Raw genomic sequence first — 61954 nt, 5'->3', positions numbered from 1 at the left:
AATGGGACCATGACCAGCTTACAGAATATAGTATTATAATATGTCCATTTAAAACCCTTTTTTCGAGCAAATAATCTTAGTTTATCTATAGACTAAGTGCTATGGATCCCAGGCCATTGAAACCACTATTATCAGTGTCCAATTAATGCTAATCTGCTGTCTGGTTTTGTAGTCACAGAATGTACTCCATCAGACACGTCATTTCCATTTCCTCTGACACCACAAACACAACAACACTGACACTGTGAAGATTATAAGGTAAATCAATAAACACAAGCGGCTTCTTGAATGAGCACGGTTTCTCTCTGAGCCAAATCCGATTTCAGCACCATCGTACTGTACTATAGTTTCTACCCCCAGTAATGGTCAATCTAGAAGGGAAACATTAACTACAAATAGATGATACCACCCAGTGAAACCACTGTTCCAATTCTGATGTTATCTAACACAAAAGAGCCTTTGTTATCCTGTGCATCCCTTATCTTTCGCTTTAATGTGGTCATATCCATCCTTCCACAGAGTCTTAAATTAGATGTCCTTCACCTCCCAGCAACTTTGCAACTTCCTATTTCCACTTTCAGTAAAGCAAAGAAGATCTGTGACTTTCAGCAAATGGCATGGGACAAGAAGAGGCAAGGCTGCCGAGCAGACAGACGAGCGTTCCACTCTCCAACTCTTAACAAGCATAGTAATACATCAGTCAAAAGCAATAATTTTACCATTAATGAAATTCCAATTTGCCTTCAGTGCATTTCACGTTGACATTTTCCACATTGCAACACTGCTTTGATAAAGTTTTTAAAATGCAAAAACACATCTAAGAGGCTAAAGACCAGCCCGGGTGTCAGCGTGCCTGGCAGAGGACTATGGTACTTAATTTTTATCATCATGTGCCTGGGGCATTGGAAGCCTGAATGTTAACATTGGCTCCATTTTCATTATCATCATATGATTATGGATTTTACTGCATTTAGCTGATAATACAACTAGGAGCTCACCTTAAAAGTAGTTGCTCGGAGGTTTCATTTCCACCCAAATGAAATTTTCATTTGACAAACAAGTATAATTAGGCTGCACTTCTTGTTCAGTGTCAGTCTGTTTTCTGATTGAACTTAGACCAATTTGCTGCCACTAAATGAGTTTGAATAATTTCCATTCGAATGTCTTGGGGACATTAGCTTTAGGAGTGCTAAGTGCCAGCATGCTTTTTGAAGTTGCTGATTATTCGATGCCACCCCTGTCTACCTATACAGTTTTGAGCTTACTTCAAAGTTAACAAAGAAAAAAAAGCTCCACATAGCCTACCTTGGAATACAATGAGAATTTGAAAGTGTTTCTGGCCAGGTCTGGGAGGCAAGGTGAAAATTACTTTAATAAGTGTGTAATACACTTCGTTAGCTTCAATGCTCTTTGCTTCTTCACTTTATTTCTTTCATGTGGCTTATTTTATTGTACTGAATGAGAGGATTTGTTTCTGTTGAAACTGTACACCTAATAACTAATACTGCAGTATCAGTTTCATTTAACTAGCTAATTATAAATTAATACATTTTAAATTATGAGCAACTTTTACAGCTTGCTCTCATACAGCCTTTCTCTTCTTGATAATGCTATTTAATATTCATCTAGTAACCTGCTAGAGTGTAACAGGTGTACTATAGCCACATGAAGCATTAATATTGGATTACACAATAGCCTTAAATATGGTATGAGACAAATCAGTTGCACATTATCTTCTATTAATAGCAATATAACCTCTACACCCAAAAGACTGGGAGAAGCTGACCACTACAGATGGCAGAAAAAAGTTGGGTCATTTATATATTTTCCTCGAATTGATTTGGTAGATTATCTAAAATCTTAGAAACAGCTATTTCAGTAGAGGAAATCCAGTCATCCTCAAATATAAACACCAATACAGAGATAAATTGAATAGAAGATATACAGTGAACAAAATCTGCAATGGAAAAGGCAATGGAGGATCACAAATAAAGCTCAATGTAGGATTGATGAAAGGAAATGGGGATTTTGACAATGTGATTAAAATATGGAAGCAGTGGTAAAAAGGGAATAATTTACTTGGGTATAAGAGCACTGCATACCAATAAAGGGCAGCATTACATTTCATTATCATAAATAAGAAACTGATTTGGTTATGAAGGAATTTAAGAGACTGAGACAGTGATCCTTCAAAGCATCAACATACTCACTCCAACAGGATAATTTCGATCCAGACCTTTTGTTGACACCGGGAAGGTTTTGTTATTCATCAGAAATGTGCACGTAGGTGGCGCTTTATTGCTTCACAATTGAAACTATTTCAACATACAAAACCATGGTGGGTGTCCCATAACATTAAATATATTGTGTATGTCCATGTGTTGGAATACAGTACCCACAAGAAATAAACAGAAAGCAGCTTCTCCTTCCCTGAGATGCCACCTCGGGGAATGACACCTACACACCATGGTTTGCAGTGCAGAGGACTATTCAGCTATTCTTACAAAGGGTACAGAGACCACTACAAAGTGCTGATAGTTAAAAGGGGTTGCCTCAAAAGACAGTATTTCAGTGGATCCAAAAGGATTCTTACACATCTGTGATTCATTTATTCATTTACATTGTACTTATCTTTCTAGGGAGTGATCCTTCAACAGCGCTGAACCTATGGATTTTTCATTTTTCAATTCACCAAAGAATACATTAAAGGTGAAAAAAAGTCTTGCGTTTAATGAATTAATGTATAAAAATAACAATAAACAACTGACAACCGAACTGTACTGCATTTTTTTCTTTCTACAGTTAGGAACAGTTTCATTTTTACAATTCACCTCTATTTGCTTTCTCATTTTATTCTCTCAAATAAATCGTATGTAGTTGCATGTTTTCACAACAGTTAATGTTTGCAGTTCATTTTGTTATGACCTGCCATTTGTAAAGTGCATAAAAGCTAATAGTTTAATCCATTTCATTTGTCAACCAGCAGAACAAAGGCCACAACACAAAATAATTTTTCTTTCAATGAAAAATACTCTTATTTTCAGGCAACAGAACAGAATTTTAACTGACAAGGTGAAATTCTTCACCACACATTGTTCTGTTTCCAGTATAATTCTGTTCCAGAGAGTTGACTTTTGCTTGTTAAGGTCTGCCATAATGATTACAAGGGGTTGCGGTTGTGATTGTGGTTGCTATTGCGCACGCCCCAGTAGAGAGCTTGGGCATGCTCAATCTTCTACCTTCTGGAAGGTGTTTCTCCGAAATATATTTTAAAGTGTATTTGCTGTAGTTTGTAGGTCGGAACTGCAAGCACCGGTGGAAAAAATATAGTAACAAGTCCCGATTGAATGCAAAAATTATGGTAAAGAAAAAAAAAATCACCTATGTTGAAATATATCTGGAGTCTCTGATCAAAGTACAAGTGACCTTTAAAAAGCAATAAACAATAAATACAATAAAGAATGAAATCAGCAACCACCAAAGAAAATTACTTAAGGGCAAAAGAACGGATGGGAGATTGGAGTTGAGTTCTTGAGTATTTTGTCCAGATTTCATCCATCACAGTGGCTAATTTGAAAGAGAGCAACATTAGCTCTGTTAGCTTTAAATGGCTATGTTGCTGACCAGACTTGTTGACGAGGTTCATATTGAGTCATGAGATTGGTTTGATATTTTGGATCTTTTAGATGAGTATCAGAATTCTGACTCTTTGCTATAACTTTGTGAACTTTCGGTATTCTTTTTTCACGATCTTATTTATTCACTTACTTACTTACTTACTTACTTACTAACTTATTTATTTTGTTCTCACAGCAGTTTCCGTTCTGGTCAGGTCTTCAGATAAAAGAAAGTGGTTGCAAATTCCACTTTGAATCAAGCCAGTAATGATATTTCTGACAAGGTAGAGGATCTTGTTATTGACTTGCTGAAATTATGGTCCTACTCAGAGAATAACATGGAATGCTACACATAGCTTATGATTAGAGTGTCCAAAGAAACAGACAAGTCCATCTACTGGCTGCCGTCACCAATGTCAATATTGAGGTTGAAGTCATGTGGATCATGGATAAAGGCAGCTGTCTTAGGTGTGGAGATGATCATTGTTTGAAAAAAAAAAAAATCATATGACTGAATAACATGTTACAACAACATTGAAGATTTTCTCTGTTCTTGACTGATTCCCCGATGACAGTGGAAATACCTGAATAAAGTGAGCTATTGGCAATAGGAAAATAATCTGTTGCTAATGAAGCCAGGTGAGAATACTGGATAGAAAAAATGAAGAATATTCAGTGACCTATTTGAATGCTTATTGTAACCATTAGAAAATATGTTCAATCCTTTAAATCAGATTATAGCAAATGTGCTCATGGCTAGTGTGACCTTGTCAACAGTTAAGTGCCTGATGAATATTAGTTTACTCACATTATATCATGACACCTAATTATCCAGTCTAATAACTTTCATGTAATGACAATAATTAATATAGTAGTATTACAATATTAACAACACTGCTTAAACTATTATAAATGTAGCTTTCATAATTACATAATCAATTAGTAGAATAAACTGATGAATGCATTGCCTGTAATCTCACCTTTGCTATAGAGCAAACAAAAAAGTTTCAAAACTATTGAGACAAGTTAGAAATGATTTATCATTTCCCTTGGTAAGGGTTTCAAAGATTAAATCTCTCTTAGCCCACTCAACAAACAGTGATGAATCCAAAAATCTGATTTTGGTATCTATGGCCCACACTTTGCATCCCCATCAATTGGAAAGCTGCTCAGCCTTGGCAGCAAGTGCATATGTGAATTACACCAATGGCAGCAGAGAACACGATACCTCTGAACCAAGTGGTTACTAGCACGCTGAATAAATTGGAAGAAACAATGCAAATGATTTGAAGCCATAATTATTGACACCCCTGAGATCCAACGGTTTAAGTATCCCTTTCATTATTAATAGCAGTTGCTGTTGGGAGTTTACTCAGCTTCAATAGCCATTAAAATTCTCCCCCTATTCAGATATGTGGCTAAATCCCAGGTGAGTGACAGGTGCCAGCTACAGGGTTGTTAGGAGAGACCGTTTGTTGATATAACTGTGTTTTCCTCTCTTTGAGCGACTGATCTGCAAAGGTACACATAAAGGCCCTCCTTCAGCAATGTACACAGAGCACTTCGAAGGGAGTGCATAAAAATACCTCCCCCTTCCTACAACATTAAACAGTATGAGCTTGTGTGTGTGTGTGTGTGTGTGTGTGTGTGTGTGTGTGTGTGTGTGTGTGTGCGTGCGTGTGCGTGTGCATGTGCATGTGCATGTGCAGGGGGCTGGGGTGCAATGGGAGGCAGAGAGAGTGGCTGGGAGACTCAAACAAACAGTGGAGAGTGGCAAGTTTGCATTTGCCCATACTAACAAGCTCCTATCTCATTAACAAACCGCTGAAATAAAAGAGTGCTTTTTTGGCTCACAGCTATAAAAAAATTATCATAGTGATGATGTTCCTCAGCCGTCAACAGAGCTGTGATAACGTTGTTTGATGATGACTTTCCCATGAATGTTAAGCAGCCGCCGCGGCAGAGGAAAGGAGCTTATCAGCGCCTAATGCCCATCTCTAATTCCTGCCCTTCTTGAACTAGCCATTTTCTAACAGCGTTAACTGTCAAATTTACATCCCGTCTTAATGCCACTAAAGAGTACGGGGGATGAAGAGTAAATGACAGCAGTGTAATGAGGAAGGCAAGGCATTCCTTCTCTCACTTTCTCCCCCACCCTCTCCCTACGGATAAAGAGATTTTCACAATATGGGAGCTTTTTTTCCCCTTCTCCTGTGCGATGATGCCATGATGAAGAGCTTACCTGTGAACTTACAGTACTGTAGGTGCACATGAGCTTAATAAGCAATGGGTTCTTTTGTGAAGGAAGTAAAACTGACCCCCTCACCCAAAATATGCTGCAAGTAAATAGTGTGACAAGAGCACATAAAGTAAAGCTTAGTACCGTTAAAAATAATCACTTACTTGAAAATGACTTGAAACACTGCTTTCAAAACTGTAATTTAGCTTTCATGACTGGAGGTGAAGAAAGGGCATTTAGAAAACAGCAAAAACTTAACATCACCATATTTGGAATTGTGTATTCAATACTGACATGAGTAATGACGTGTCATGAACAAAAGAAGCACAGTTCTATTTCATCTTTGTCATGCATGAGAATCAGTTGAAAATCATAATTTTAAATGTCTTTGAAAGGTTTATGGATGCAGAAAACTAATATTTTTAATGTAAAATTTAACAGCTGTGATTATCCTGACAATTTCCTTGTAATTTCCTTACAAAGTTTTTGCAGATTTTCTGGAAATATAGAGAATAGAGATATTTTCTAAGCAAATTCAATATATTTTAAGAATATTTCTAGCAAATCTGTTAGCGGCAGTTTCTTGATTTTAAAGCAGCTAAATTCAAATTCCCAGATTGCCCTTTTAACAGACAAGCAAAATATAATGAGGAAAAATGTCAAGCAAATGAGAAAATACACTGCATTTGCAAATAATCATCAAAATTCAAAAACATGACTATGTCCAGCACATGAGGCATATCCATAAAAAACGATATTATTAAATAATTAAAAGCAAGGTTAGAGTGTTTAATTCCGAGTTGTATTTTGCTTAGCCTAGTCAATGAATGACTGCAAATTATCGCCAAATTAAGCAATCAATGCTTGCCTGATTTAACCTATACTGTAGTCCATGTTTACTTATTGACATCATCCCTTTTAGAACTCTGAAATCCATATGGAGCTTATTTTCTATCATTATCATCTTTGTCATTATTCAGTTATTCATCCACATTTCTATCAACATCCTCAGTGCATCATCAAACAATAGATACCTAACCACAATCTCTTCTACCAAACCACCCATCACACATTATGATGTTGGTCCTTGGTGTGGTTTGTTTGAGCACAAGAGAGCTTTGTTATCTAGGACTGACAACTCTAATTCCCTGTTTCTAAATTGGCATTTTGTGCAGTAGTCAATTAAAAATCCAGGAGACAATCAATTCTGACATTATAAAATGAAATGAGAACAAATTTAGCTTTAGATTGATTTAACTGTTTCTATAGATGTACATTCATATTTTCCATTTAATTATTTGTTGTATATTAAGATATTTCTATTTTCCAGTGCTGTCATTTCAATTCATGTTGACTAAATCTAGTAAAGCATTTTACCTATTTGGTTCTCATTACTATAATTCCTACAATGAACTGAACAGGTCTCCCAGTGAGAACATCTCCATGTAACCTAAGGGAGCCACTATATTTATGCACACTTCTCCTCCTTTTATGCAAATTAGACAAGTTGAACATTTTCTTATGTCTGCATGTAATTTAAGATGGCATTTAAGCTTCCAACCCTAGATGCTATCAACATAATTAATTCATCAGGTAATATTTTCCATTATTCCAAGGAATTATTTCATGTCAGGCTCGGTAATGAATAGCTATAAGGGCAACTGTGCTATTTAGCTAGAAAATAAAAATCTGACCTCCTTTTGTTAGACAGTAGACAAGTAGAAACTACAGAAGGGAAATATTTAAAAATGACTCCATCAGTTTGTAATGAAATAAAGTATGACCTCACAGGTTACAAATATACATACATATACAAATATATATATATATATATATATACACACACACCTATACATACACACACACACACATATATATATATTATATATATTTATATATATACACACACACACATATATATATATACATAAATGCAATGAGGTCATACCTTTAAAAAGCCCGACCGTCATTGTGTCATTACTTTTTGACTCAATCACTGAGGCAGGACTCACACAGGAAACTAGAATACAGATAAATAGAAGAAAGGCTGTACCTTCCATCTATGCTTTAAAAATCAACCATGCAAGTGATCCTATGAATATGTAGTCCATTTCATCTGAGGGGTCGGACTCTGGTAGGGCAGGCCGGTTGAGATAACATCTCAGCTCATCTGATTGGACCATATAAAGATACAAACTGGGCTAATTTCATGCCAATCTGGTCGCCTCCAGTGAAACGATCCAGAAGGCAAGGGGGCTGTAATGATTTGGAAAGGAAGAGACAACAGATAAATGCTGAAATGAAGAGGAAGGGACTTCTTACCTTTGAGAAGAAATATTTCAATTTAAATGTATCACTGTATCAGGATAAGGTCCTCCAGCTTTGCGGCTTAGAGATTACACCAATTAAACATCAAATGTGGTAGACTAACTGCAAATGAACAGATGCCTTACGCATTCCTGTCTAAGGGTTTGCTTTCTAGCCATTGTTCTGAGACAATCTGTTAAAACTATAATCAGCTCGTGGTTGTGCTCAAATTTAAAACAGCTTTACACAGTGCATGACCATAAATGATTGGTCAAGGAAGAAAGAAGCTGAAAATTGAAATAAAGTTAAATTTAACCAACCAATTTTACTAAAGGCACAAAAACACCCCTGTCAGTCTGGAATGTTATGATACATAATGATATGATACATTTTGTTCGGCAGTGTTTCTACAAAGAAGCTACATGCAAGAAATTATCTAGAAACCTGCAAAAGAAATCTTTGAAGAAATTGGAAAAAATGTGCAAGAAACAGTCTAAAAATTCATAATTCTGTAAATTGACAGGTGGGATCATTAATTCTGTACTTGGCTTTTGTGCATAAACAAATGTGAACCAACAATCCCACTGTCTTCATCAAATTAGCTTTGTTTTTTTCACAACAAAGAAAAAACAAAAAAAAGAAACAAACCCCCCCAAATAAGCAAAAAAAAAAAAATAACAATGAGCGGATGTAATTATACAATTTAATCCTTTTGACCAACCATGGGTTGATCTGTAAAAAAGGCACAAGGAGACTTGTGGGCTCATAGCATTGACACCCTTAAAAGCAATTGATAAATCAATATGGTGCCTTCAGCCATTTTGGGGGGCAAATTAAATTTAACAGGAAGAAAAAATACAAAACAAATTCATATAGTATTCAGAAAATATTCTAAGCCCAACTTCCCAATTCACACAATGTACGACAGACCTCTCATGATCGAAAGAGGTAATAAGTAATAATCTATAAAATGTAGCCATGTATCCTTAACAAATGAACTCCAGAGGCTAAACATTCATTAGACTGCTACACTAACATATTAGCCAGCCCTCATCACATTATGAGTGCTGAACATTATCTTTGACTCAATGACCACTACTAATCAAATGGAATACAAAATCTACTGGCAAGTTAAAATCCAGAGCATTCATAAATGTCATTATCTAACCCAAGCAGTGGGAACAATGTTCTGTAAAATGAAAAACATACATTTTTAACAGTGCATATATGCCTGAATTTATATATTGATGGAAAATGTGTATTATATCTCATTACATATTAAAGAAATTCAAAGCAAATAGATCATGTTCGCCTCTTTGATTAAACTGAAGAATAAAAAAATCAGGGACGTCGTATAAGTTTTGAGATGATAACAAGATATATCTCTATATTCCAAAGGTTGTCCTATATATGTGTAGATTTATATCATGACATTTATCTTCAGATTGTATTATTACAAGATCTTATGTTTCACTTTCACCAGAGTCCATTTCCAAATGAAATAAGAAGAACATAGAATCATAAGCCATTATTTGGACTATTAGAGGTATTTACACTCAAACTCAAACTTGGCAATTTTTTTTATTTTAAAGTTGACATGAACTACAATCAAATTGTAAAATAGAGGGATGATGTTTCAGCTTAAGATCACCTGAGTCTGTGTTAACAGACAGCATTCAGAAGAAGCAGCGCATTGTCTTCAAAGCAAGGGCCAATCCTTGCCTTGCTTTGCAGTTTGCTGCTGCTGAGCTCTGCCTGTGGGCGCAATAGATTTGACACAAGAGTGCTGATGAATCTCATCAGTTTAATGTGTTTATGTGTGCTAAGCTCTGAAAGCTTATTGCTGTTCAATGAAGTGCTTCACAGTTACCTAATTTCCCCCCCGGTCATCTCGTAGCACACAGCCTCCCTTGCATCTGCTAGCAGCCCAGACTTCCAATAACATGGTGTTCTCTGCAACCTGTGGAAGACAGAAAGCATGGTGCTCCCCATGATTTGTGTTATCAAACATAGAATGGGCCTTGACACAAATAGTCACCATAGATATTCCTGTTCTATTCCACCTTAAATTCAGCTCATGTCTCTCTCCCTTAAACTTGATCCCTTTTTACAGGCTTTTAACAGTAAGTACTTTAGTGTTATCATGAATGCCCCCACCTTGCCTGTCTCATGTTTCAACCAATGAAGCCAGTTGCCTGTACGACAGCTAACAACCAGCATTAATTAAAATGTCATGCCTCCAAATCAATATTGTAAAACAGTTCAAACAAAACTCATCACCACTGCTGTGATAAGTGGTTTTGGGTGACAGGTAAGTCCCAAGAAAGAGATGCAGGAGAATGGTATGACGGAATTATCCAGAGGGAACATGTAACATTAAAATGTATGACCCCCTATGTGTCACTTCATCGCTCACAATTGCAAATTATCTTCACTGTCATGAAGTGTGCTGCGTTAAACTGACAGATCCATAAAGTCAGCAGCAACAGGCCAGGAGGAGGCTCAACACGAGAACCATTTGGCTTCAGGAGTCTGGCTGTAAAGGGTTAAAAGTGGCTAATACACACTCATTTGGGAGGGAGGCAGTTGGGGAGAGGATTTATCAGTGCTGCTGTAAAAGCTGCAATTCATCTGATTGCGTTCACTCAGTTCTGTTGGGACAAAACCACCAAAGGGGTTGCTGTTGTAAGAAACGGTTCAAGCCACTGCAGTGAAAAGTTTCCATAAATTGAGTCCATAAAAAAGAGAATGAGCGAGTTTTTTACAATATTCCACCTATTATGTGGGACAAATAGGGTTGGTTTGAAACTTTGTTAGCGGTGTGCGTGCTCACACATACTCATTGTTCAAAAGCAATGCAAGGATATGGATAAAATATGACAAATTCTGTCAGAGTAAATATGGTTTAATAAATGAATTAGCTTCATAAATAATAGCTGTAATGACATTTTAGGGGACAATAAGCCTAAGCGTTGTCAGGAAATAGTTGATGTATGAGTTTCATGCCTCAGCAGTTCCTCAAAATGAATAGGCTTGGGAAGATAGCATGGGCCTGCAACCAGCCTATTTCCTCGAATTATCTACTTGTTGTCAATTTGCACAGTGGAATTACACATGCAAATTGAACTGCCTGCACAAACACCACTTGGAGATGATAAAAACAAATTAACAAAGGCTATAGAAGGAGGATTTATTTCACTGGCTAACCCAGGTCAAGCAATACATGTATTTTATGATTGTGTGTACCAAATTTTGGTGTAATTATATCAGCAAATTATGCTTTGTAATCGTTTTATTTTACCCCACCCTTCTCCCAACACACATAATTAACTTCCTGCGTATCCTGACCCAAAAGAATCTGCTTTCCTCTGCATCAGAGTTTTATCTGATTTGTGGTACATTCTCTTCACTACTCTATAGCTGAAATCCAGAGGAGTGTGGAAGGTCAACAGTTTAGTGTAACTTCTGGCTTAGGGGGCAAATCTACACAACACAAGTCACAGTGTTGAGATAATTTCTTAACATCTTTCCTTCATTTTGGCAAGGACCTCCACGTTTGCTATTAGATATCTCATTTACTTTGTACACACAGAGCTAATCTGCACTAATGAATTCTGCCACACCAAACCAGATCGAGATGACTTAAAATTATTACCACTTCCACAGATATGGCTTTGCTCATTTGTGGCTTAATTTGGCTGACTCGCAAAAACAGTCTGTCACAGTAAGATACTAATAATTAGGGTTTTAAGATGATTAGTTTATCTCTGTGCTCTTACTGTCCTGCCTCTTATCCACCATGGCTGAAACTTAATAAAAGGCTCTAAGTTTTAAATGGCCAACTCTAAATTACCAAGAAATGATGGAAATAATGAACAGGAGCACATGCCAAGGAGAGAGACGAAGAGCGAGACAGAGTGGTGGATGATGGGAAAGCCTAGTGACATTAATTCATGTGTGAAATAGAACACAATGTCTGGTAATCAATAAGAAAATGATTCAGACCTGTGACGCCAAAATTGTTTATAATTAACCGGGCTTTGTAACTCTCATTTACCTTCAGACGCTGCTGCACTCATCAGCTTGTCACACATGTAATTAAAGTCATGATAATGCTGAGTGAGTGATACCAGCTAATGGTTGCATATTTCAGAGGACGAGATCGAGATTTTACATGTTCCAGATGACATTCAATATAGCATAAGCCTTATCTTTTCAGTTTAATATGAGCTGCATTTTGCAAAGCTGAACGAAATAAATCTGTCATCAGAGGGGTATGGGTTGGTCAAGGACAGAGCAAGGTTAACAGCTTCTTAGATAAGTTGAGCATCTGGCTCTCAAAACTTTTTTGGTTAAATACAAATTAGTCATCTGTTAACTGAGCAGATCAGATCGTTTTCATTTTTATTAACACAATACACTAATGTGAATATTGTTTGTAAATTGAGTCATTTAATTTAATTGGATTCAAAGTTAGCTTTGTATGACTGAGTCAAAACAGAAAAAAAATCAAAAGGAGATAGAACACAATGCCGAAGGCACATATGACTAAAGTCTTGATTTTACAACTCACTTCAATTAGATTACGTTTTCTCTTTTTCCTACGGTGATTATTTATTTTTTTTACCAAATACAGTGATGTGTGTGCAGCGATCAAAAATCAAGAAGGCTAGTTACACTGTCATTGATCAAAGAGTAAATATTTTCTCATCTGATTTCAGGAGGCAGGTTGAGGAGCAGCATTTGTGATATCATGAGTTTTCTAATGATGATTCTGTTTAATATTCAAGTCTTCAATTTATATAGAATAATGTTAGTATACTGCTCATTAAAATCACAAGACTCACAAAAAACAAAACTTAATTCCCAGTTTACCTTAAATACTTAGAAATAATATAAACAGTGTAGGATGTTCTACTGTTATTCCGTCGGTTTAATCTGCTGTACAAATTAAAGCCGCAATTGGTGGAAGTTTTTAGCTTTGCAATAAGATGCAACCAAAAGAAAACCTACTTGGAAACAGTGGACCAATTTAAGGGTGGTCGTGTCTGTGCCAGTGCCAGAGGCAATTCAAGATTTGCATGCTAATCATCCTAATAATAATGTAATGCCCAAAGCTCACTGAGCAAATTGCGAACCATGGGTCATAGAAGGAAGCTTATCTGTCGGAGAACATAACACACATATAGGTTAACGTTTGGATGATTTCTAGAAATTCACGGACCCGTCAAAAGCACGTTTCAGCTCAATTAGAATAACTTCAACCTCGCTCCCTCTCTCCACGTTCACTTTCACAACTTTTCAGAATTCTTTTCCAAATGCTACTCAACAAAACTACTCGACGTATTGATAAATAGATAAATAAATGAATAATTAACGATTTTGTTTACAAAACGAGCAAATGAGATTTCATTTGTTTTTCATGGCCGGGTTGCAATGCGAGAATTTGATTGGGCAGCGAGCGGGATACCAAACACTCTCAGCCAATTGGTGTGTTCATAATTGTGACGCCATACTGTTTACCCGGAAATGTGCAGTGCTGCGTCGACTAAGTCCCGCCTTCAGAGTCCAAAGCATTTTCTGTCAATTTTGTTCGTTTTTCTCGCTTAGATCCCGATTGTAATATACACATTGACTCATAATCTACTTACTAGAGAAAAAAAGACATGTACAGCGGACTCCTGCCTAATGATTTAAGAGAAGAAGACCTGAGTCCACTGGAGGAGTGTGAGGAAGAGGGTAATGTTGTGGAAGTGAAAGGCACTAAAGAGCTTGAGAGCTATGCCGAGAAGTGCAGCTTTGCCGGGGAAAACAGGGGCACAGTTTTAGAGACGAAGTCCCTTCTCCCTGTCAGTGATGGAAACAGTGAACCGCCGGGAATTTGTGTAACTGGTAAAACTAAGGAAATGTGGCAGGTACGTTTTGATGTTATATTTTAGTGATTCCTCTGAGAGAATTCGGAGCGCTATCGGTACATGTTGACTTGGGGGTAACGCGAAGAAAATTGTCTTACAGCTATTACTAATTAACCAACAAAGGTAGATAAGGAAGTATTGCATGCTTAGAATTATTACTTATAACGTTGAAAGAGCTCTTGTAAATTCTGTGTGTGCCTGTGTCTCAGAAATTTCAGGATCTTCAAAAGAAGAATAATGAGATGAAATCGACCAGGATCCCAAGACAGAGAAAGAGACGACGACAGAAGAAAGGTGCCTCCAAAACATTACACGAATTACCTCATGAACAGCAACCATGAACCAGCCAGATCCAGAAGCATGGTGCCTAAATCATTACCATAAATGAATGACTTCTTCAACAGTCTACATTTTGAAATATTACATTTTCCAGCCAAAGGTCACTGCATAACATCCTGTAAAGTGGAAATGAAACAGTGCGTCTTATATAAAGTGGGTATATGCTGTATGCCCCACTCAGCTGGAATTGTATTGTAATCATTCTTCCACATGGAGGAACAACAAAATGATGCTTTTCCTTTACCCACAATAGATAGAGAACACACCATGAACACACATATAAACAGATGCAAACGCATTCTAGAAAACTGGGCCAATTTTCTAGTGGTAGAAAATATACGCAAAAAATGCCATAAGATTAACCCAGCAAGAATTGTATCTCTTTTCCTGTTTCAGCCTTGCAAAGCAGGCCAAGTTAAATTACAGATTTATCATTTTTTTGGCATTATATTATATACATATTTTGATTTCTTTCCTCAAGAGAAAACCAGGTAATTTTTCAATGTTTTCTCCAATATTTAATAATACTTTGATGACCTGATTGAATAATTAGCAGGGCAGTTGATTACAAAATAATTGATCGCTGCAGTTCTTATTAACACTGCTCTCAACCTGCCACTCACCCTCCAACTATATTGTTGATTTAAATGTTTTAGAAGCCTTGTGAAATCCTTGAAGTCTTCTTAGCTTCAAGTTTGCAAGAAAGAATCAAACAGCTCTTTTAATTGTGTCTGTAATGTGACTTAACAGGAGCAGAAAGCAGTAAATCTACAGAGACAAGGTACAAGACCATCACTCTATCCACTGAAACAAGTTAAAGCATTTTTTGCAATTTGTTGCACATATTCTGTAGAAACTACTCCATGCAGTTGGTTGACAGCAACACTTTCTCTGTCATCAGAGATCATCAGGGGGAGCGAGAGAAGCACTGGAATGGGCTTAAGCAGTATTTTGGTGTAAATGATCAATTTCATCCCCCCGCATGTGCCAACCCCCCTCTGAAGGTAACAAAGACTCCTGCCTTCCATCTTATCTGCTAGGGGTTTAATACAATGTCTGTCATAGCCGTTGGTAACACTCTTGTGTTTCCCTGCCACTGTATCCTCTCTTTGTTTTTTGTGGTATGACATCTGGATTAGAGAAATCTGTGCGTTAACTCAACCTGCCATTGAGAGGAATATTAAGGATTATATTCAGCTACATTTTGTGATAAGATTAGGGGCACTCTCCTTTCTTGCATGGTTGAGATTAAAGTGAGATGTGGGTTCTTCTGAACAAATCCTCATAAAAACCCATATTTTGCATGGCAGGACAAGAAAGGTTTTTAGCATTGGATATAGGCTTTGCCGATATCGTTGAAAGATTTAAATCAACTGTCAGATCATAAAAAGATGGGTGATAATTGATTGTGGAATCAATGGAAACATTAAATAAAACTTCTCTGTACTTTTGTTTCTCTCTATTCAAACATCGTCGGACAGTCTAGTGCTAAAGAATGCCAACTTTCAATGAAGCTAGTCTGTAGAACCTTGATGAACATCATAGCAAACCCAGTGAATAGCAGCAGTTCTTATTTCAATAAGAAATCCTTTTAATGATTATCTTGGAGTATTTTGTACATATTTTTTTTCTCAAAGCGGCATAAAATTGAGATTTTGCTGAGCCTCATTCTGACTGTGGCTGCTATAAAAGGATAAAGAAATGATTAACAAGCTGTATGAGACCAAACGTGTTACATCAATATAATGAGGGGCCCTTCATCCCTCTGATTCTTTAAATTTCTGCCAATTCTGGCACATCATAACTCCAAGCTGTGATGGCAGAATTATTAATACTTCATTTGATCAACAGCAGAATTCATTTGATCAACAGCAGAATTGCCAGTAATGTAAAAACACAGTTGTATAGATGATAACTTTAAACACACATATTTGGAGTGGGATATCAGAGAAAAACATCACAGTAGGAGAAGTATTAAGTTATCTTTCTAGATATATGCTTAATTATGGGAAAATATTAGATACATAACACCAACAGATTTGTAATGATCTAAATGAAAGAAATATGGTTCAGTATTTTATATGATTAATAAATTATATCAATAATAAGAAATTGAAATTATTTAGAATAAAACCTAAGCATTTATACCAAAGCACTGATAATTCAGAAGATTACAACATTGATATAGTGCCCAGCTCCATTATTATGTATCAGCATGCACTTTGTTGATAATTAAGTGTTCTAACAGTGCATCAGTGAAGTGAAATGAGCTCAAAAATGTCAATAGTGAAACTCAATCAGCCAAAGTTATGAAAAAAAAATTTATGCTGCAAATTTTTTTTCAACAGACTTTTTCATTTGGTGTTTTTATCTCTCAGGTTTTAGAGTAGATTCTAAACAAAACATAAGCAAGCAGGGCAGTTCAGTAATTTGAGCATTTTTCATGTTATATTTTTTTTAAAACAATATTTGGTGCTGAAAAAATTGTAATGCTCAGATAGGCTCATCACAGCAGAACTGCTTTGCCATCACTACCCTCCCCCGTCTGCTTAGGCCCGTAATGGAAATGTGTAATTAAAGACTCACATTTATGTTTGGTAATCTCCTGTAGCATTTCTGAGATTTCCCCACTAATATCCAATCAAAAAGGTTTTCATTTGTGAAGGGAAATCTACATATTTGTAGTAATGGTAATCATATTAAAAATAAGGCCCTGAGGACGTCTGAAGTTACTCTTTGATTTTTTTTTTTCCTCTCCACCCTTATTTAAAAAGAAAAAAAAATGATTTTTTTTTTTTCCCCCCTCTTCTGCAGTCCGGCCTTGAAAAGAGCATAGAGAGGGCCATAGCTGAAGGGGACTTTGCAAAGGCGGAGGAGATGAGCGACAGACTCGCCACTCGAGAGGTACGTTGTGCTGATAAGAGATCTTTGGGGTGCTCCTTCTGTGACAAATCAGGCTAATGGATCCGTGGCCATTTCTGCTGCAAAGACATAGAGGAACATAAACACACGCAGACATCCACCATTCAGTCCTGCAGCCCTTTTCCATTGAGTTAATAGAAAGCCCTCCCCTTAGTTTTGAAGTACTGCAGTGTTAAAGGACTTTTGGCTCTGCTTTTTAATGAAGGGTACATTGCTTTCAAGCCAACTCTTAAATCATTCTCCAGGTAGGAGTTTCATACCTTTGAAGTGTACATGTTCCTAAATGCAGTGCCTGAAGTTTTGTAACTAACCGCCTTGGCAGGCATCAAGGATCAAATGGTTTGAAACTAATTTAGCATAAAATGTAGCCCACACACGTATAATTGTGTTTAAAAAGACACATAGCTGCGGTGGCGCTTCTCCACTGGGGGAATTGCCATTCAGTCAGCATCAAAGTTAAACTTCTTTGTTTCATGGTGCAGGCCGCTTTCAGCATTCCGTTTAGGTTTTTGTATATAGAGTTATAGCAAACATGTAATATAGCTCAGCTCTAGTATTAGATCAGCAGTGGAATGGGTACCTGTTTAATGAGCATTTTTCCTCTCAATTCCCATGTAAACATTTCTTTTTTGTTGTCTTACCTTCTATTTTGCAGACCTTAAAAGTGACTGAAGTCTATTTGGTAATCAAACAATGAATTAATGTCATGAACAGATGTTTGAAATATTAATATCAAGACATTGTGCCTTTTTGGTTTCAGACAGTTCTGAGAGGAAGCGTTTAATCAGAGCATTGATTTAAATAGTTCTGATGTTGCATTTGTGGACAAAGCTCAGCAGCACTGTCTTTATTCTTCCTCTTGATCTTGAAGAAGTGAACACCATGCAAAATGCACCATGTCTGCATTTTATAACTAAAAACAGCATTTAGGTCATTAGCTTTGGATACACTGGAAAGCAGCTAACCTGCAACCATATAAAGATAACCATGCCAGCCCACTGATCATCAGAATATGTTGTTTTCTTTTATTTTTGTCACATTATATTTATATTTTTTTATATTTTACTTTCTACAAAATCAAAGGAGAAAAAAAGACATTTCTGTTTTTGGGACTAGATATTAGAATATAAATAGAAAATCAAGATATTTTTTGTCATATATCCAATCTTAATACTGAGCTAATCACCACTCATGCTGCAGTGTCATGTTCTCTGCTCATAACAGTATCAGTTTAATCAATTAATTGGATTAAGGGTGTCACTGAACATACTTATTACCAGAACCTGAAATTATATGTATAAAAAAGGCATTTATTTAACAAAAGTGAGTGCACATAGTCCTAAAAGATGGTCCAAAAATGTTCTGAAACAAATTTGGGAACTTATTATTTTATCAAACTGAAAAGAAACAAATTTTATTCATCAGGTATCTATGGAGAGAGGTCAACTCTCTGTGGACATATTTAAATTAACAAGAAATTTATTTTTGGTACATAAGAATCAGTCCTTTCACCAAAATTATAAGACATATTTTTCAAAATGAAAATGATGTCGTATCAATTTTTTAAAGTTGTGTTTAAAAGCGTAAGTTGTAGAGGCTGTCCACGATGAGTTACATTTAAACAAGAATTTCTGGCTTTTTCTATTGATGAATGTGTAGGTGCATGAAATTGAATGTTGTAATATTCTCAGCAAACCCTTTTATGGAAATTCTCATTGTATTCAGTTACTTTTTAGACTATACAAAAAAGGCATGAAAAAACAGTTTTACTGTTGTGTTAATTCTTTGAATTGAGATCACATTTGTGGCGCCATCATCCCCCCCGTGTAATAGAGGGGAGTGCGCAGCATCAGAGTCCTTCATACTGCTATCTCAGAGGCAAACAGAGTGGTCAAATATGAGGAGTTAACCGAAAGCGCTTGTGAGTGGCACCTGCGCTGTACTTTCAGAAAGCCTCTTAGAGTGCTGGTGGATTGGTTTTAGCCTGAGTACAGGTTCTTGCCTCCCTGGAACCTGTCTTACATTTTGCCAGAACTGTGATGGAACGTGACAGCAGTCTGGCACCTGGCATCCATTGTTTAGCAGTGATAACTTCATTTAACAAATATAGTGAGTTGATGCATTGTAAAAAGTCCAGAAACCTGTGTGACTTCTAGCTTTACACTATTCACTCATGGATCCAGAGAAAAGAAATCCTGAAATGTATGAAATGAATAAAAAATGTGCTTAAAGCCAAAAAGTTTTGAAGGATTTTGAATCAGTTAGAAGGGATTAGGGTATATCTTAAATGACGCTGCCTGTAATACTGATAGCATTAAGACCAACATGTTTGTTTACAGCACTCCTGTTAACTCCTGACAGGAGCCCTGTGACAAACATTTACAGGACCAATAATCCCCGCTGAGGCCAGAATCAATTTCAAGGTTATAATTGAGTGGCTCATTTGGTACGGAATGGCTTAGATGTTTAATTTGTTTACGGTCATAACACTAAGACATGATTGTGGCAGGCTTTTCACAGAAACAAAACGAACAGGTTTTCTTCGCAAAAAATGCAAAAGCATTTCGACAGCTGTGAAGAACTAAAGAAGCCTGTTTGTTCCTCTAGGCATTGTTTTGTAAAGAACACGTTGGTACATTTTGGATGACAATATTTTTGCTTATATTCATCCTCAATCACAGTCTCACACTTATACTCTCAAGGCAAAGGAAGGAAGATGGAATGATTGTTGTCAGTACTCCCTATTTTATGCAACTAAATTGTTTGTGTTTAATGTTTTGAGTGCCCTTAAGTCAATTAATGGTTTTCATTTGCTCTACTTTATTCATTTTACTGTGAGCATTAGCACGGAGTGTTAAAAACCTTTTTTTGAGGGCTGCCAACAAATTCTGAAATATGTGCTCTTTCATCTGTCTTAAGTTCTGAGACACACAGAGCTGATACTGCCCATTGAGGTTTTTTTTTGTTTGTTTTTTTTTGGGCTCATTACAGTTGTTGCATTTCCCAACGGCCATGAGTCTTTGTTTTAAATTGATTCATGAAGACATGCTGTGTTTTAAGTGAAAGCATCAACAGCCTTGAAGACAGAGGACAGAAATCACATCCCCTTTTAGGTAACAAAATATTATTCATGTCTACATTTCTTAGACGAAGCTCCCTAATATATTCCTTTAACCTGTGCAGATTGGGTTTCTTTTCTCATAAAGATGTCTGTGGATCCTCCTCAGCCGTTAATGCTCCTTTTCACAAGCTGTAGGAGAGACAAAATAACGTGAATAGCTCTTTCTGTAATGTAGTCGTAGTAGTTCGGTAGATTAAAAGGTGCAAGTCCTCCAATTAAGAAGACTGGGTCTCCATCCTTTGATAAATCCACATTATTTTACACTCTTGTAAGTTGCATATGGGCTAATTAATTCTGTAATTACCATAACATTGAGTGAGTGACACATATGGTATAGAGGGCCCAAAGCTTTGTCGGGAGATGATAGAATCCAGCAGCTCATATTAGACAGATTGATTTCGCTGCAATTCCAGTTAAATGAGCCAGTGCAGAGGGTTGATAACACATCACCCCTATAAACCTCAGAGGGACTTTCCATGTCATCCAAAGAGTAGTTTGACCTACAGGGAGGTTGTTATACAACATATTCAATAAGTTTGATTTTTTTATTATTTTTTTTTCATTAAGAATGTTTCAGAATATGCATAAGGCTTGCACACAATGAGGCCAATTTGACATTTGGAAATCCAGAAACCCAAATGAGTCAGTGAGATCCAGCATACAAATGCATTCATCCGACAAATTTATAAACCATTTTTCCAGCCATCACATGTCACAGATAACATGATTAAGAAGTCTCGTAGCCTCTTGCCGTTTTTCCAATCTGAAATTCATGTTTTTTTCTTTGGTGAATTTTAGAAATCTTTTCTTCATCTACACATATTGTACAGTGACTATAACTTCATATGACAAGGTGGCATTAATATTCACTTTGTAGAACACACTCCTTATGACTGCTGGCACTTCTGAGTTTTCAGAGCTTAGGGATACAACCAGTTTTCAAACTAGACAGTCCCAAAGTTAAGATGATTGTGAGGAAGGCCATTGGGCCCTAAAATCAGATGGCTTGAGTGAAGGGCTGGTATTAGTCAGGATTTAAAATGGCTACGTTAATATTATGCCTTATGGTGTCCAGTTTTTGCATAAAATTTGAGAAATGAGGCCTTTTGCTGGCTGATTAAAACCATTCCTGAAAGTTTACTTTTGTTAGTCCATTGTTAATATAGAACAGGTTGACCTTAGTCTGCACAAGAGGTGCTAACTCTGTGGCATATGCTTCTCCAAATGCTACACATATTCCATATTCAGAGTCAAGTTGATTTATTGAGGGTTTTTCATCGTTATCCTTTCAGTGAATAATTACTTCCTTACTTTTCACTTTGTAAAACTGAAATTGTTTAAAAGAAGTGAGGAGCTGCACTTCACATACAGTAATATGGGTAAACTTTATGACAAAGGGCTGTCACACTATGTTCGAGCACCCTTTTTTCCCCTGTAGCTCTCATCCCACTCGTAAAGTAGCATTACCACTTCAGAACTCTCTTCAGACCAGCACGAAGGGTGGAGAGATTTTTCTATATCACTACAAGGAACTAAAGAATGTGAAACATACATAGTGGTATGCACACACAAAAGGAATTGTGCAGTGAAGTAATAATTCTGATCATGATTCCAATGTATTTCAGATTCTTATTGTATATGTCTTTCGGAGCAGGGGACTCAGTGATTTTAAGATATTCTTTTTCATCATTAATCAAATGAATTGCTGTGTACTAGACAAGATATTGCAATGATATTACTTTTGTATTCTGAAGTGTGTTACCCTGCACAAGTGTAGTTTGAAAGCCAATCTACTTAGCGGCCACTTTGTGTGTTCTTGATAATTAAAGGTAAAATTTCAACCAATTTTATCCACCAATCTTAGCCTTTTACTTATATATCAGTATCTCTGATGTGAAAACTACAGATTTTAGTATATTAGAATCATTTTAAAGAGGAAATATTGATCTGTTGTTGTCAAAACTTCTAAATTTGAACATCATTCAATATGACATTCTATCATTGCTTGCTGCAGGTATTTTCTTGGTTTTAAATTTATCATTGAAGTCCAACATCAGTGTTATTGTAATTTTTCATTAAAGTATTATGTTTAGAGGAAATTTTCTCAACACTAAACTACCATTTAGTGAAGCTGGTTGTTTAGCATATGTAACTTAGCCCTTTAGTGCACAATTGTGGTAGTCTTGAAGGCCTTGTATGGTCATTAATAGGAAAAGTCAGGGTGCTGGGGGCTGAATATTATCTATTGATCTTGAGTCTATAATGTTTCTGAACATATTATATGATCATATTAATGTATGTTCATCAAAAATAACCTTGTGATTCTACATAACTGTGACCAAAGTGTGTATTTTGAAGCTTTTCAGGCTACTGAAGGTTCTACAGTAACTCGTTTTGTCTCAGCTCAGATTTTAGTAGAAGCAGAAGCTGAGAAGAAAAGCTGCACTGTCCTCGAAATCTAGCTTTTGGAATGCCAGACTCAAAAGCTGTGAAACAAAGGTGGTGTAGCATTTTATTGGTGGAGACATCGTGGCTTAGTCGAAGCATAGGGACATATTAAGAGCGTTTCATCAAATTTATACTTCTTTTTTCCCCCATCCCCTTCTCTCTGCTGTGCCTGTGTTTGTAATCAAAAAATAATAATTAACGAGCAACGCTTTTGTGGAAAGTGGGCTTTATCAGATTTTGAGTTTCCCCACCCCATAACTGGCTTCGTCTCCCTTGCGAGCCCTTGGGCTGCCACGTACAGAGTTTAGGGACACACTCTCTTATTCTTTTTTTTCCTTCAGCATAAGCATTTTATCACTGAATGAACTTTTATTGTATCTCTGGATGACTCACATTAAATTTTCGCCCATTAATTTTGAAATGAGTACTAAGCTTTTATCAAATGCCTGGGAATCTCATTTGGATTATTGTATTTCATTAATTACTTGATCGACAAAGCATACTTTTCAATGTAGATTTGTGTGCTGTTTAATTAATTAGCATGTTTTCTCTTTTAATTAAAGCCATTTTTTAAATTGAAGCCCACAGCAAAACACATATATAATTTGTTTGTAATTAGGCCTTAATTGGTAGTAGTAGAAGCTTAGCACTCTTGGTTTCTTTTTTCATGATTGCCATTTTCTTAACAGTAACTCATTAATTAAACAGTTTTTTTCTAATTAGCTTATAAAACTGTTGATGGCATATTATTGTAAGTGTGGGTTCAAAGCTCGCTAATAAGCCTACCCTACTCAGACGAGGCAAGATAATGGAATGTGCACAAAGCAAACGAACTTTCATACATTTTTTTTTCATTTACTCCCTAAAGATGACATGGCATGAATATCTAGCATCATATTACCAGAAGAGAAAATGGAGATGTTGCCTTTCTCCTGTGTCCTCCCTGGAGTCCCTTTCTTTTTGATGCCATGTAATTCTGTTTGTCAGAGTGGTGGCAAGATTACAGAAAGGTCTTATGAGGCTGCCCCATAAAATAGTCAAACTTTTCCAGCAACAACGAGGGAAAATCTAAAGTAAGAAGCAGAGATAATGACGTTGAGGACCGTATTAAAATAGATCAATTCTAATAACATAAAATTAAAAATAAGAAAATAAAATCTCATCATAATAAATAGTGGGAGCTGAAGTAATAAGAGATGAATTAGAATGTGTTTGTGTGTGTGTATTTCACATGTATATAGACACACACAAATCCACACACATATTTCTGTTTTAGTTGCCGCAAAGAGTCTTCCTTCCTCCTTAATTGGGGTTTTAATGATGCATTCTACAACTAAGAGAAGACATTTTAAGCTGTATTTTTTTTAAGTTTGGTAGAATAATAGAATTTCAAACATATTTGCCACACTAATTATCAAAAGATTGTAGTTCGGTCAGTTTCAGGGCAAAAAAAAGAAGTCCAGTTGCCAGGAAGAGATATGTAAGTAATCAACCCTGACCTGGATGACTCGAAACTTTCTTAGATAAAAGTTACATCAGTCCACATAGATAAAAGTCTTAGGTACAAAACAAGGGCAGAATTTTGAAACTCTTAGGATATTGTGATAAAAATTTCAGATTCATGAAATTGAGATTCTTGATATTTATTATCTTCATGAGTACCATTAGGTAAAAATGTGTATAAATGTTTATCATACACGTAAACAGTTTTAAACCATTACATATTGGCCAGTTAAAGATAAAACTTTAGATCAACACAGTATTAGATTTTGCTGTCACTAGTGTCTATGCACGACACATGTTTATGTCACAACCTACATTGAACCAAATATCAACGTCTAGAATGTTGGTGTACGGCTCAGACACACTATCGAGATTGTTTAGACATTATATATTGAACAGTTTTTTTAATCTGTTACAGTAGAAACCATTATATCTCTAACTGTAAGATATCCGTCATTTAAATTACGATCATTTTCCGTATCAAATTTTTTAAAAAGTCTGATATTAATTCTTTTTTTTTTTTCATTTTTTTACTGTATGGTTGACAAACAATTTTATCATTTCATATTTGTGGAATCAAAAATCTATCACATATTTATAAAAAGTACATACTCTATTCTTTGGTATAGGCCTGTAAACTACGTCTTTGATTTGTTTGTTGCCTATCCTGCTTTTAGAATTCAAAACAGACTCTCTTTATGGAATTGTGGTTCCCTTCCTTTTTCGGACCGCATTGCAGCCACTGACTCATCTCTTGATCTTTTGACCCTCCCAGTGTTGCAACACAGGCTTTGTAGCAGAAACATATTCTTCTACCCAATCTGCCTTGGTTAAGAAATTGTGCTAAAATAACACACGGACAGCCTAATCTGATATTCATTCCTTTCTTATATATCCCTACTTGCCATAGTTGACTAAGGCCACATTATTTAAGCATTAAAGTAGGGTGATAAGGGAATTAGGCTGGTCATTAATCGTTTACACGTCAAATGCAGCAGAGCAGCTCGGGGAGGTGATTTAGTGAGGCAAAGCCATATAGCCCGTGTTAATCCACCTCTCACATGTTTTAATTGGAAGAGGCTTCCTGGATAGGAAATTTATGAATGGGTTTAAGGCAATTTCTTCCTTAAAACCATCATTTATTTCATATTGTTAATAGGAGCTTTAACACTTTATCCACACGGAGAGGCATTTTTCTCATCTAAAATTCAGCTATTGTCTTCCTGGGCGTATTGGCAACACTGTTTTCGTTAACTCTGCTTTGCTCCAAGATACTTCTTTCTTTTATCAAACACCTGAGATATGATTCTATTGCATAGACATTGCAAGTAGTGTGTGAAACTATTAATAGTAATGGCCTGGTTTGTCTTGTCTGATAACAGCAGCTATGCTTATTTAAAAAGTGTTGAGGCCCCATGTTTTGGTCTTCACATGAATCTCCATGACGACCCCAACATGAATGAATAGAAAACCGCGCTATTGACTTAACCCTCCTAGTGGCCTTAAGCTGCTGCAGCACCAGCATTGTGCACAATGTTTTTTTTTGCATTCAAATCTGGCAAAGGTCAGAGTATTAATCCTCAGAATAAACCTTATTTTACCAGGCTGTGCCCCGACCACACAAGAGACAGGAAAACATATGTGATGGACACATAATTGTATATTAATATGTGCAGTGGGAAGAATTGCCTTTTAGGAGCCACATAAACAAAGAATGCCGGAGATTTCTTGTCTTCTGCATTTATCCCAGCTTTGTACTTTCATTGTTATTTTCCACCAGCCTCTGATGTGAAAGGATTTGGCACTAAGATGCATGGGGAGGAGGGAGAGGGGAAAAAAAATCCTGAAAAGTGGATCAAAAAAGTAAATGAAAAATAATGTCATATTACTGAAAATATGAGAGGCTAATTTGTGCCTACTTTTTGCTAATTTTGTTCTCGCCACAGAAAGAGGAGCCGTCACCTGCTCGGCGCCACAGCGCTGACAGTGCCAGTGATCCATGAAATAAGCTGCCGCTGGCTTTGTTCAGATAAGAATGAACAAATCTGCACAATGTACTGCTCTCGGAATCTCATTTTCATACTTGCATGCAGGCTAAAGGAAATAAGCTGTTTGCAGGCTTGATTAATCAGACATTTGAGGGTTTTTTGTCTCTTTGATCTGTTCTGTCTCCTAGGTAACTTGGTTGACGTTAATGTTGAGCCTTAGTAAAGACAATCAAGAATTGCAGACTAAACTGATAAAAAAGGGGGTGGGGGAGGAATTAAAGACATTTAATGCTATAAGCATACAAAAGGCTATGATGTGAACTCAAAAAGAGGAGGAAATAAGGGTTTTGGAAGTCTGCTTTTAATTTTGCTTTTGGAATGTTGAGGAAGGTGTGCTTTCAAGACCTTGTGCTTTTCAAATGCCCCCACAGGAGACCAAGTTAATGTGGGTAATCCTTATGGAGAGCGACAAAAAAAGGAAAATCTTTCTGTGGTCCTCCAAATGAGCCCATTTGGCATTATGCTGTTTTATTTGATTTCCTCTGAATGAGGCATCTCAGTCACTGTGCTGCTCTTGGTTTTGGTTTAAATATCTGCCTTATAATCTTACTGTGAATCAATGGCACATAGAAGCCTCTCCGGCAGTCCGTCGAAGAGCAGGGAAGCCCTGCAGCAAGATCATCGGCTCCCAAATCTACAGTGAATGTAAAACCAATCGCCCATCCTAACTCTCCTCCACGGTAGAAAACATGATTTGAGAAATTTAAAACCTATAAAATGGCAAAGAACTGTCATAGAATGTATGCTGCAGGTTATACAGACATACTCGCAAATCTTTTAGTGACTACAGATGAATGCCTTTGGGGCCTAGCCATAGCCCAGCACTTGCAGCCAGCAGAAGCCCTTATCTTAAATCCAAGCAAAGTACCATTAATCTTTTTGAAAGACCTTTATGGCTTTTAATGTATCCCAAATTAGAACATTTTACACCCTTGGTTCCTGAAATTTAGTGATAAAAAGCCTTTAGAGTTTAATTTTTCCTGCCTGCTCGCTCTGACCTGCTTAATCCCAGCATGCATTAGGAGATATTTTACTTTCAGTCTTTCTAATAAAGTTTATCCCACTTAATTATAATTGAAACATTTTTTTTCTTTTTTTTCAAGTGGCACAGTGGTGGCACATTTCTTCATTACCTTAAGACTGTCTTCTCCTCTGATTGTACTGTAACTATTACAGAGAATTACCCAAAGGTTTGGTGAAATTGTTCCAAGTTGTTTATCAAAGTTTGCCTTTGCTTGAATAATAAACCTATCTCAGGAGTGACGGAGGGGGGAGGATTTCTCCCTTTGTTTCCTGTGCTTCTGTGTGACTGGGGTTATTGGGATTATTCTGCTTCACAATACACACATGTCTTCCCTGGGATTTGAATGTTTGCCTCTTGCAGTCACGGTCATTCTCTTCACTTCTGATTTCAAGGGCTGCCTGCAGTATTCCAAAACAGAAAAAAGTCTCTTTTACATTGGTGAGGAGTGGAAAAAGGCCGTTATGTTTTTTTTCATTATGGTTTGTTTTTGTGCTATTTCATTATTTATGAGATGGAAAAAAAGAAATCGAACAGAAACAATGTGTATGTAGAATGAGATAATAAAATGTAACCATTTGAAACCCCTGAAAAAAGTCAATGTATTTTGATAATGTCTCTCCTGTTTAATATAGGGAGCCGCGAACACAAATGTACAGTTCTATACACATTTACCCGTTGCAGATTTTGAGCACTTGTGTATGTAGCAGTAAATTGCGTTATTATTGTTATCAAAGCTACAAGGGGTTTTCTGCTTTGTTGACTGGTGTTGCATACGGAGGATTGAGGGGCATTTCTAAAAAAGGAAATATTGGCAAATATATCGTGATATCATTTGTTATTGATTGATTGACCTCACAGAGCACTTATAGGTTTACTATGTCAGTTATTTTCAAAGTAATCATTTCATTGGTAAAAAAATGTTAATGTGCTGACTTATCAAAATTATCTGCCAACTGTGTTGAAATCCAGCACTCTCTTTGAAACCTCAGCTCATATAAGAACATGCAGGTTTTTGTCCTGGTTTTAAGACTAATGCATATGTGCTGTAGCTAAATAATAAGCTGAAAGACTAAATGGCAAACAGGGAAGAGTCATGTTTTTTAGTGATTGCAGAAGAAAAGAGCTGTATAGTAATCTTCAGAGTGACATTTTTGGGTCCCTGACAACTATATTTACTATGAATAAAATTATGCATGTCAGGTTTTTTCTTGCTCCATTACATCTAAATGTGAGGTTTTCCTCAGCTGTTGGAATACATTCTACATTTTGTTGTAGTTCTGTGTCTTACCAGTTTATAATAGAATTACAATACCATTTATAATGCCTTGAGAAAGTTTGCCAACTGTAGGTTAATGCATGGTTAATGTGTGAACGTTAAGCCCTGCTGCTGTGTGGAGGAGGTGGCAGAGACTGTGATTAGAAGCCACACTGACACATCAGTCAGAAAGCTTTTTTTTTTTAAGCTACAGACTGATTTTCATTCTCTAATGGGCCTCTCCTCTGTCTGCCTCTAAATAGCTGGCTGTGAAAATCGCTGAAGCCATTGATTGCCGTGATTTCATGCAACACAAACAGGAAGAGGAAGCTTTGCGGGCCGCACAGAACAAGAAGAAGCAAATAGCCTGGGGGTACGACATCTCTATGTCCTTGTGTTTGCATCTGTCATGTATAACACTCTACGGTGTCAAGTGCAGTTAAGATCGAATAACCAAAGCCAGCGCTAGCTGGACTTTGACTCATTGCTCATGAAGTGATTGAAGTTGACAGTGGAATGCATTTGTCAAGGATTCAAAAATTTAATGTGTTCTTTTTTCATGCTGCAGGTTTGAGCCGAAAAAGCGTTGGGAAACCAAAAGCAACATGGGCTACATGTAACAAACATCGAGGGAAAGTGTGGATTTTTTTTTCTTTCAAGTTCATTTGTATGAGTACTTTTTTCATTGCAGAATGATTTGTTTAAACTACTAAAATATGGTGTGTGTTTTTGTGTATATGAGTGAGCCTGTGTCATACAGTTGGCTGAAAATTCATGTGGAATGTACAAGGAAGAGGAAAAAAATTACAGAGCAGTCAAATTAATTCCCATGACACCCATTGGAGTCTTCATTGTGTTATTTTCCATTACATTTCTGTGATTGGGGCGTTCTGGCCTTCAAATTAAATCTGGTGTACATTACTGGATGATGCGTTTATTTATTGCTGTAAAGTGGGTTAATCATGAAGGCGCTCCTTTCTTCTCCTGAGGAAGAGAAAGGAAAGATTAGGCCTCTAATGCAATGTACAGGATAATGTGCGATAGGATTTGCTAGTAGAAAATGAAATTTGGCTGCTGTAAACTGTTGTGAGCAGTCGTAAACTGGAAGTTGGGCAAGCGGCAGCGGGTGGGGTTTGGGGGGGCATATGAGACATGAAACGGAGGCTTTGCTTTTGGCCCTCACCCATGCTGGGAGACACAATTGTTTCTTAGTGCCAACAACAGGCACGTGTCTCCTGTAGCCCACATTTGCTCATTTGCCCCCCCACAGCATCAGTAAACTCCTCTAAAACTGTGGATTTCTCTGTCTGTTACTTTGTTTTTCTCCGATCTGCAGCCTTTGACTCGGAAACTACTTCCTTCAAGGCTCATTCAGATTCCTGTGAATGTTAATTGCAAAAAGGAAAAAGAAAAAAAAGCATACAAGCAGGGATTACTTTTATTCACAACCATGTGAGATGATTGCTTGCTTCAAGGTAATGAGAATTAAAATTAATTTTTGTGTAGCTTGTTTGCACATATTTGAGTTTTATATGTGTGTTTGTGCTTGTGTGTGTGGTTGTGTGTGCGTGTATATATATATGTGTATGTGTGTGTGTGTATATATATATGTGTGTGTGTGTGTGTGTATGTGTGTGTGTGTATATATATGCATATATATGCATATATATATATATATATATATGTGGGTGTGCTGTGTAGGCTGAATCAGGACCAGGGAAATTTAACTCAGCATCAGCAGGAAAAGTTTGTAGGCAATCATAAAAAAGATGCACAGTTTGGATTGAGCAAATAAATCCCTTTACATTGGAGTGGATCACATGAATGTGTGTGAGAAACTGTCAGTCAGGGAGTATTTGTGCTAATTAAACTATTAATTATCTCTGTAATGAGACACAAGTTAGAACTCTGTTAAGCACATCAAAGTACAGCACGGGATTTCTTCACTTTGATGACTGCTATGAAAAAATATCTTGACTGAGGAATGGGGAAACATCAGAGATGCTTCATTAATTGAGAACAAAAGCAAGCTGAATTTGAGAGCCTTCCAAAGTTTAGAAAATCTTCTGTTCAACAACTTAAAACCTGAATAGTTTCTCAGAAGTCAGTGCTTATGGGGCAGAATTCATAAACAAGACCCTCACCTGTAAAATCCAGTTCATTGCAGAATTGGCAGCTAGTTTATACTGATTTGTACTGACTGCATCACCTTCACTTTTTTACTTTTGTTAGAAAGATGACGCCGGTGACACTGTGACACAGTGGATAGTGGTTCTGCCTCTCAGCACAAAAGACCCTGCTTTGAAAGGTTCGGACCTTTCTGTGGAGTTAACATGTTCTCTTTGTGCCTGTGGGGGTTTTCTCTGGGTTCTCCAGTTTGCTCCCACTGTCCAAAAAAATGCAGCAGGCTAATTGGGAAAATTGCCCCAATATGTGAATGACAGAATGAATGGTTGTCTGTCTCTATATGTGGCCCTGCAATTGACTGGTGGCCAGTCCAGGATGTACCTACCTGACCCTAAGTACGATAAGAGGTAGCTAATGGATGGATGGATGAATGATTGCCGCTAAAGTCAAGTTGGAAAAATCAGGCTGAATTCCAGACTGGTCACAAACCAACAAGTATCAACATCAAAATGCATTTAGTTGTACATTGTTATACATATACCAATATATTCACTGTCCCTCCTATGTACATGACCAAACCATCTCAGTCCGGCTTCTCTGGCCTTCTCTCCAAAACATCTAACATGTGCTGTTCCTGTGATAGACTCCTCCCTGATCCTATCCATCCTGGTCAGTCTCAAAGAGAACCTCAACATCTTCATCTCTGCGACCTCTAGTTCTGCCTCCTGTATTTTCGTCATCGCAACAGTTTCTAGGCCATACAGCATCGCTGGTCTCACCACTGTCTTGTACACCTTTCCTTTCATTCTGGTCGGTAGTCTTCTATCACATAGTACCCCTGACACTTTTCTCCACCCATTCCAACCTGCTTGGACCTGTCTCTTCACCTCTTTTCCACACACTCTGTTGCTCTGGACTTTTGACTCCAAGTACCTGAAATCCTCCAACTTCTTGATCTCCACTCCCTGTAGCCTCACCGTTCCACCCAAGTTCCGCTCATTCACACACATATATTCTATCTTGCTGCGACGAACTTTCTTTCCTCTCCTTTCCAGAGCATACCTCCACCTCTCTAGATTTTCCTCTACCGTTTTTCGACTCTCACTCCAGATCACAATTTCATCTGGAAACATCATGGTCAATGGAGATTTCTGTCTAGCCTCATCTGTCAGCCTGTGGATCACCATTGAGAACAATAAGGGGCTCAGAGCTGATCCCTAATGAAGTCCCTCCTCCACCTTGAACTTCTCTGTTACCCCTACAGCACATCGTACCACTATCTCATAGCTAGCATACATGTCCCGCACCAGTTTAACATATGTCTCTGCCACTCCAGCCTTCCTCATACAGTACCAGAGCTCCTCTCTCCGCTCCCTCTCATATGCTTTTTCTAGGTCTACAAAAACACAATGCAGCTCTCTCTGGCCACTGTACTTCTGTATTAGCATTCTCAAAGCAAATACTACATCTGTAGTACTCTTCCTAGGCATGAAGCCATAATGCTATTCACAAATGCTGACATCTGCTCTCAGTCTAGTTTACACCACTCTTTCCCATAACTTCATTGTATGGCTCAGCAACGTTATTCCTCCATAGTTCCCACAATTCTGCACATCCCCTTTATTCTTAATAATAGGCATCATCACACTTCGTCTCCATTCTTCAGGCATCTTCTCACTCTCTTAAGATCTTGTTGAATAATTGTGTCCGAACATTTACTGCTGCCTCTCTTAGACACTTCCACACCTCCACAGGTATATCATCAGGACCAACTGCTTTTCAACTCTTCATCCTCTTCAATGGCATCCTCACTTGACTTTTACTAATTTCTGCTTCTTTGTGGTCTACAATAGTCACCTCTTCTACCCTTGCCTCTCTTTGATTTTCCACATTCATCAGCTCTTCAAACTACTCTTTCCATCTTCCCATCACTCTCCTAGCATCTGTCAATACATTTCGCTCTCTATTCTTAATCAACCGGACCTGTTGTACATCCTCTCCATCATTATCTCTCTGTTTTGCCAACCTGTATAGATCATTCTCACCCTCCTTACTATCCAGCCGAGCATACAAGTCATGGTACGCCCTTTGTTTTGCCTTTGCTACCTCTATCTTTACCTTATGCTGTGTCTCCCTGTACTCCTGTCTGTTCTCTTTAGTCCTCTCAGTGTCCCACTTCTTCTTTGCTAACCGCTGACTCTGTATATACTCCTGCACTTCCTCATTCCACCATCAAGTCTCCTTATCCACTTAGCTTCCAGATGACACACCAAATACTCTCCTACCTGTCTCCCTGATAACATTAGCTGTAGTTGTCCAATCATCTGGAAGCTCTCCCTGACCCCCTGGAGCCTTCCTCAACCCCTCCCTAAAAACCACACAACACTCCTCCCTTTTCAGCTTCCACCAGTTTGTCCTCTTGATGTTCCTTGTCCACTAGAGACATCCTACAAACCACCATCCCATGCTATCTGGCTACGGTCTCACCTACTACTACTTTAAAGTTACTGATCTCCTTCAGATTACCTCGTCTATACAAGATGTAGTCTTGACTTTTCTGGAAAAAATTGTTCACTACAGCCATTTCCATTCTTTTTGCAAGTTCCAGCATCCGTCCCTCTGCCTGCCCATCACTTCTTCATCCCCTCTCTTGCCTGCACAAACATGCCCATTGAAGTGTGCACCAATTGCCACTCTCTCATCTCTGGGGATATTTGCATCACTTCATCTAGCTCAGTCCAGAACTTCTCCTCAAACTCACATCCCACCTGCAGGGCATAGCCACTAACAACAATGAGCATCACACCTTCAATTTCCAATTTCAGACTCATAAGTCTATCTGACATTCTTTTCACCTCCAGATCATACCTAACAAACTCCTCCAGGATAACTCATACTGCATTTCTCTTCTTGTCAGTACCATGATAGTACAACTTAAAGCCTGCTCCTAAGCTCCCAGCCTTACTACCTTTCCACCTGGTCTCCTGGACACACAGTATATCCACCTTCCTTCTCTGCATCATGTCGACCAACTCTACCTTTTCCTGTCATAGTCCCAACATTCAAAGTCCCTACGTTCAGTCGCACACTCTTGCTTTTCCGCTTCTCTCTCAGCTTCTGAACACGCCTTCCTCCTCTCCTTCTTTGATAAAAGATAGTTATGATACCAATTCTTTTAATTCTGGTCACTTTGTCATTTATATTTTAAAAAATAATTAGATGAGAGGAATAGAACAGCTTTTTTTCTTCATGTTTTTTTTCTCGTTCACTGTAGAATTACTGACTCGTGAATCAAGGGGGTAAAAACCTCAAAGCTAGATCTGGACAACCTTAGAAAGAAATATTTAATTTAAACTCCCTCTGCATTGTATTTATCATCTGAATATAGGAACATGACAAAACTTGAGTCAGAAAGTGCCATTAATATAGTGTATGTTTTCCATATGTAAAAGCAATGATGATGGTTTCTAAAGAAAGCAGTTGTCAGCGAGGATGATCCGAGAGCAGCGCAGCGCCCTATCAATAGCATCTCACTTTATTAATCTCTTTGAACACAGGATAATGCCTTGAGCAGAGATGATTCTGTTTTTAAGCTGGAAAATCCACTTTCCCCTCTTGTCATGTTGAGGAGCTGTTTTCAATAGTCTGTTACTGGAGGCCAATCTTAGCCCCTGACCTAGGCAGATTTGTTGTGAAACGGGGAGACAGATTCCTTGGGCAAATGTCGAACCACTTCTAGGAAAATGTTAGTTGTGTATCGCAGTATAAAGAGGGGGAGGGGAGGGAGAGCAACAACAGCAATCCCATTAAATGGTTGGAAAGCTGTTGTGGTGTGAAAGGGAACATATGTTTGTGGTAAGAAGACATCAGTCCTATCGCTGGGTACCATCACCAGGTGGAGGAGGATGAACTCCAAGCAAAGATCTCTAGATACAGATGATAAAGTCTTAGTGCCTAAAATGCCTCTCAATTACTCAACTTCAGCTACATCTGCACTTTTCTATACTAGAATTAGCAAGAGGAGAGAACATTTTTATAAAACAGCCTTGTATCAGATATATAAAAAAGCAGTATGGTTTTTCACATGTATTCTGTGGGAAAATTCAGCGCTGGACAAAACTTAATGACTGACATCACAGATATATATATTTTAAGAACAGCCAAAGCTAAAATACTTGTAAGCGATCTTGTAGGTCTTCACTGCATATCTCCTCTTGTCATTACCATGATAGTACAACTTAAAGCCTGCTCCGAAGCTCCTAGACTTACTATCTTTCCACCTGGTCTCCTGGACACACAGTATATCCACTTTCCTTCTCAGCATCTTGTTGACCAACTCTCTACCTTTTCCTGTCATTGTCCCAACATTCAAAGTCCCTACTCTCAGTCCCAGACTCTTGCCTTTCCTCTTCCCTCTCTGCTTCGGAACACGCCTTCCTCCTCTTCTTCTTTATCCCAGTTTCCATTGGTTACCTGTAGGTCATCGATACCAATGGTGGTCCTTGTTAACCCAGGCCTCAACCGATCTGATCTGATCTGGTTATTAGGTTTGATTTGCATGTTTGGTTTTAGCAAAAGTTTTTCGCCTGATGCCCCTCCTGATGCAACATTGACACTGGCCCTTGCTGCCCTGTGGCTGCATTGCTGAAGAGGTAATATTGTCCATAAAGCTCACAGAACAACTTAAAATTGAGATGGAGCACTATCTTGGCTCTGAAAAGTCTTTGAATCACAGAAGTGATGATAAAAAAAGAAGTTCAACATTGACCTCTCAGATCGAAAGTTTCATTTTATCAGAGTTGTAGCCAATTATGAAAAATGTTGTCAATATGTGAGTTTTTATGACATTTTTTTTCTCACACTTCAGTGACTTTTAATGTTAAACCACATATAGCAGACAAGAACATCTGTTTATTTGCATCAGTTGGAAACTTAAAGGTGACGTTAATTCAAAGAATATGTCTTGTCCACCAGGACTACTGTAACCTCCAGTTTCCATTAACATTTTTTTATACACGAGGTATTTTTGATTGCATTTTTTTCAAATAACCAATCGAGTGACAGGCAGTGAAATGTTGACATATTCCTTGGCTGATTTAATGACCTGTTTAATTTTGGTGCTTCTGCAGCTTCCATAAATGTTTTGCAGTTTTAATTAGTATAATCATCACTCTTGAAAAAGGCCATGGGGTTGTTTAATGGGTCCTGTTTGTCAAGATGCACAGGATTATGACACAGAAGACATGGTGTTTAGGCAGTGCAACAGTCTTCCAGTAATTATGGGTGTCACAATTGATAATAAGTGGAAGAATTGATCATCTGAAAGCCAAAGTGATGTGAGGAAATTAGGCTGACAGTGTTTGAATAAGCAGTGTTTACACAAAGGGAAGAGAATACTTAACTCAATGCTGATGGAAGCAATGTGCACACATATAATGTTGTTTCTTCACATGGGAACTTTTGATGCGACATCTGGAGCAATGACTCCATCTTATATTTTCAGTTAAGGCAAGACTTTGTGAAATTACAAATGGTTTAATCTACAAGCTTCCAACTCTTAATAAGTTGAGGTTATGGTTCCACTTATAAATTGTGAAAATATAGCCCTAGTTTCCTCACACTGAAGGAAATAGGTCAGCCTCAAACATTAACCATTGGAAAAAGACTTTAATTATACCACTTCTATAATTGATCATGTCGTATGTGGGTTACTGAACACAATCTCTTAATTGTTTTCTAGTTAGAAACTGCTTTGAAAGCATCTATTTTATCATTAAGAATGACAAAAAGGAAATTTTAACTTTAAATTAAAGCTTTCCTTTGCTATCATGAAATATAAATAAAAAACATTCTGCGGCACAAATGTGCTGAGCATGCACTCATTATGCAGTCATCTTCATTGTGCAAACTGAGTATTGCATTTTAATCTGAATGAATTATTAAGTAAGATAATGAATATTTAATTTTTCTTTATGGAAGCATTTAACAGTCCCAACAGAGGTTATCACTTCTTAAGCAGTGCCAAGAACCTGCAGACACAAGACCAGAGAATCACTAGACAACCCGATTAACCTATGTGGGGGTGGACTAGAGAACAAAAATGTTAGAATATTCAGAAGACCTTATTTTAAATATCCATTTACGTCATTTTCTATTTCCTCTTCTTCCCCTTTCGGCTTTTCCCCTCAGGGGTCGCCACAGCGAATCAACCTTCTCCATCTAACCCTATTCTCTATTTCATATATGAAAATCAAATGTCAACAATAAAAGCTCGAATAATAAACATAATCCATGTCTCCAGTAAAATTAGGAGTTCTTTACTTCAGTGTTTATAAGAATGAAAACTGCAAGTCACCAATGGCTTTCCATTCATTTTTGAGTTGTTATTCAACTTTTTTAATTTCTTGCTGATTTTCAGTTAATGTATTCTTTTTTTGTTTTAACAAATTTTCATTTTATATTTTGGTTAATTTTTATGTTTTGAGCCTGTTTTGTGAATGGCTCAACTGCTTTTTATTCGGATCATTTTGTGCCTGGTTGTTTTAAGATTCTTACTAACTTTTAGAAAATGTCCTTTTTTTATAGAAAATGCCTAATGCATCTCATGTTGAATATTTGCAATTTTCTTGAAGATTTTTAGATTCCATGCTTTTAGACTTCATAACCCTTTGCCCATGGTTTTCAATAGTGGATTTTGTATGTGAAAATGGGTTTGGATTGGTGTGGAAATTGCTAAACATTTCTGAAATACAAACCAACAGATCCTCTGGTTTTACGATATTGACTGAATTAAAAAAACACAATATGGTATTGAATTAAACAAAAACAGTACCATACTGACAATATTTTACACCCCCCTTATGTCATTGTGTTGAAACATGTCCTCACCCTATAATTTCCTGTGACATGGTTTTATTTTCGCACACAGACCTGAGATTCCTCTTAAGAACAGCCACAGCCTGATCTGGAGCAGCTAGAGGGGATTTACACTAAGCAAATGGATTTAATGGCGTAATTAACATTACCTTGATTTGTCCCAGGAAAGACTGACTTGTGTGGCCATTTATTGCTGAGTTCCTTTAAGAGGAACGCGTGCCTTCTGTGAAGCAGGTAATTACAAATGGTGGTTTGATTAGAAGGAGGAAGAAATTGGCTCAGACTTGTTATTTATCATTTAATACTGGTAATTTATACTGCAACAAGACAGTGGTTATTTAAAGTACATCAGCATTCATTGCTGCCACATGGACTTGGCACATGGACTTGGCACACACATTGACACACGTACACAAAACATTTGTGCTGCCATGTTGGAGACTTGTCTGACTGTCAGGCCTGATGAGCAGGGAAGCAATTTGTGTCCAAACCCCAAGGAACCCGAAAGTAATTCCCTTCATGCCGACTCCTTAAAACCTTGTGTCGACACAAACAATAGCAACACTTTGTAAAAGTGACTCTTAAACCTCTGCCAGGCATAATTTATCATTTGAATGACAATAGACCACTTAGCACAACTTAAATTATGTCTTTGCTCTATCTGCTACTTGACTGTCTTTGTGTTGTGACAGTGGACGATCATTAACGCCCAGGGTGTTGTGACGTGCCACTCGCTTATCTTGGGCATGTCCTCAGTTTATGAGACACAAGTTGCTCGGATGTGATGGAACAACTTCCTCAGGCCTCTCCCAGCCATACCTGTTATATTTCAGTGTCGATTCAGGGAGTTAAAATGCACTTTTTAAGAGTTTTGTCACATGAAATTCTTCAGATAACTGTATCTTATTAATCCCTAGTAGGTTGACATAACTGTATTTCCAGTAGTTAAAGAGAAGATTAAGCTGCTGCGGTTTTGACAATGTTTGCATTATTTAAGTTTCAAGTGTAGTGGGGTATTTACTATTACTGCTTTGGTTTCAGTCAGAATGTATCCATCTTTTGGCTTTCTGATTTATTTCCCAGCCTCTAGCACTAATTCTGCAGTCAGACCATTTCCTCCAAAAAAAGAAGTGGACACATGCAGATGATGAGATTAAAAAAATTTTGCAGTATATTCCAGAAATTAGGATGCCAATTGTCAGGTATATCTTTAAACTTTTTATTTTAACCACATTTAAAGAAAGGTGAAAGTACTGTTTTGTGAGATTTTCTTTTTTTTTATAAGAAATACCTCAAATGTTTGAGATTTTAGTGGCCATGACAAAGCTTAGCCTAGCTTAGCAATATTTTTTTCTGTTTGCAGTGACCTAAGCCAAGCCCTGTTCAATATTTTGACTTCAATGTTACTTGCAAACTTTTTCAATACTAAGCTTTTTCTGTTGATTGAGTTGCTAGTGTTCAACAGTTTTCATAAACCAGCTACTCCTTCAGCAAAGAAGGAAACTGGATTGCATTTTTGTACATTGACAATAAAGACTTTCCGCTTCCTTTAAGATTACTGTGTTTCTTTTTGTCACAGTCCCTCCCTCCTTAACCACGAGGCTCTTTCAATGTGTAAGCAAAGCTAAGCTAACAGTGCTCTGGCACAAATGTCGCTGACTCCTTCCAACTGAGCAAAGACACAAATCCATTTGATTTCTAAATTGTCAAGGAATTTGAGTAATCCATGTCAAATCCTGATTTCTTGTAAACACAATTATGATCTGAATTCATTGCAGTCCAACCTTACACAAGGTGTCATGTTCCCCAGCAGTCAGGTACTATGTTTCTGGACTCTGTGCTTCCTGTCTTGTTTTGCATACAGTGATAGCTGCCATAATGAAATTTGCCATCAAGGAAGAAAAGAATGAAAAGACACCAGTCATCTCTATAGCTCACCATGGTAAAAGGCTGAATGCTATCAAGCCAGAATTCAATCACTGAATTATACCCTCTTTGTGTGCATAGGGCGAGAGAACACCTCAGACTATATTCATTTAAAAAAAGGCCCCATTTTAATTAGTTCTCATATGTTGAAAAATTCATGAATTTGTCTGCAATTCCTTGTCCCTTTGTTGAGAGCGACTTAAGCGGTGGTGTTAGGATTTTAGGCAGTTAGGGAGGAAAAAATAGCCCCCTACAAAAAGAAACAACTGTTTATGTAAATAGACACTGCATGTTTACTTGGTGGAAGAAAGCGAGGGCCCAGAACAGAGTGCTAAGCTTAGTGTGGCTCTGCCAAAGGGGACCTCTCACCATCAACTTCAGTCTTATTAAACTGATTACCAACTCCAGCTAATTAATCAGAGACAGTGCCCTTTCTTGTCATGCAGGGAGGGAGCTCCTCTCTCACCGCCACCCCCTTCCATCTGCTCGCCTCTGTTCCCCCCTTTCTCCCTTTTCTTTTTCCAGCTTTGATTGAAGTGGGGGAATGGTAATTTTCATGCATCATCTGGGCCAGCAGGATGGGAGGACAAGTAGTAATTACCTTAAACAAACAAGGCCGAGATTGCTTGAGAAGCTACCTCTTTATTCAGGCTCGCAAAATAAGAAAACAGACTGAGAGTATAATGATTCCAAAACACATTTTAGAGGCTATTTTGTTCATTGTGTTGGATATGGTCTTGGGAAAGGAGTCTGACAAAAAAAAAAAAATTGTGGTGAAAGACTTGCCTTGGTGCACAACACAGTGCCTTTGGTGGAAATTCTAGCAGTGTACCAGGGAGGCTAATTCTATTTAGCCTGAGCATACCAGACAATCAGAGTCAGCACAAAGAAATGTCTGCTTGATACTCTGGTTCCCTGATTTGTTTTTGGACAATTATGTTGAATTTATTTCAGATATTGATGTAGCTTTTATTTCCTCTTCTTAAAGAAAATTCGAAAATTAGCCCCGCTTCAATTTTGCCACATCTATAATATCAAATGTCCCGCCACTGTTTCGTACCAATTTGCCATGTCAGCTGTATTGTCCTGTAACGTGTGGGGCCAGAACAACAGTTTTTGTAGGTACGCAACTTCTGTTCTGTTGTCACTCCACAAAGGAGGATTGACCTCTGCAACCACTGAAGCAGTGAACCCCAGATCGAAGCTTATCAAAACATATTAAGAAGCAGTTGTTCGAGAGAACAACTCAAGAGAATATGGTAGACATAATAACCAACCATAATTTATCTCTTAACATATCCACATTTAAATTATTAAATGCAGGGTTTCTGTCTATTCTTAACAAACACACACACAGACGCATATACACACACAGTGGGGCAAAAAATTATTTAGTCAGCCACCAATTGTACAAGTTCTCCCTCTTAAAAAGATGAGCGAGGCCTGTAATTTTCATCATAGGTACACTTCAACTATGAGAGACAGAATGGGGGGAAAGAATCCAGGAAATCACATTTTAGATTTCTTTTTTTTTAATGAATTAATTGGTAAATTCCCCTGTATTTGGTAAATTCTCTCATCTTTTTATGCAGGAGAACTTGCACAATTGGTGGCTGACTAAATACTTTTTTGCCTCACTGTACATATCCCCACATTGAGAATCCTGTGAATAGTCAAAGCTTAGGAAAATTTCACTATGCTGGATTATTAAGGCTCTGTTTCAGCTTGAAAATAGCACCACTATCCTGTGGCGCCTTAGCAGTGCACAAATGTTACAGAACAGGATGCAAAACTACGCCGCTGTCATCGATAGTTACTTTACAATATGTCCATAAACAACCAAGTTACCTGACACAGCTTGAATTTGTTTGAGGCTTTTCATTTTGCTCCAACTCTTAAAGTAAAAAGTTAGCAAATCTTGTAATCACCCTTTTTTAAATATTCACGAGACTTACGTTGTGGCAGATGAAGTTAATTTTAATGTTTTCTCAAAACAATTCAATTAAAAAAGAAAATTCTTTTTGTTCCTGCGGCCAAATAGTCACTGTGAATTATTTTAACAATAACAGTTTATTCGCACTAATTAGGGTAAGTTTAAATTTCCCCTGAGCTCATTGGGAATAAAACTGTTTTTAAGATTCTGGTCTATATGCTTGATTTGTCATGTAACAAATATATTTAGAAGCAAATGGGCAGTGTTTATCTTCTCCCCCTGTCATGTTATACCACTGCAAGCTGCCTGGTAATCAAGCATTGGTTTTGTGAAGTGATAACTAACAGACAAAGAGGGAGAACAAGCATGTGGATATTATTGACCCAAATGGTTCAGTTTTACTGATATATAGCTAGAGATGGAGAAAGAGAAAGACATAGAGGTATGAAACAGGTGAATAGGCACAACATAATCAGGACAACTGATCAGGGACTTTGGACAGGAAGTCAATCTGCAGATTAACATCAAAAACTTTTAGAATGGGCTTCTTGGTGCAGACATCTTGTGTCCAACAGTGTAACTAGTTTTTTGTTTGTTTTATTTTTCAGGAATGAAAAACATTTTCCCTTTTTTGCTCTGAATTTTGTTGAGCTTAAACAGAAAAAAAATAGCAATATTTATCAATTCTTTTGTTGCAAATCATTTTTGTACAAGTTACTACAAATGTGAAAGTTAAATTTAAAGGCCAGACCAATGACATTTGCTTTCTCTCAACCTCCTTCAGGTCACATCAAGATGAATTAGAGGCTGCAGTGCATGTGTGCAAGCAGCTTGAAGTCATCACAACACTCACATTACAAACTGTCATCATATTTATTTAGTTTATTGTCACATCTATTGCAGCCACTTTAACAGTGTTGATTATTCTGCTACTGCTGTTTAATTCATGTGAATGAGTGTTCAAAACAATCATGTCAAAATGTGAGAGTATAATTTTTTTTTCAAGACACTGTAGCTGTATTCAGTGTGAGCAGAAAAAAGTATAATATCAATTAGCTGTATTCGAGTTTTGTTTTATTTTGCAAATATGTTTCTCTTGGATAAAGTATCAAAGTCCAAGTATCCATTCTGTGTCTCATGCCTCAGGAAAGATGAGCTTTGTCTGCAGCAGACTTGAGAAGCTCATATCCCCATTTTCCCAACTCACACATCCTGCTGTTTCGTCTGATTGTGTCGCCTTTGTTTTAGCCTGATGTGCTTGCCTTCTCCTCTGGAGGGGCTGATGCAGACCCTTCTTTCTCCTGCAATATCACCAAATACCAGTGTGTAACTGGTGCCCCTATTGCTCCTAATTAATGCGTGATTAAAGAGTGAAAATAGGGATTCTACCAGTGACTTGTTTTTTCAAGGAGTAAGAAATTAATCCCCTTTGGATCTTGCAGAATCATTTAAGGATTCTCCTTGTTCTGTTTATCAAATAAACCAAGTAATTAGAGACTTTAGATAAGTAGGCTAAATTGGTATCCGCCCTATGTCTTCCCATGCAAGTGTTCGCTGATAGAAACAGCTGTGTTGCTCTGCTAATGTGCGGCATTATACTTGTCAAATAACAATGCCCTTTGTGTTTGCTAGTTGTGTAATTATGCTTGGGAGCCTGCTTGACCTTGGTGGACACATATATCTTACCTCTGAATCAGTGTATTTCATTTCTTAACCCACAAAGATACGCCACGTGGGAGTTTACTGACAACCCCATGAATATAATTCAGAGTGCAGACTATGTTACAGCAACGCTCAATTGAGTAACCTGGATAACTGTAGTCGCACGGTTATCCAGGTTGATGAGACATGCAGCGCCTGTGGCTACTTAACAGTTTAATCCTCAGCTAACTCATTGTAGTTCCAGCTCTACTGTATCTGGACCAGCAGCTGCAGGGGTTTTATTACTTCCACCTGAGAACCTAAGGGAGGAATGTTATCTCACCACTTGGTTTTATGCAGTTTGCTTTTGAAAGGTCTTAAAATGTTAGAAATTTGAATTTAGGCTGCAATTCTAGCCAGCTAAATACACAACCACTTGGCTCAAAGTTGACTGTTTCTTGGGTTGCATCAGTGTTTCCAACGTTCCAATGAACCTGCAGCAAGGATCCCTTCTGAGACCACAGACACTTTGAAGCCAAGTAGGGTCGGTCTGTCTAAGAGACGTCATCTTGTGTGGATGAAAGGGGAAATCTTAGGCCTCTGCATCTCAAACAAAGATTGAGGATTGAGGATTGTTTTCTTGCTTTTAAAAACAGCCCTGGTCTCATTTTGAGTTACTGCTGTATGAGTAATAGCCTACACAGTCCCACATGTGGCGATGCAGCTGAAGGCTCTCTTTTGTTTTTTTTTTTATTATAGACACAAATCTAGATTTTGAGCTCTTAAATACATCAGAAAAGAACAAAGCTTTTAGTTTTAGACAAAAATGTTTTATTCTAACTTCATCCTTTCTTGTTTTACAAGCAGTTGAACACTAGTCATTGACATTTTTATTTTCAATTTACTAGCATGTCAACCAGTGTGGTTTTATGACTGTGATCTGTTTCTCAGCAGATGAAAGGGCATGGTTGTGTCACAGATGATTGAGAAAAAAAATGCAGGGCAAAGTAAAGAAAGATTTAATACTCCTAGACATTGTTCAAAATCAGTGGAGGAATATTTATTGGGTTTAGATTTTTGTTTCTGTTACTTATAGCTTGGATATTACCTTCCTTTTGGAATTTGATAAGTCAGGTGATATTATAGATTACTACACTACGAAAAGCAATTTAAAATTACATATTTGGAAAGTTGATAACAATTGCTGTTTCATATTTGCATAAATAACTTATTTTCAGCCAACAAACACATTTTTAAAGAGTGTATTGTTACTTTGCGCTGTAAGTCTTGCACTGGAAAGCAACCCGGTCATTCCCACAAGTTATAGGTTCCAGACCCATATTCGCAGCTCGGCTAATATATGTCACCTTGTGTAAATGTCTACTATCAGCCCAGAAAGGTTGATTGCTGTCTGAATGCAGGCTGATACTAAATTTTAATATCAATAAATTGTCCAAAATACCCAATCAGATCATTATATCAAAATTCTTAAAGCCGCATAGATATTGATGTTCTGATGTTAATTTGGCATTAGGTCTGCATGGTTTTGGTTTTGAATACTGATCTTATGTCTAATGCAATAATCTAATAATGATTCTGTTGCTCAGTGCTTAGAGCATGTGCCCTTTCAATGAAAAAGTTGTCGGTTCAGACCAGGCTCCTGCTGTATGCATTTCCAACCCCCAGTCCCTTTTAATGGCCTTGTGTGGAAGCCCTGCCACTGTATGTGAATGCAAGGGGAACAAAGCACTATATAAATATATATAAAAAAGCAAGAGTCTGGGACTGAGAATAGGGACTTTGAATATTGGGACAATGACAGGAAAAGGTAGAGAGTTGGTCAACAAGATGCTGAGAGGGAAAGTGGATATACTGTGTGTCCAGGAGACCAGGTGGAAAGATAGTAAGTCTAGGAGCTTAGGAACAGGCTTTAAGTTGTACTATCATGGTAATGACAAGAGGAGAAATGCAGTGGGAGTTATCTTGGAGGAGGAGTTTGTTAAGAATGATCTGGAGGTGAAAAAAATGTCAAATAGAGTATGTCTGAAATTGGAATTTGAAGGTGTGATGCTCATTGTTGTTAGTGGTTATGCCCCACAGTTGGGATGTGAGTTAGAGAAGGAGAAGCTCTGGAATGAGCTAGATGAAGTGATGTACACTCACCGGCCACTTTATAAGGTACACCCGTCCAACTGCTCGTTAACACTTAATTTCTAATCAGCCAATCATGTGGCGGCAACTCAGTGCATTTAGGCATGTAGACATGGTCAAGACAATATCCTGCACTTGAAACCGAGCATCAGTATGGGGAAGAAAGGTGATTTGAGTGACTTTGAACGTGGCATGGTTGTTGGTGCCAGAAGGGCTGGTCTGAGTATTTCAGAAACTGCTGATCTACTGGGATTTTCACGCACAACCATCTCTAGGGTTTACATAGAATGGTCCGAAAAAGAAAAATTATCCAGTGAGCGGCAGTTCTGTGGGCGGAAATGCCTTGTTGATGCCAGAGGTCAGAGGAGAATGGCCAGACTGGTTCGAGCTGATAGAAAGGCAACAGTGACTCAAATAACCACCCGTTACAACCAAGGTAGGCAGAAGAGCATCTCTGAATGCACAGTATGTCGAACTTTGAGGCAGATGGGCTACAGCAGCAGAAGACCACGCCGGGTGCCACTCCTTTCAGCTAAGAACAGGAAACTGAGACTACAATTTGCACAAGCTCATGGAAATTGGACAATAGAAGATTGGAAAAACGTCGCCTGGTCTGATGAGTCTCGATTTCTGCTGCGACATTCGGATGGTAGAGTCAGAATTTGGCATCAACAACATGAAAGCATGGATCCATCCTGCCTTGTATCAACGGTTCAGGCTGGTGGTGGTGGTGTAATGGTGTGGGGAATATTTTCTTGGCACTCTTTGGGCCCCTTGGTACCGATTGAGCATCATTGCAACGCCACAGCCTACCTGAGTATTGTTGCTGACCATGTCCATCCCTTTATGACCACAATGTACCCAACTTCTGATGGCTACTTTCAGTAGGATAATGCGCCATGTCATAAAGCTGGAATCATCTCAGACTGGTTTCTTGAACATGACAATGACTTCACTGTACTCAAATGGCCTCCACAGTCACCAGATCTTAAACCAATACAGCATCTTTGGGATGTGGTGGAACGGGAGATTCGCATCATGGATGTGCAGCCGACAAATCTGCGCCAACTGTGTGATGCCATCATGTCAATATGGACCAAACTCTCTGAGGAATGCTTCCAGCACCTTGTTGAATCTATGCCACGAAGAATTGAGGCAGTTCTGGAGGCAAACGGGGGTCCAACCCGTTACTAGCATGGTGTACATAATAAAGTGTGCGGTGAGTGTAGAATATCCCCAGAAATGAGAGTAGTAATTAGTGTACAGGATAAGAATGCAGAGGGACAGATGGTGGTAGACTTTGCAAAAAGGATGGAAATAGCTGTAGTGAACACTTTGTTTCCAGAAAAGACAGGAACATAGGGTAACGTATAAGGGCAGAGGCAGGAGCACACAGGTAGACCATATCTTGTATAGACGAGGTAATCTGAAGGAGATCAGTAACTTTAAAGTAGTATTAGGTGAGACTGTAGCCAGACAGCGATGTTGGTAGGATGGTGGTTTGTAGGATGACTCTAGTGGACAAGGAACATCAAGAGGACAAAGGCAGAGCAGAGGACAAAGTGGTGGAAGCTGAAAAGGGCAGACAGAGGGACGGATGTTGGTAGAATTTGCAAAATGAATGGAAATGGCTGTTGTGAACAATTTTTTCCAGAAAAGTCAAGACTACATCTTGCATAGACGAGGTAATCTGAAGGAGATCAGTAACTTTAAAGTAGTATTAGGTGAGACCGTAGCCAGATAGCATGGGATGGTGGTTTGTAGGATGTCTCTAGTGGACAAGGAACATCAAGAGGACAAAGGCAGAGCAGAGGACAAACTGGTGGAAGCTGAAAAGGGAGGAGTGTTGTATGGTTTTTAGGGAGGGGTTGAGGAAGGCTCCAGGGGGTCAGGGAGAGCTTCCAGATGATTGGACAACTACAGCTAATGTTATCAGGGAGACAGGTAGGAGAGTACTTGGTGTGTCATCTGGAAGCTAAGCAGATAAGGAGACTTGGTGGTGGAATGAGGAAGTGCAGGAGTATATACAGAGACAGCGGTTAGCAAAGAAGAAGTGGGACACTGAGAGGACTGAAGAGAACAGACAGGAGTAAAGGGAGATAAAACGTAGGGTAAAGATAGAGGTAGCAAAACAAAGGGCATATGATGACTTGTATGTTCGGTTGGATAGTAAGGAGGGAGAGAATGATCTATAAAGGTTGGCGAAACAGAGAAATAATGATGGAAAGGGTGTACAACAGGTGCGGGTTTTTAAGGATAGAGAGGAAAATGTATTGACAGATGCTAGAAGAGTAATGGGAGGATGGAAAGAGTACTCTGAAGAGCTAATTACTGAGATAAATGAAAGCAGCAAGCGTAGAAGAGATGACTATTGTAGACCACAAAGAAGCAGAAATTAGTAAAAGTCAAGTGAGGATGCTATTGAAGAGGATGAAGAGTTGAAAAGCAGTTGGACCTGATGATATACCCATGGAGGTGTGGAAGTGTCTAAGAGAGGCAGCAGTAAATTTTCGGACGCAATTATTCAACAAGATCTTAAGAGAGTGAGAAGATGCCTGAAGAATGGAGACGAAGTGTGATGATGCCTATTATTAAGAATAAAGGGGATATGCAGAATTGTGGCAACTATAGAGGAATAACGTTGATGAGCCATACAATGAAGTTATGGGAAAGCGTTGTGGAAACTATACTGAGAGCAGATGTCAGCATTTGTGAATAGCATTATGGCTTCATTCCTAGAAAGAGTACTACAGATGCAGTATTTGCTTTGAGAATGCTAACAGAGAAGCACAGAGAAGTACAGAGGTAGCTGTATTGCATTTTTGTAGACTTAGAAAAAGCATATGACAGGGTGCCAAGAGAGGAGCTCTGGTATTGTATGAGGAAATCTGTAATGGCAGGAAATATGTTAGACCGGTGCAGGACGTGTATGCTAGCTGTGAGACAGCGATGGGATGTGCGTTACATGTAACAGAGAAGTTCAAGGTGGACTCCATCATGGATAAGCTCTGAGCTCCTTTTTGTTTGCAGTAGTGTTGGACAGGCTGACAGATGAGGTTAGACAGGACTATCCATGGACCATGATGTTTGCAGATGACATTGTGATCTGCTGTGAGAGCAGAGAATAGGTTGAGGCCAAAGATTGGTACTTGATGTGAATGGATTGAATGATTGGATCAATGAATGTTGGAGCTCAAACAGGAGATTATTTCATTTTTGGAGCTACTTGAGAATTTTCTTGAGCTGAATGACACAGATTGGCTTTGTGATATAGCCTTTACTGTGGACATACTGACACACATGAATGAGCTGGACGTGAAGCTACAAGGGAATAACTGGTTTGTGCATGTAATGCAAGATTACGTCAGAGCCTTCAAAACCAAGCTGTTTTTATTTTCAAAGCAAATGTCAGACGAGTCTGATATGTGCTCTTAACAAATGCGGTTTTTTTTATATGTATTGTAACCTATGGTAACCTGGCCCGTCTGTCAAATTTTAAGTCAATGTGGCCCCTGAGCCAAAAAGTTTGCCCACACCTGATCTTAGTCTAAGTCCAAGTACTAGTTTTAGTTTACATCTAAGTCTAAGAGTAAATCTAAGTCTAAGAGTAACTCTATACAATCTTTTAGGTAATTTCATTCAGTCTTTCAGGATGTTTCCAGATGTTTTATGAAAATTTATCCAAACATCAGCTATTAAAAAAAAAATTCAGAAAAATGTGACAAATTTCAAAGTGAAATTATTGTCAAGTTTGTCCATTACTTAAACATGAATGTCCTTGATTTATATATGAAATGTACCACAGCATTCTTAATTACCATTACATCTCTATTGTCATTGATAATTCAATATATATTAACTCATGGAGTTTATTTTGGATTGTAAACACCCACTGTGAAGTAGCAATTCGTGATCACCTGTTCTGTTAGTTGTGCATTGCCCTTGTGTGTTTGTCCACCTCCTAACACCCTCCTGCTTGCTTCCTGTAACCCTTATTCTTTCTGTGTTAGTGACTCTTTCCTCCCTCCTTCCCGACACATGGTCTGCCACCGTTCTTTCTTCTTTTATAGCAGGCTTGATGCTGAGGCTTCCTCTAATTAAATCAGGAATTATAGTATGGATTAGGTGATGGAAGGGCATGCCAGTTCTTCTGACCATAGTAGCTATTTCAAGTCACCATTTCAAAGTTATGCGCTTAATGCCATTTCCCCCTCCCCTCCTTGCTTTGCATTATAAGACAGCTGCAGGAAGAGTGACAAACACTGTTAATCTCTTGTTTTCTGGCAGTCCATTACAAAGGGGTAAAGCAGGATTTTTCTCCAGTGCTGTAAACACTCAAAATTCAGCATTGTCCATTACCTCTTAAACACAGCTGATAACAAGCATCATTAATTAGACCGTGGGAGTAAGTGGGGTTACATAAATTGAAATTAATAATCAGGCGCAAACAGAAATAGAATGCATGTTTCCGAATTGTTTCCTCCGAAACTCAGAAATGTAGCACTGTAGATTAGGAAGGTTTGGCTCCAGTGTTGCTTGTGATGTTTCCACCAATCCTAGGGAAAGGTTTAGTCATGGAGTGCTCTTTTAATTTGTTTGCCATATTCTTACATTTTCCCTGCAAAAAAAGATCAAGTAGGCATTTAATTACTTTAAGAAAATAAATCACCTCCCATAGCTATTGTGTCACTGCCAAGTCTATTGCACATAAGCTCCAAAGAACATGAAATATTTCACCACTTATATTTCAAATGCCCACTGTTGGTTTAGTTTTGGCCAGACAATGACAAAGAAATGACTCTGGCTTGTAGTTCGTGAGGGGCTGGAAACCTCACCCTGAAATGGTAGACTCACAGCCCATTTTTTCAGAGCAATGACTTGGTTTGAAGAAAATTGCAAAAGAAAAAAATTCAAAATTCTCCAAACCTTGCTAATTGAATTTCTACTTCTGCCTCCTGAATTTCTACCTCTACCGACTAATGACACAATATGAAAAATATTGGGTTTTGACATTTAGGGTTATGACTCCGTATTTTTGAAAAGTGGACAATATCTTCATGTGTCCGTAAAATATTTGTTTGCTGTAGCCCAGATTGACAAATAAAACTCCTGTTACTGTTTATTCAACCATGCCCCATTACATGATTGCAAAAGGTAATGTCTGTAATCGCCCAGAGTTGTCATTTAGAGGTGAAAATGTCTGTGGCATGATACAAATGAAGAAGACAATGTTGTGCTTCCATTGCTGACATATCAAGAAATAACAGCAAGTCCCTGGAGGACCTTCCCTGCCTGAACAATGACAACTGCCTGTTGCTTGTTGTCATGGAGTATCAAGTCACGACATGTCCATGTATTTGTGACAGAATGACACAACCTAGCCAAGCAAAAACTGCTGAATAAAATGAGTTAGGTGTGCACATTTGAAGTGTAAATTCAGTAATTTGACATAAGAATAGCCAAAATGTTTTGCAGGCGAGTCTTTGCAGGGACTCCCACAAGTGACTGACATCCCTTTCATGCATAAATAACATCCCCACTGAGCTGTGATTTCACTGTTGGGAAACAAAAACAATCCACCTGACAGAGACTGATTACCAAGTCTGATAGAAATCTCCAAAACTCAAATACAATGGCACCAAATCACTGGTGTGCCAAATTGAGCAATGGATTGGACAATCATCTGCCAAAAGCCACAGTTGAAATCTATATGGCTTGCAATTAATTGGCGTGTGCAGGCCCAGGCTTGACGTGCGCATAGATACACAACAACCTCTGGGGGTGGGCAGAGGTGGGTGGAGGTTTGAAGTCGAGCCTCGATCCTCATTTGTGCCGTGTCATGAGCATCCTGGAAGCTTATCTGAAAGAGAGGAGAGATCTTGTGGCACTTGTAGAAAACACTGTACAACACTAATTAACACCGGTGACCTGAGCCAAATCTTTCGCCATTTCCCCCCATGGGAAGAACTATTGTGTCCATAAGATAGTCTAATCAGACCAACACAAAGAGATTTTAAAGACTCCAAAGGTTTTTCCATGTTTTGTTTTTAAGTCATCTCAGTCATATGACATAACAAGAGTGATCCCTGGTGAGTTTGGCAGATTTTCCGAAGCCTCAATAATAAAGAATCGCAGCCCCCCCAGGTCCTTCCCACTGAAGAGAGGCTTGATTCATTAGGATGGCATGTCTCCTCTGGAAATTCTCGGGGGCGTCTTTGCCATACAAGTGACTGAGACGGACAGAAAAACACTCCTTGTACTTTGCAAGAGCCCGCTACACTATCTGACATCATTTGTACATTTTCTTTTTCTTTTACATCTTTTCACATTTATTTATGCTAAAACAAACGAGCTCTCAGTCAATAAATTGCCACAAGCGCTCCACTCCCCAGGTCCCCACCTCTAATATACATGGGAATTTCCATTAAATACGTTTTGAGTCTGAATCAGCGTACAAATAAGTGACGCGCTCCTGGGAAATCACGGCAACATGCAGATACATGTTAAAACTCAAGAGAGCCTTCTCATTTGAGCTGAAGAGGGCTTCCCACAATCCAGATGTGGTGGGAGTGAGAAGGGTCTCAGGCCTCCTCACTAATAATGAAGCAATTAGACAGACAATTATGGACACCTGTGACACTGATTGGCACCATGCGGCTCCAGCTTCTTCCACAATGCTAAAGACACCCAAATGTTGCTAAAGTCAACCTCTAACAAGGCCTGTAATGACAAAGAGGGCCAAAACACACAATGCGTAGCCCCCCCCCACACACACACACACAGACACACACACAAACACATGCGCACACTCACATGCACAAACAGAAGGTTCACATTAGGAGGACGTGCTCATCCCACACAGTCAGTTGCGTCATGTATTATTGAAAGCGGTCCTTGTATAAACACAACTCCAGTAAATTGAGGTCTCAGTTTTTCTGTTTCATTAAGGTTAATGCAGTTTTAATTAGTACTTGATTTGAAGCCTATTAGATGCAATTTATAAGTCCTCTTCAGGATCTGCAGAATGACGTTGTGTGGGATTAATACGATAAAAAGCACAAGTTGGAATTGTAGTCCCTCCTGGGTTAATGCAGACTCATTGATTCTTCTCCTTTCACTGTAACAGCTTGTTTATTTGCACAACTGCTTTCAGGCACATTAAAACAATCTAATGAAGTGAGAGCTTTGGCTTCAGGGATTGCATCACCCAGTGAGTGCTCAAATGAAATGGTGGTTGTGGGCTGATTAAAAGGATGCTCAGGAAATAGGTTGAATCAGCCGATGGGTCTATAATTACGAATCATATTATAGGTATTGCAACAGCTTTTCACCATTCAGGGGAACTTTACAGCTCACCCCTGTCTGTTTACCCGATGCACAGTTATGTGTTGGACCTTGGTTATGTGTTGCTAAAGGTTGTACCTCTTCAGTTGAATGAACATGAACAACCTCATAAATTGGCAGAAAATCAACACTTCCTTTAACATAACTTCTCCTATACAGGGACTTTGTGAAAATTATTTAGAGAAACCCTCACTCAAGCGGCTGGCCGATAATTTTATGTTTTGGAAATTGCTGAGTTTTCATATCATCACTTATATTACTCTGATGAAGAATAAAAATGGAATTGCCACACCCAAATACAAAAAAACCCAAAGAAGGGAACATGATTCATATTTCTAATTGTTCTTGTTTTCTCTGAGGGGAGAAATCTTTGATGAAAATGTCTATCAGAGCTGAGCAGGTATTCAACTTCATCTGTATTAAACATTTTCAAAAATACAAGCAGTGTTAAAGTCTCAATATCAGTGATTGTCATACGTTTCATAACATAGCTTCATAGCTTATGAAGATCACTGATTGTGTTTATACACAACGAATACATTTGTATGTCTTCCTTCCAAAAATGATGGATGGAAGTAAAATCATACTTAAAAAAAATTAAACATTTTTCCCATTTGCAGAACTTTGTAGAATCACTTGTACACATTTTAACCAAACTGAGATTTGAGGCATTTGCCAATGAATGATTAATATTCAATATTGTTAAGAAATGACACACACATTAGATCCCTGAGGGGCATCTTGTTAAATGAAGTGACTAGAAAAATAAACTCTTCTTCATGAACCAGAGATTTCCCTGTCTTGCATTTGATTTCAGCCATTAGTGTTTAAACTGTATGATAGCCCTTATAAAAGTTTATGCTGCTTAATAAAAAAAACAAATAAATACTTTGTAAATTGTAACATTTAGAACAATATAAAACATGAACATTCTCCATGAATTACATGTGTAATACTTTGTGTGTGTGTATACACACATATGTTTGTATATATATATGTATATATACACATATGCATACACACACACACACACTCACACACACACACACACACACTATGCGGCACATAAATGTAAAATGGGATTCACGAGTTAAATTGACATTATATTTTTAATCTCCATAGACAACATGTAGAATATGCTCCAAACACATGTGCAGCTTTAGCAATGTGTTTTTTTGTGTACAAGACTTCCTTTCCAATCTTTTGATTTGATATATCATCAATAAACTAATGCAAAAAAAAAGAATTACCTGTAGCTAGCATAATACTTTGTATACTTGTTAATATCAATGATGTCTCTGGTGGTGCACTGTATATCCAAACAGAAAAAAATGTTTACGTCAATATATTTAAGTACAAAGTAAGAATAGCCCTTTCAGCTTTTGTTGCAGTGATGAGCAGGTTTTGACACCGTATCAGGGAAAGAGAGATGGTTTGAAATTACAGGAAGAGAGTGCAAAGACGAACTGCTGACAGCAGGAGTCAAAATACATTGGTAGATCTTCCAACTAACTGTTCTTTCTTTATAGCATGCCCACTGCAATGAGCTGAATTGTTAACACACACTATTTGACAATGTCACAGCTACATTTTTTTCCAGTCTCTCCCTTTGTAGACTGGAAAACTGTGCTCCAATGAGGTTAGAAGACAGGTGGATTTCTTACTTATGGCTCACAGGTTGCAAAGGAGGCTCTCAGTTTTGCATGTTTGTAAATTGCCACCAGAAGTGAATAAAATGGTCCCATCTGCAAAGTCCAGTTCTACCAGGCACTTCAGAGACCTGAGATCAATTTTGCTGCATTTATTCTCTGAGAGAGGCACACAATGGGAGTTCAGTGAAGATCAGTTTTCAATTGGGTAATAGCTCTGTGAAATAAGGGGAACTAGAGGGCATTACTTTTACACATTCTTATGGCTTCATATCTCTGTAACATGAACTGTGTACTGCCAAAGTCTCAACACCTCAGTGAGCCTGCACCAACCTACCTAACAAGCAGTCAAATCTGTTTTATTTTCCAACAGTAAACTGTCAGAGCTTCAGCTATTGATCTATCTATCTATCTATCTATCTATCTATCTATCTATCTATCTATCTATCTATCTATCTATCTATCTATCTATCTATCTATCTATCTATCTATCTATCTATCTATCTATCTATCTATCTATCTATCTATCTATCTATCTATCTATCTATCTATCAGGTATGTTGGACAGATGACGCTGCCCTTCCCTCTCCTACCACTAGATGGGGTATGATAACCACAGAGGGGGCTCTCCCACAGGGCCGCCTCCTCGGGTGCTTCTTCTGTCTTGGGCAAGTCAATGAGAGGAGAGGAGAGGAGAGGAATTGTCTTCCAAGTTCACCATAGATCAGCTTCTCATTTGCGTCTTTCTAATTCACATATTATTCGGCCTAAATTAATGTCTCACCAGATATGCAAAGTATTTATTGTACTTTACTGACAAGCGCCTCTCTGAAAAACCCTACTAACTCAGGTTTTCAAGTCTTGATTGTCTCTGTCATTGCTGCAGCTTTCCTTCTTTGAGTTTAGTCATCATATTATACGAGGGAAATTGCATTGTTTTACTGAATCATTTCACTTAACATAAAAAAGAAACCAATGCTTATTTAAAAAAACAGCAATTATTTTAAATTCAATATTTTAATAATTTGAAAACAACAGTTAACTGTGTGATGTTTTGGTGCACCTTGACTTGACCTTTCAGAAAACTTTATTAGATTAGAATTAGATAAATATGTGTTTTTTACTTTGAGGGAAAATCAAATCCATGATATGGATTACTGCATTCACAAAAAGTTCCATCTTTTGTTTTACATTCCTTGTCAGATTTTCTTTTTTTGGCAAGAGTTTAAACATGCCGATGTGTTCACATGACCTGATGACAGCTCAAGACCAGGGACCTAAAATTTGCATTATGTTTTTACTTCGTATTTTATACATTTTAGAACACTGAGAAGAATACAAAACAAAAAGCAACAATTAAGATAAATGTGATCTTTCACTTACATGCTTCTGGACCAATTGAATGGAAATTGTGCTTGTGTTTCTCATGGCTAAAATGAAGCAAAGGGGCTCCCCGGGTTCTCACATGCGGCTCCCGAGTGCAACAAGAACCTTTTATTTTATCCACTATTAGTTAGAACTCCAAAATGATGGACTGTTGTAATCAAACAGTTTCCGAGTGCCATCCCATTCCAACTGTTGAGTTACCAGAAGTCTAAAAACATATTTTACGTTTAGTATTTTCAAAACAACACTGTAAGACACATCAATACATAAATCTGCTAGTGTCAAGACAATAACCACAATAAAACAACAACAAACCAACTGTATCATAACAAAGACACATGCGTGAGATGGGAGACAAATTCAGTTTGGAAACACAGCTGTGTTACTATCACAAACTGAACTCCTTTTTTGAAAAGATCATCTCACTTGTCATTGTGATTAGCTGAAATCAGTCCTGAAAATTGTTAAAGAAATATTGTATGGTTAAAAGAGAAAAACTTTTTGAATGTCGGTGCATTTCCTTCTGCTTTTAAAAAAGAAAAAAGCTACCGTATTTTACAAGTGTGTGTAGTGTGTGTGAGTGAGCATCTGATTCAGGGAGTTTGTGCTAGTGTGTGTGTGTGTGTGTGTGTTTGTGTGTGTGTGTGTGTGGGTGTGTGTGTGTGTGTGTGTGTGTGTGTGTGTGCGCACGCGCACATGTGTTTACGTGTTTGTGTGTGTTTGTGTCTGCGAGAGAGAAACAGAAAGAGACAGACAGAAAGAGAGAGAGAGCGAGAGAGAGAGAGAGAGAGAGAAAGAGAGAGAGAGGAAATTCATCGAAGAATATTTTCTTGAGATCCGTGAATTATTTTAGAAATTGAAAGGGTTCTCTGGCCTGTCACTGACAGTCTGAATGCAAAACTGGTAATTCCGCTAATATTCTGTCTGTCTGTCTGTAACTGACCATTTATATCAAATTGGATGTGTTGGAGGTTCTCTCAGCTTTGAACCTGAGTAGATAACTGGTTCATATTTCAGTTTTATTGAGAACTTACTGAAATTTAAAAGTACTTACCATGGAGCTTACTGTAATTACTCTGTGGTAGTTCCAATAATCTTGCTAAAAGGAAAGTATTATCCATTACCTGCATTAATGCTTTAACTGATTCACAGAGCTAATTTACATCAATAGTCCAAAATAGATTTATTTTACTTGAGGTACCAATGTCAACAATAGTTACAAGAATTACTGTGGATGCATTCCCATTGTAAGATGTCAAATATTTTGATGCCATTGGTAAATGGCAGAGTAGTGTGGGGAATGACAACAACTGGATGGCAATTCGGCAATTTCTGGATCAGAATAAGAAACACACGGCCTGTCTGCTCACCTTTGCAATCTCAGCCCTCACCCCGGTCAGCAATGTAATACTGAACAATGAATTTTAAATAAAGTCAAACATTTGCTTCATGCTCTTCCAGAGTTTAAACAAGACATTTCTGATGGAGACGTGTGGATTTATTGTAAGTAAGAGATATAAGAGATAACTTAATCCCCAATTGGATTGTAAACCCCACCTCCACTTCACATGGCTCCACCCTGCCACACTGCTTTCTTGACCTTTTGTCTCATTTCTCTACGGGTAATGAATGCTTTCGGACTATTTCAGACAAAAAGATCTTGCACATAGTCCAGAGCATTGGAATGTCATAACTGAAAATCATCCAATCAGCATGCTGGTGTTGAGAGCAAACACAGCCGAGGCTATAGCGCCCGGAACAGTTGTGGACTGGGTCGTCTGGATGTCAATATAATAGACTGGCTTATGATGCGTAAATAACACACCCCTTAATAGTCCTCTCCCACTCTCCTCGCATTTTGAGTTGCATTGACGGCAGCATCTCTCGCAATACACAATACCTCTCTCTATATCTCACTTCAACTAATATCAAGCCAGTGTCTTTCTGACACTATTGGCTACTACTGTATTTGTGATTAGCAAAAATAACCTTCAAGGGTAAGTGAGAGTTATCTTACAGCTATTTATTTTAATTTAATAGAATTTAAGGTGAAACGTGTCTTTTATCTTCAGTATTAAGTGTAAAATTCAACAGTATTCATCTTCTAAATCTATCTCTGTGTTTTGCTACCCTTTTGCAGAAAAAAGAAAAAAAAAGGACAAAAAATTATTTTAAATTGCAAAAAACTTAAAACGACAATAAAAACTGTTGATGAATATAGAATTGCTTATGTGAAAAACATGTACAGGTTTCTGCAATTTTAACATTTTAATGTTTAAACTGAAAACAGATATTTAACTTATATAAACAAAAAACGTTTCCAAGACTATATTGTCATGGACAGATTTAATTTAAGTTCGATTAATGCCTGGTCGACCACAATACGTCTTTCGTCATTTGATACTGTTGTATTATCTTATTCATCTCTAGTGTAGCCTCCACCCATTGTGCAATTCACAGTTGGATGATACTTTCCAAAACATAATATATATGCTTGCAACAACATTATTGAGGGTTGTAAATCATTCACCAGATGTCTGCTTATTTCTTACAAATGTTAAATTGGATAATGTGTTACCCTTTTTCTACTTTCCCATTTTTCATATTTAAATTCTGATCGAGCTTGATCTGATAGCCTGAAATGAAGTTGGAGTACTTTAATTACTCAGCTGTTGTCTGTCACTTGATTTTTCTATTTATAGTTTAATCAGAATATATATAATTCAATAAATTGTGACCCATTAAATGTAAACATTAAAACCCAACATTTGCTAAACATCATAATTAATTTTGGTAGATGAATGAATTGCACACAGGGCAGCTGACATTTAAAAAATATTTACAAAACAAATATGCCCAGGAGACATAATATGACACACTGGTTGATATTGTGAATTAATGATTACAATAGACGTTTTTTTTTTTTTTGTTACAAGTGTTTGATGTTGGTTGTCCTTATAATGGTGAAAAACACCATGACATTTATTACAATAGCCTTGAAATTACAAGACTAAGTCAATGACACACTCTCACTGCGTGTTTGCTTTATTTGTTTACAAATTTCAACAATTTTGACATTAATACAATGCAGCGTTTTCTGTGTTAATTTCACACTTGGTGGCATGCAAATGAGGCGGAGCTCTGTTCTCAAAAGGTTAGAAGAGAAATCATCTCCAGCTTGCAAATAAGTTAACGGTGACAGTTAAAATCACAGTCACATGGTGCATTAGGAAATACATAGGCCAACAAATATATGGTATAGATCTGGTTGCTAATTTGACCAATGACAAGCCACTTACACACCTGCTGATGACAAACATCAGGCGTCCGCACTGTCTCTTCCATAATAGACCTGTGTATGTGATTCTTTCCCTTCATGGTAATAAATAGACATGACCTCAGTGAATGCATCACTCATGAGCCGTCTTTGATTTGGTGACTATTTCCATTAGACACAAGTGACAGAAGCAGTTCCCTTATCCACTGACCTTGAAGGCTCTTTAGAGCTCTTTCCAAAACTACTGCTCAAGGTTTTATCAAATCTGCCTGTTGTTTTTCGACATTGGCAAGCTTCGGCCTTCCTTCAACCCCCGAGCCACACTTGAAATATAACACCTGAGAGTACGGGTGGAGTGAGATTTGGCGTGGGAGTGCAGGTTGAGGTGGGTCAGATAGGGTGATCAAAAACAAAGCACAAGGATAAAAAATATAATTTTACCTCCCCCTTAATCCTCAGCTTCCAAAAATGACCTTTGATCTTGCAGCATGTGTGGTATGCTGAGCTGCCTGCTCGTGCTGCATGCTGCTCTGATCCTAAGGAGCAATCACCGGGTACGCTGCTATCAGAGACGTTGCTGAGGAAACACTCTAAGCCCGAGTCTGGAGGTGAGTACCGAGCAAAAAGCAAATGTGCAGGGATGGAAAAAATAACCAAGTGCAGCCAACCACATAGAAAAGCTGATGTAGTGGAGTGCTGCATGATAAAGGTAAAGTGGATACTATATCTCCTACACGACCTGAGGCCAGCTCCAATTCAACACCCACCAAAACACTGAACAATCTTAACAAGTGAAAAGTCGACTAAAAGCAGAGAATTAACATGGAGATTCTCGGCACTTGTACTTCTTTTTCTGAGGTGTAATACACTCTTTCATTGACTCTTCATTACATTTTTCATGTTTTATTTTAAAGGTGTCAGGTACAACCAGTGAATTTGTAATCATTGCTTCACAGCCTCAATCTTGGGCCCTCGGGTGCAGCAGATTCCCTGCATGTGCGTTTATTTGATTGTTTAAGAGCGATTTCCGGAAACCAAGTTTTCCGATAGCCAGGAGCTGCCTTGTAACAATTATGGGGTTAAATAGCAGTTGGCCACACAGGAGGGCATTTGCCTGCTGGCAGCCCCTTCCTGCTCGGCAAGGTCAGGGGTCACAGACTTTTCAGGAAAAGTCCATTTCTCAAGGACCCCGAAACAGGTGGAGGCCTCGACAGCTATGTTTACTTTAACAGCAAAGGGATAATGGTAAAAAAAATGTAGTCTGCTAGAAGCATCATAATAAAACCTCTTTTTGGGGTTTGGATTGCTGAAATCCCACCAGGTGATATATATGCAGCTTGTGCCTGATTCCCAGAATTAGGACCCAGATGCATCCCTGACTTTATTAGAGTAATTTGTAAAATCTACTGTGCTGTGTGTTTGTAACGGCACTGGTATAAATACAAAGTAGAGCAATGCATAGTGCACTTTAATCAACAGTAAAACAAATTAAATCTGTTTTTACAACCACACCTGCAGACCTTTAATCAATGGGATCACCAAAAGAAGAAAAAGGGCAAAAGGCAACTTGGGCCTAACCCGACCCCTCACTGCTCTCACTATTAGGATTGGTTAAATCGCCGGGACCTGGAGCTGAACCCATCAGGAAGGGCTTAAGTGTTTAGGATTAGGGATCTAAAAGGCATTTGGAGGCCCCGATTCAAAGCCCCAGGACCAAGGTGGAGGCAGGCCTTGGTGTTTGGCCTACAATGTAATCAGGCAGGGGGAGCCTGCAGGAAGGGCCCACAGCAAAAGGGGTCCCGGCAAGAGAAGAGAAGGCAGGAGGGGTGGTGGGGCTATTCCCCTGACTGTGGAGTGACAACAGCTGGGGCGGTGTATGGTAGAGTGGCCCAAGGGCAAGGTCAGCTTGACAGACTGGAGGAACAGCAGAAAGATTGTTTTCACTCCACTAGTGAAAACAGCAATAGTGGAGACAGTGAATGTCCCAGCTGCAGTTGTGGATTTCTAGTCCACCGCCTGACCCCCTATTAACACGGTGATGGGAAGCTAGATAGCTAATGACTGCTGGCCTCTGGCCTCACCTGAGCTCCTGCCATACAGCAGCCAGCGGACACTCTGAGCCCATGTAAGCTGATTTAATGCTATTATTTACTCTCTAAATGGCTGCTCTTGGAAATGATATGTAGATTGCTCGTTATAGAAATATTCTAATGCAGGTGTTGATCGCTTTGATAGTTCTTCAAATTCTACATACGCATTAACTCGTAATGTCATAAGTGCTTCAAATTCTACAAGTACTAACATTAATAATATGAAAAATTATTTCATATTCTAAAAATCCAGCTAAAAATGTGATTTAATTTAATTTCTGGGAGTTGCCGTGTGATTGCAGCACCTGAACCCATCCGTGAAAGCGTCAGGATTCACTCATGTCCTCGGGCCTAATTGGTCTGGACAGTTAACATCAAAGAAAGTTGCGCTTACAGAATCTCTTCGCTCCTCTGCCACATTCTCATGCTGACGCTTTTTATATGTTCCAGCATTGTAATGAAGGCCATTCTCCATCGATTCACTTTGATCTGAAATGGTGAAATTTTTGCATTTTAATAAAATAATAATAATAAAAAAAATAGTCATCGTTTTTTGAAGTATTTCCTTTTACCCTCTCATTTTCTCTCCCTCTTTCATGTAGCCTATATTTTGCTCTCTCAATGCATCTGGAATCAACTTATTCAGTTTCTATAAATTAGACTCCTTGAAAAATAGATCACAATAAAGATAGTGACACTGAGCCTTATAATGCTGCCTCTGACATGTCCTGACGCCTGCAATTGCTATGTAATTATATGGTGCGTGTCTACCAAGCTTTATAATGATTATCGAATGTACAGTCAATTATCTGCAAA

General features: G+C 38.1%; 1 protein-coding gene across 2 annotated transcripts; it reads left to right on the top strand.

The window, feature by feature from the left end:
- The first annotated feature begins 13698 nt into the window (after window positions 1-13698).
- On the top strand, window positions 13699-29659 carry fam204a (family with sequence similarity 204 member A). Of its 2 annotated transcripts, XM_086165472.1 has the most exons (7): window positions 13699-14078; window positions 14288-14372; window positions 15168-15198; window positions 15319-15421; window positions 17232-17321; window positions 29002-29111; window positions 29307-29659. In XM_086165472.1, the coding sequence occupies exons 1-7, from the start codon at window positions 13830-13832 to the stop codon at window positions 29356-29358; spliced, it is 720 nt and encodes a 239-aa protein (XP_086021598.1). In that variant the 5' UTR covers window positions 13699-13829; the 3' UTR covers window positions 29359-29659. The 2 variants fall into 2 exon arrangements, with proteins under 2 accessions (XP_086021598.1, XP_086021607.1); XM_086165481.1 differs by lacking the exons at window positions 29002-29111; window positions 29307-29659 and adding an exon at window positions 26358-26559.
- Window positions 29660-61954: the final 32295 nt, after the last annotated feature.

Source organism: Fistularia commersonii, chromosome 2 (genome assembly GCF_037954325.1).
Source record: "Fistularia commersonii isolate RoL2024-O1a breed Wild chromosome 2, RoL_Fcom_v1.0, whole genome shotgun sequence".
NCBI classification, from domain to species: domain Eukaryota; kingdom Metazoa; phylum Chordata; class Actinopteri; order Syngnathiformes; family Fistulariidae; genus Fistularia; species Fistularia commersonii.
The sequence above is the reverse complement of the archived record's forward strand: the minus strand, read 5'-3'. Positions and strand labels throughout refer to the sequence as shown.

Excerpts from the sequence above, each read along its gene's own strand:
- fam204a (XM_086165472.1), top strand. The coding sequence starts at position 13,830 with ATGTACAGCGGACTCCTGCCTAATGATTTAAGAGAAGAAGACCTGAGT. Across the intron at positions 15,422-17,231 it reads GTGCCAACCCCCCTCTGAAG|TCCGGCCTTGAAAAGAGCAT; the intron begins GTAACAAAGACT and ends CCTCTTCTGCAG. Across the intron at positions 29,112-29,306 it reads AAGAAGCAAATAGCCTGGGG|GTTTGAGCCGAAAAAGCGTT; the intron begins GTACGACATCTC and ends TTCATGCTGCAG.